At 40.8% G+C, this 58,624-nt stretch overlaps 1 protein-coding gene across 1 annotated transcript; it reads right to left on the reverse strand.

Annotated features, from left to right (window-relative positions):
* Positions 1 to 17,595: 17,595 nt before the first annotated feature.
* Positions 17,596 to 36,785, reverse strand: c12h3orf70 (chromosome 12 C3orf70 homolog). Its single transcript, XM_067403151.1, has 2 exons — positions 36,296 to 36,785; positions 17,596 to 21,185 (listed from the first exon to the last, which is right to left on the reverse strand). Exons 1-2 carry the CDS (start codon positions 36,468 to 36,470, stop codon positions 20,548 to 20,550), a joined length of 813 nt encoding a protein of 270 aa, XP_067259252.1. The 5' UTR covers positions 36,471 to 36,785; the 3' UTR covers positions 17,596 to 20,547.
* Between the last annotated feature and the right edge of the window lie 21,839 nt (positions 36,786 to 58,624).

Consider the following 58,624-nt stretch of genomic DNA (forward strand, 5'->3'; position numbering starts at 1 on the left):
CATTGCTGGAGTGAGTGAATAACATAAATTTTGTGTTTTTAGAATTAAGTACCAATTTTAATTTAAGTAATTTTTTTTTGTAGAACTGTGAAAGCATCCTGCAATTTCCTTAATGCCTCATATGGAGATCTAGCAGTACTGTATATGATAGTATCATCCACATAGAGATGTGCAGCTGCATCTACATTTGTACAAATATCATTTGTGCAGATTGTAAACAACAAAGGCCCCAATATGGAACCTTGCGGGACTCCAACTATTAGTTCTGTCTCCCCTGACATAATGCCTTCACAGGTGACATGCTGATATCTACTAGACAGATCATTTATTCAATAACATTATCAGACATGCCAATTTTAGACAGACATTTTAACAAAATGGTGCGATCAACTGTATCAAAAGCTTTTGAGAGATCAATAAATAATGCTGCACAAGATTCTTTACAATCAATAGCACTAACAGTATCATCAACTACCTTTGTGGCTGCTGTGATGGTGCTATACCCTTTCCTGAAACCTGATTGAGAAAGAGTAAGAAGATTATTTACTTTTAAAAAGTCCTTTAACTGATCACTAACCAATGACTCAAAAATTTTGGCTAATACTGAGAGCTTTGGACGATAATTGTCCATAACAGTTGGATCCCCTTTTTTAAAAAGTGCGCTGTCTTCCAAGATCGAGGTATATTGTTTTGTTCTAAAGATAAATAATAATAGCCACAAGTTTCAGGAGGAAAGGGTCAAACCCATCAAGGCCAGCTGACATTTTACAATTTATGTTTCGTAACGTGAATAAAACCTTCTCCCTTGAAATTAGCTCAAAAGTAAAGAGGTTTGAGCCCCAGACATTGGGGTGAAAAAACCCTGGAGATGAAAAATGTTCTTGCTCTGACTTAAAAAGGATTCCAGCGGAGGCAAAGTGATTGTTAAATAAATCAACTATATCTTTTTTATCTGTAATTTGTACATTATTCACATTTACAATTTTAGGAAGTGCTGAAAATGAAGAGTTTTGTACTGTTTTCATTTAATTTATAGTTTTCCAAAATGTTGTCTCATCAAGATAGAACTGTGACTTAACTTTGCGTATTTTTGTGGTACATTTATTTCTTAAATATCTCAAATTAACCCAATCATTTTCTTGCCCAGATTTCCTTGCCTTTGCCCAGTCCAAATCCTGTTCATGCAAAAGAGTGGATAATACATCAGAAAACCAGGGATTGTTCCTCCACTTTACTTTGAACTTTCTCAAGGGTGCATGTTTATTTAAAATACCCATGAATGAATCTTTAAAATATGACCACGGCAATTCAACGTCAGGAATTAAACAAACCTTTTTCCAATCAAAAAGAGAAATATAATGGATAAAAGCTTGCTGATTGAATAATTTAAAATTATTAGTTTCTTATAATACCAACAGCACAATATGGTCACTTATATAATTTGGGAAAATACCTATGTGTGTGCATTTATCTTGGTTATTAGTTAAGATCAAATCTATTAACATTGACTTTTTTGAGTCCTTTACGTTTGGACTCAAAATTTACAGAATCACAGTAATCTTTAAAATCCTGCGATATCTGTCAACCAATTCCAGTTCAAATAACCAAGAAAAATAATTTCTTTCTGATGTACAATATCTGCAAGTGCAGTTGAAAGTATGGATAAGGCTTCCTTATTAGCTGGAGGGGGTCTATAATAACAGGCTACAGTTGATCTGGTATTTCCTATAACGTTAAATCAATAGTCAGCAAATCAAAACACTTAGGAACAGTCATAGACTCTTAAAATTGGCATTTAGTCTACAATTTACATATATAACAACACCCCCTCCTTTGCTCTTCCTATCTACACGAAACATATTAACCATCAATGGCAATATCATTATCTGAGAGGGTCTTCTTCAACCACGTTTCTGATATAGCAATAATATCTGCCTTCGTAGACATCGCCCATATTCGAATATAATCAATTTTAGGCATCAAACTACAGACATTCAAATGAATAACTTTCAAACCAGGGCGACTTGAAAACTCGGAAGGAACATACAAACATTCAGGTTCAGGACCTGGATTTGATTGAATATTTCCTGCCATGAGTAACATCAATAATATGAGACGACGTTGCCACACATGTTTCGATACTTCGTCCTCAGACAAACATTTCAAATGACTTCACATTAAAATAACAATATTTTTCTTTAACCAAAAACAAATAAACTAAAGAGAAATCAACTTTAAGTCCATATTGAAACTCCTTTGTGAAACTCCTGTGTAGGAGTGTATGTGTGCAATGTACATTTTGACGAAACGTGTAAAGCGACAAATAATGTCCTTAGTGCATTTGGTATATTATCGTTCATATAACAGGTCTTTAGATCTAAAAGACAAAGACAAAGTAACCATATTACCTGCACCCATGGCAAAACAGACTGTTGGAAGTCCAACCACGGTGAGTCCAAAACAATCTACGCTAGTCAGCTAGACATGTTGTTCATGAAACCTATGCGACAATATGGGAATTGTGTGTGGGCAAGGGAATGGGAAATGGGGAAAGGAGATTTTGACTTTCGTCAAATTAACAAAGGCCTACTTCGAGGCTGATGTTTGAACAGGGAAGCTCCCAGAATAGATAGCAGATATAAAATGCAAAGCCGGTTATTTAACAAGACAAAAAGTAGAGTCGGAATTTCCAGGCTTTCTCATGAATGAAGTAATGAAGTCCTACATCAAGGCTGGCATTTGAGGAAGGAGAGTCACAGCTGTAGCAGATAAATGTAGAGACGGTTTTTGACAAAGTAAAGTAGAGTCGGGGTTTCCAGATTTCCTCATAAATGGACAGGTATCACAGCTATAGTCACTCAACCTTAAGCATTGTTAGTATAAAAGGAACATAGGGACAAAACAAGAGAGCAGGAGGACAGAGACGAGATGAGGTAGCCCAGACTACAATCATTCCGCCGTCTTGGATTAATGTATGTAACGTATAAAAAAAGACTGTAAAATAAAGTGTTACCTATGTTTTTTTCCTTTTAAACCTGAGTTTAGTATTTTGAAAAAAACAAGCCAAAAAAAACATGAAATTTCCGAATGATTTATTTGGTGATAATTTAGACAGCATGATTATTGCACAGGTGTGCCTTAGGCTGGCCACAATAAAAGGCCACTTTAAAATGTGCAGTTTTATCACACAGCACAATGCCATAGTCGCAAGTTTTGAGGGAGCGTGCAATTGGCATGCTGACTGCAGGAATGTCCACCAGAGCTGTTGAATTGAATGTTCATTTCTCTACCATAAGCCGTCTCCAAAGGCGTTTCAGAGAATTTGGCAGTACATCCAACCGGCCTCATAACCGCAGACCACGTGTAACCACACCAGCCCAGGACCTCTACATCCAGCATCTTCACCTCCAAGATCGTCTGAGACCAGCCACCCGGACAGCTGCTGCAACAATCGGTTTGCATAACCAAAGAATTTCTGCACAAACTGTCAGAAACTGTCGTCCTCATCGGGGTCTCGACCTGACTGCAGTTCATCGTCAGAACCGACTTGAGTGGGCAAATGCTCACATTCGATGCCGTCTGGCACTTTGGATGGGTGTTTTCTTCATGAATGAATCCCAATTTTGACTGTACAGGGCAGATGGCAGACAGCGTGTATGGCGTCGTGTGGGTGAGCGGTTTGCTGATGTCAACATTGTGGATCAAGTGGCTAATGGTAGCGGTGGGGTTGTGGTATGGGCAGGCATATGTTATGGACAACGAACACAGGTGCATTTTATTGATGGCATTTTGAATGCACAGAGATACCGTGATGAGATCCTGAGGCCCATTGTTGTGCCATTCATCCATGACCATCACCTCATGTTGCAGCATGATAATGCACGGCCCCATGTTGCAAGGATCTGTACGCAATTCCCGGAAGCTGAAAACGTCCCGGTTCTTGCATGGCCAGCATACTCACTAGACATGTCACCTATTGAACATGTTTGGGATGCTCTGGATCGGCGTTTTCCAGTTCCTGCCAATATCCAGCAACTTCGCACAGCCATTGAAGAGGAATGGACCAACATTCCACAGCCCACTATCAACAACCTGATCAACTCTATGCAAAGGACATGTGTTGCACTGTGTGAGGCAAATGGTGGTCACACCAGATACTGACTGGTATTCGAACTCCCCCAATACAGTAAAACTGCACATTTTAGAGTGGCCTTTTATTGTGGCCAGCCTAAGGCACACCTGTGCAATAATCATGCTGTCTAATCAGCATCTTGATATGCCACACCTGTGAGGTGGATGGATTATCTCAACAAAGGAGAAGTGCTCACTAACACAGATTTAGATCGATTTGTGAACAATATTTGAGAGAAATAGGCCTTTTGTTTACATAGAAAAAGGCTTAGATCGTTGCGTTCAGCTCATGAAAAATAGGGGCAAAAACAAAAGTGTTGCATTTATAATTTTGTTCAGTGTATAACGTGGGGCTTTGATTGCCATTCAAGTACTGTATAAAGCTGAATCATACCGTATTTTATTGTCTTACACCCATACAGCCAAGAACACTTCAGTATGTATTGCTTTTGAAAACTTGTATTTGTACTACATTTGTACACATATAATTTCTTTTTTTTTAAATTAGGAGATGAATGTGAAATTCAGACATCTTTGGCATGAGCTGTATGATATTGAACATTGGCAGTTGCTAGGTTACACTGATGCCAAGGAAGGAAGATCAAGGCAGGGCAGCTGCTATTGGCGTACGAGCTAAAAGGATGAAGGGCTTCAAGCACCAGATTTACAGTCTCATCCATCCTCAGAATTCCATCATCCATCACTCCATTGTGAGAAACAAATCCGAGTGTATCATGGAACAAATGCCCTGCAAAGTCTTCAATACCTTGTGTTGTGAGATTTACTAAACTGTACTTTAAGTTGGTGAAGAGGTTAAGTTATCATGAAATGTAATATTGGATATTATTGTTAGGGTTATGTTTTGTTTTCATGGACTTTTATTTTATCACGTTTCCTTTGTTCTCTATGTTCTTGTTTATCTGTCTCCTAGGTTACTGATTTGTTTCCTGGGGCCGGTTGCATAAACCACTTAGACTAGTCTTAAAAGTTAAGACACTAATGTTTTTCTTGAAGAGTGGTCATGATTTTTTAAAGTCTGTTACATAAAAAGGTAGATTGGTGTAATTTGAATTGGAAAAATGACATTGATTACCCCTTGGTTAACTGCAAACTAGTTCTTAAGACACAGTCTTAATATAGTGACTAAGTTTATGCAACTGGCCTCTGTTTGTTTCCATGATTTGCACCTGTGTCTAGTTTACATTCTCTTGTGTATTGCTGCATTCACATTATGTCGTAATTACCGAAAATAAAGCTCTGTATGCTTTCGAATTGTTGAACGTACCATATATACAGCCCTGAGTTTCTCTTGTGTCTGGTTCTTATCAATGTATAGCGATTTGATGCCTTATGTTTCTTTTGTGACTGCTCCAGAGATATGCTGTTATTTTTGTGTTTATACTCCATTGTTCTCCTGCGGTTTCTTTGTTTTTTTCATTAAAGACTATTAAAATATTATCATGCGTGATCTAAAACACACCAGCACCAGACAATTATATACTATAATATAATATAGGAAATATAAAGACAAAAACCTTGCAGTGGTGCATGTTTTTCACTAAATTTGTTGTCCAAATTAAATAACTGTAAATATAAAACACTCCAACTTTGAGTCTTACAATAAACTTTTATGTACTCTAGTTTTGATTCTCTTCTGCTAAACTTATTCTCGTCAGAAGTCAAGTCACCTTTATTTATAAAGCGCTTTATACACTACAGATTGTTTTAAAGCAGCTTTACAGTGATAACAGGAAAAATGATTCAATGATGGAAACAGAGTTCATTTTGGGTGTCCAGCAGCTCTAAAATAAAATAGTGTCATTGTTCAGCTGAAGTAAGTTTAGTGTTGATTCAGTTCAGTTGTAAAGATCATCAATTATTAAAGAAAAGGCTCAGAAACCTGGTTCATTCGGGGGACAAAGTTCTCCTCTGGCCAGTGAACAAACGCAGTGTGATTATGATTCAAGCTACATCACAAGTCAGAAATCACATTGTGGAATGGTGTAGCATTCAAATATTTCATCCAGTTCCTTTTGCTTGAAGATTGGATTCAACACGGCAGTATGGAGACGAAGCTGGTTATAGGGTCTGTGTGGAGGAGCTGTCTGGTCCTTGTGGACTTTAGAATAGGAATAGAATTAGAATAAGAACTGGTGCGAAAATTGAGCATACAATTGAGCATCTTTTTTATATGCATATAACATGTAACTATGGTCAACTGTCACCTGCCACCAATGGAGTACTTCAAACCCAAACTGAATATGTGATATAAAAAAAGCAAGTGTCCCTTTTCTAAGAAACTGAGACTATTACTTATAACACTAATCACCATATAAATATGCAGAACAGATTATCTACCTTAATAGTTTGCCCAATTTGCCTGGAAAACTACAATCAAACCAAAAATAGACACATCATAACTAGTCACAATATTTGAGGCTTCATGTGATTTCTTTTTTTATTCTCCTGTGGTTCAGTGACTGATTTATGCCTTTCATCCACTTTAAAAATGTTTGTTGAAAATGCATTTTCTAATTTCTTCAACAATGACTTTTTACGCAACAGCAATTAACACAACCAAACGGATTATGATTCATCTGTAATAACACTGACAAACTTGAATTGTAAATGAAGCCGCGCTAGAAGTTTTTGTTGCCCTCGTGATTGGGTTGATTGAGCTCTGTGGAGGAGTGTTTGGTCTCCGTTCTCTTTTTTCTTCCTTTTTTAATGATCTGACTCAACCACAGCTGGCCTCTCTTGAGTATTTAAACCCCGCCATGTCTTGGCACTGCAGAGCTCTGCTCACACTTTGAATATTCAGTCTATGGAAAGAAAAAGCACTATAGGCTTAACGAGATAGAGAGGGCAATTATGGAGTCTTCACAAGTTGTGAAATTGACTGAATGTGTTTTTAAATAATTGCACTGCCAAGGCTGTTATTGGCTGTGCTGCATTTATTAGTGTCATGTTAATTCCAAAGTCAATGTTGTAATCTGGGCGAATTTACCTGAAACCATAAACCCTCACAATACAACATACAATGAGATGTCTGAGCCTATTGCTGCTGGACATTAAACGAGAAGTGTGAGTTCACTGTTTATCTTGTTGGGCTCTAAATCTCATCAGCGCTTGTTTTATGCCTTGGGAATGCTATCAAATGAGAGAAACTCCAACCTTTTTTCTGTATTCACAATAGCAATTCATCACCATCATGGACTTTTTTGTGTTTAGGGTAAACAAACAACAATTTAAAACACTTTCTCCCTTCTTTTGTTGAACTCTGGTGACGCTTGATAACTTCCAAAGCAATTTGTAATCTATAGGCTGCGTGCCCCTTACTATTTTATAGGAGATATCCCTGTGCGTGGAAATAAGATGATAGAGGCTGTGTTTTAGATCACTCTTGTTCACATGAACAAACAAAGAACAATTGTATTAGTATTAACGGACATTAATAAATTCTGCTAATTACTTGTTATTCATGTTAGTTAATGCATTAAAAGGTTAGTTCACCCAAAAATGAAAATTGTGTCATTATTACTCACCCTCATGTCGTTCCACACCCGTAAGACCTTCATTCAGAACACAAATTAAGATATTTTTGATAAAATCCAATGGCTCAGTGAGGCCTCCATTGCCAGCAAGATAATTTACACTCTCAGATGCCCAGAAAGCTATTAAAGACATATTTAAAACAGTTCATGTGACTACATTGGTTCAACCTTAATGTTATGAAGCAACGAGAATACTTTTTGTGCGCCAAAAAAACAAAATAATGACTTTATTCAACCATATCTAGTGATGGGTGATTTCAAAACACTGCTTCATGAAGCTTTGAAGCTTTACGAATCTTTTGTTTCAAATCAGTGGTTCAGAACGTGTATCAAACTGGCAAAGTCACGTGATTTCAATAAGCAAAGTGTTTAAAAATTTAAATGGTTCACCACCAGGGGGTGTGACTTTGGCAGTTCGATACACGCTCCAAACCACTGATTTGAAACAAAAGATTCGTAAAGCTTCAAAGCTTCATGAAGCAGTGTTTTGAAATCACCCATCACTAGATATGGTTGAATAAAGTCGTTATTTTGTTTTTTGGTGCACAAAAAGTATTCTCGTCGCTTCATAACATTAAGGTTGAACCACTGTAGACACATGAACTGTTTTAAATATGTCTTTAGTAGCTTTCTGGGCATTTGAAAGTGTTAAAGGGGTGGTTCATTGCAATTTCTCTTTTTTAACTTTAGTTAGTGTGTAATTTTGCTGCTTGGGCATTAACAGTATCTGCAAAGTTACAGCGCTGAAAGTTCAATGCAAATGGAGATATCATCTTTTAAAGTTATGGCAGTTTAATACAAATGGCACCTCAATGTAATAATATTTTAACATGTTAAGTCATTTTCATAAAATGGACTGAACACAATAATGCAGTCACCTTCATTTAGCGGCGTCTCTCAGCACATAAAGCTGCCTTTAAAATTTTAATATTTTTTTACAGTGGCAGTCCAAATATTTTAATTAAAGAGAAACCCATTTTAAGCTCAAAGCAAAAGTCTGCTTTTCACAGTGATGCATTTGTATGCCAGTTGATGTTTTTTTTTTTTTTTTTTTTTTTTAGCTTGGATTAATTAGCTGGATTGTTGGATTGTAGACTGAGAAACATTGGATGTTTCTCTCAGTCTAGCTCTCTTCCTGCTGTGCTGCACTATTTGCATTAAGATTAACAACAACAGACCCCCTCAAACTGAATGAACCCCACCACCACCACATTCTGACAATGAAAGAAAAGACTGTTTACTTTCTGCAAATGATGCCAACCCAGGGGTAATGGTCTAATTCTCCTCTAATGGTTTCAGATAGTGTGCATATCTAATAAGATGAGCTCTGTTATTATACTGTCTGCATTTAAGGACCTAAAACTGAAAGTGCACTTTAGTTTACTTTTTTTTTTCTAATTTCAGAGATGAGAGTCTTCTCCCTCTCTCTCTCTCCATCACTCTCTCTACAGGATACCGTCTAGCTTTGTTTACGTCTCTCTCTCTCTTCCAATCCCCAGATACATGTCTTCTTGACAACCTGTGAGTGCATGCTGGATCCAAAATGTCTGTTTGCTCATTAGCATGTGTTTCCTTTGTGCTGTATTATTGAGAGGGTTCTTTAGATCTGTGCACAATGACATGAGAATTACAGTCAGCGGGTTCTCCCATTACTCCGAGTGTTTCCATATTCACTAAATGCAATCCCCTGCATTTATAAGCCTGTGCTCTGTTGCAGATCTGCTCTAGTTGCATTGCATCATTCATTTTATAACATGTGAATGCAATATCATTGCAGAGGCCTAGCATGTTAATTTATGTAGTATAATATCTACAAAGAAAAAGTGATGTAATATCACTTTTTCTTGCTAAGAATTTCAATACTTTTGGCCTCTACGGGATGTTGTCGTTTAAAAATGACGCTAAGAAAATTTAAAATACTATAAAAAAAAAATTAAAATACATTTAAAATCTATAAATAAAATTAAAATCTATTTACCATGTGCTTTACATTTTTGGCAACAAGGAAGTGAAGGAGATATTAGCACATGTTAGGTCACATGCAGTTCATTTTTAGACTATAACAAAATATCATTGTACATCCAAATATGCTTTCTAAAGTTTTTGGTAATTTTTCATGCACATTTTGTAAAAGTAGTAACTCAAAGATCAAAAAATCTGATAAATGACAAAGGCCCTTTAGGGAATAAATATTTTCTGTGCTGGCAGTATTGTTCAGGACTACATTTCAGGCAGTGAAGTTGCAACTGTATTTCTTTGCAGATAGTGAAAATGCATTTGAATGTGTGTAAAGTTTCAGACAATGTGCCAAAAATAATTTACCCAAATAAGTCAGTTATATGATGCATATATGGGCATACAATACAAAAGCTTGTTATGCAGTACGAGAACACATGGAAGCATGTTTTCAGCAGAGAGTTATAAATGTGCAAAACTTGGAATTTCAACTTTATTTCTTATAATTGCAAATAATATCAAAATGCCTGTAACTGAATTGGTTTAAATCTATAGTATGATATATTCAGTGTTGGGGATAACACATTACAAGTAACTTGAGTTATGTTATCAGATTACTTTTCAAGTAAGTATTAAAGTAATGCAAGTAATACTTTTTTTTTTGATTTACAACGAAATATCTAAGTTAGTTTTTCAAATAAGTAACGCAAGTTAGTTTTTCACATTTATTGACTGACAGCTCTCCTGTCCCCATGTTGAGAAATAAAGTGCAGAGGCGTTGTGTGAACATGATGGATATTGTAGTTCTAGATTAAATGTGAACATGCATTTACTCATCTCACTTGCATGAAAACATTCAGTATTCCTCAAAATTGAATAAAAAACAGTAAAATGCAAACTCAGAATTTTATGGAAACCTGTAATAATAAACTATATTAAATTTCACAAATATGCTTTTCAATATACTTTGTATTTAATCTCACTTTATTAACCAGTGTTGATCTTCAATGATCTAATTCAACCATACTAAGTAAAAATGACTTTAGATTAGATTTAGAAATAAGAGTGTTGAACTTCCTTCTCCAGTATCGTACTCGGTTACTAACGTAACGTAAGGTCTCCCTTTTTCCCCGCTGCTGAAGCCTTTTTCAATAACGCAGTGTAACTGCACCGTCATTGGTTCACTCATAGACAAGTTGTTGAACCAATGGCGGCGCGGCATAGCTGCGCGGCCTATGGCGACAAAGCGCGCGAATATTCCCGCCGAAATGGGCGGGGTATAGGGCTATATAAGCAGGCGTTTCGCCATAGGATTTCAGTGTCAATCGACTGAAGCGACGACCCTGAGCCGCAGCCTCGTGGCATGGCAAGTGACGCAGTACTCGTTCCGTATCTCAGGGAACCGAGGTTACGTTAGTAACCGAGTACGTTCCCTTTCGATACTTCACTCGTACTGCGTATGGGGAACGAATTCAACCACGCCGTGCCACGGCTGGGAACGATATAGCTTGCATTTGGCCAACCCAGAGGGGGGCCAAAAGGACAAGCGGAGGCAAAGCCTAACCGAACCCATGGTTACACTGAAGGAAGATACTTCCTATGGTGGCGTGAAGCGGGACTTGTTGAAGGCCGCTAATCACACCGACAGGACCCGAGCTTGTAAGGTCGGGACATCGAGGTGATAGAACCTGACAAAGGTGGACGGCGAAGACCAGCCGGCCGCCTCACAGATGTCTTGGATGGAAACTCCGTTGGACCAAGCCCACGAGGAAGCCATTCCTCTAGTGGAGTGGGCCCTGACTCCTATGGGGCAATTAGTGCCCAGTGAGGAGTAGCACAGGTTAATAGCATCCACTATCCAACGGGAAATGCGTTGTTTCGAGACCGGAGACCCTTTGGTGCGGCCGCCAAAACAAACAAAAAGCTGATCCGACTGTCTGAAAGACTGTGATCGGTCTATGTAGGTCCTCAATGCCCTGACTGGGCAGAGTAGCTGCAGCTCTGGTTCGTCCGCCGAGGGAGGAAGAGCAGAGAGCGAGACGACCTGAGCTCTAAACGGAGTTGAGAGCACTTTAGGGACGTATCCATGCCTAGGTTTCAGAACGACCTTAGGGTCACCAGGCCCGAATTCGAGGCATGCAGGGTTCACGGAGAGGGCCTGCAAATCGCCAACACGCTCTACCGATGCTAGTGCTAGTAGCAGAGCGGTTTTTAGCGTTAGGGGCCTGAGGTCGGCTGAACCCATTGGTTCAAATGGGGCTCCTTTCAAGGCCCTGAGGACCAACGAGAGGTCCCAGGAGGGAATAGTGAGAGGGCGAGGAGGATTCAAACGCCTAGCACCTCTCAAAAAACGGATCACAAGCCCGTTTCGTCCCACCGATTGGCCAGCAACAGGAGCGTGGAACGCTGCAATGGCTGCTAAGTAAACCTTAAGCGTGGAAGGGGAGCGCCCCATTTCCAAGCGTTCTTGGAGGAAAGACAGTATGGAAGATACGTCACTCTCCACAGGGTCTATGTTGCGTGTTGAACACCAATCAACAAAGACTGACCACTTCTGGTCGTAGAGGCGCCTCGTAGACGGGGCTCTAGCCTGAGAAATGGTATTAAGGACGTCCTCGGGGAGGCTAGTCGGCTCCCATCGAGGGACCAGAGGTGCAGAGCCCAGAGCTGCGGCTGTGGGTGCCAGATTGTTCTGTTTGCCTGAGAGAGGAGGTCCCGTCTCAGGGGAATCGGCCACGGGGCTCTCAGAGAGAGCCTGAATAGCTCTGAGGACCAAACCTGGTTCCTCCAGAGCGGGGCCACCAGAAGGACTCTGTGCTGGTCTTCTCTGATGCGCCTGATGACCTGGGGGATCAGTGCGATCGGAGGGAAAGCATAAAGGAGCGTGCTGGGCCATGTGTGGGCCAGAGCATCTACTTCCTTCGAGAAAAATGTTGGGCAATGAGAGTTGTCTTCTGAGGCGAAGAGGTCTACCTCTGCCTTCCCAAAGAGCTCCCAGATCGTGAGGACCACTTGGGGGTGGAGCATCCACTCGTCGGAGGGGATGTTGCTCCGTGACAACATGTCCGCACCCAGATTGTTCCTGCCAGGAACATGAGTCGCTCTGAGCGACTGAAGCCTCGGAAGAGCCCATTCCAGCAGACGTTTCGCCAGAGCGCATAAGCGGCTGGACGAAAGACCGCCTTGGTGGTTTAGGTATGACACCACCGTCATACTGTCTGACCGAACTAGAACATGACGTCCCGTCAAGTAAGCCTGAAAGAACTGAAGGGCTTTCATCACTGCTAGCATCTCTAGACAGTTGATGTGTAGATGGCTTTCCTCGGGGACTCTGCGCTGGAACCATACTGGATCCATCCAAGGTTTCAGGGCTAGAAGACAGCCCCGATTGACCTTGAGACACAGGCGGCCGTGCCGCCATGCGCTGGGAGGAACCCGGAACTTCAACCAGTACTGAAGAGGCCGCATCCGAAGAAGGCCTAGCTGCAGCACCGGGGAGGCGGAAGCCATCAGCCCTAGCAGCCTCTGGAAAAACTTCAGAGGGAGATAGGCTTTGTTCGTGACAGATGCCGTGAGCTGCTGAATTGCCAGGGTGCGCTCTGGCGAGACTACTGCCGTCATACGGACCGAGTCGAAAACTGCTCCCAGAAACGAGATTCGTTGAGTGGGGCATAGCGAGCTCTTGGCTAAGTTGACCCTGAGACCCAGGCATTGTAGATGGCTGAGGAGCACGGATCTGTGGCGTTCCAGCTCGACTCGCGAACGGGCTAAGATGAGCCAGTCATCGAGATAATTCAGAACCCGGATTCCCATCTGTCTCAGAGGGGAAAGCGCCGCGTCCATGCACTTGGTGAAAGTGCGGGGAGCCAGAGACAGCCCGAAGGGCAGGACCGTATATTGGTATGCCACCCCTTCGTAAGCGAATCTCAAGAATCGTCTGTGACGGGGGGCTATCTGGATGTGAAAATACGCATCCTTCAGGTCCAGCGAGCAGAACCAGTCCTCGGGGCAAATGTGCGCGAGGATCTGCTTCAGCGTCAGCATTTTGAACTTCCGTCTCATGAGGGAGTGATTCAAAAGCCTGAGGTCTAGGATGGGTCTGAGACTGCCATCCTTTTTGGGGACCAGAAAGTAGCGGCTGGAAAAGCCTGTCTCGCTCTCTGACGGAGGAACCGTTTCCACAGCTCCTTTTTCCAGCAACGACATGACTTCGGCCCAGAGGACATGAGCGTCGTCCGGATTGACCGACGTTTGAAGCACCCCGGCGAAGCGGGGGGGCCGTCGTGCAAACTGGAGCGAGTAGCCCTGGTTTACAATCCCCATGACCCATTCTGACACATCGGGGATGGCCTGCCAGGCCTCGGCCCGAGTGGCTAGGGGTTGAATAATGTTGGGTGACAGACCGCCGTTGAGAGGGTCGTACACCACGAGGGGTGGAAGAGGAAATTTGCTCTTTTTGTGATGAGGTAAAAATTTGTTCGCCGTGAAAACGGCGTTTGGAGTGGGCGCAACAGGTGTGGGCCCAGCTGTCACTTGGAGTATGTTTCCCACGCCCAGAAATAAACGAGGCAGAGGGGAAATTACTCGTGGGAGCTTTTGGGGTGGTCCGGTCGTAACGGGACGGTCCCCCATCCTCTTCCTGTCCGACGAATCAGGACGACTTCGGAGGCACCGGGTCCAGCACAATCCTGGGCCGGGGTCCCTGGCGCCTCGGGAAGGGAGGGCGCTTCGCAGGGCGCGAGCGCTGGCGATGCTCCTGGGGCGGCGCTGCCTGTTTTGCAGGTGGGGCTGGATTGTTCTGCTGAGCCGGCGCAGTCCTGGGGCGGCTAGACACAGAAGCGGAGCTGGAGCGCTTAGGCAAGAAATGCCTCATAGCCTGAGATGATTTCTGCGCGGCAGTAAAGCGCTCAGTGAAGCCATCTACTGCAGGCCCGAAGAGACCGGAAGGCGAGACCGGGGCGTCTAAGAAGGCCGTCTTGCCTAGGTCTTTGATCTCCGTTAGGTTGAGCCACAGGTGGCGCTCCAACACGACCAGGCTAGCCATGGAACGACCGATGGCCTGGGCCGCAGCCTTCGTAGCTCGCAGGGCAAGATCCGTGGCGCTGCGGAGATCTTTGAAGGCTGGCGCGTCGATTCCAGACTCATCCAGAGAGCGGAGGAGTTTGGCCTGGAATACTTGAAATATGGCCATGGTGTGGAGCGCAGAGGCAGCTTGGCCCGCCGAGGTGTAAGCCCGACCAGCCAGAGTAGAGGTGGTCTGACAGGGCTTGGAAGGAAGGGCCCTCTTCGTCTTCCAACCCACAGCCGCGGGAGGACAGAGGTGAGCAGCCACCGCTTCATCTAGGGGTGGCAAGCGCTCGTATCCCTTCTCCTCGGCGCCGTCGACGGCGGTGAGGGCGGAGCGGTGCGTAGTGTGGAGGCGGGCAGAGTAAGGAGCGCGCCACGACTTCGTCAGCTCTTCGTGGACCTCAGGAAAGAAGGGCGCTGAACGCTGGCGAGGTGCTTGGCGGCGGCCTGGCAGAAACCATTCGTCCAGGCGGCTGCGAGACGGCTCCTCTGGAGGGGCCCACTCGAGGTCCAGCTCTTCAACGGCCCTAGACAGTATGCGGAAGAGCTCGGCATCCATGCCCTGGCCATGCTCGATGGGTTCCAAGGGAGGCGGTGGAGCGGGGTCTTCCGGCTCGCCAGCCCAACCTTCCGCTTCGGAAGCCGCAAGAGACATGGAGTCGTCTTGTTCGTCGTCTGTTCCCCCGAATGAGACGAGGTCACTCGCTTCTGCGGAGGGACGCTGCTCAGGGCGAGAGAACAGAACGGGAGAGAGTTCCCTGGGAGGAGAGGGCGAGGCACGCGGGGGCTGGGCCGGCGTGAGCTCGCTCAACTCCTGGCGCTGAGTCGCTCTACCCCGCTGTCTTTTCCTCACCGGCTCGCGGGAGGAAGGAGACGGGAGGGCGCGAGCGGCGAGATCGCCCTCAGTGAAGAAGGCGACCCGCGAGCGCAGGGAAGCGAGACTCATACACTCGCAGTGCGGGCATGAGTCTCCAGCGAGCGCGCCGTCTGCGTGGGGCTTGCCCAGGCAAGCGACACACTCGCTGTGTCCATCGTCGTCGTGCAGGGGGGCCCTGCAAGTACCACATGAGTGGCGGGGCATCGTGAGACGCCGCTGCCGTGAAAACGGCAATTGGGTGGCTCTTTTAGAGCGGCGAGGGCCGCGGAAGCTCTTAGAGCGGTGAAAACCGCTGAAATTCGCTCTTTTAGAGCGGCGTTTAAGCCGCGGATGAAGCTCTCAGGCGGCGCGCCGGATGGCGGCAGGGAACACACAGGAAGCGGCCGGAAGCGGGAAGTGGGAGGCGGCGGCTCGGCGACAGCGCTAGAAGCTGCAGTCCGCGAGGGCGCCGGCGCTTTATTCCACCGGCGAGTCCAGGCGAGTCCAGGCGAGTCCGCTGCGGGAGCCTCTTCAGACGGCGGCGAGAGCAGAAGGCGGCGAGCTTCTTCGGCTTCAGGCGGAGATCAGCGAAGAGAAGTAGATGTCGTCGCTGAAGGAGGAAACACTGAAATCCTATGGCGAAACGCCTGCTTATATAGCCCTATACCCCGCCCATTTCGGCGGGAATATTCGCGCGCTTTGTTGCCATAGGCCGCGCAGCTATGCCGCGCCGCCATTGGTTCAACAACTTGTCTATGAGTGAACCAATGATGGTGCAGTTACACTGCGTTATTGAAAAAGGCTTCAGCAGCGGGGAAAAAGGGAGATCTTTCCCCATACGCAGTACGAGTGAAGTATCGAAAGGGAACCTTTTTTTCTTTAATCGACGCAGCTGAAAGGTTTGTTCGAGCTGCGCCCTCTACTGTACAGGTGTAAATATGCTTTTCCTTCAGCCTGAGGCTTATTCTTTTCACTTTTGGTGTGAAATAAACTGTCCCAGCAGGTAACTTTGTCTGATACCATTCCTCCCTGTCCTTCACTGCCACTTCTATGGCTATATGTCCGTCTATGTACACTTGGGGACATTTAATATTCAGCAGTATAATTGTTTTGACTGTACTGACTCTATTTGATGAGACCTGAATTGAGCTGGATGATGACATCACTGTTTTCTGCAGAGCTGCTTTATAGCTGAATTGAACTAATTTCATAATTGATGAACTTTCCACAGTTATTACACAATTTTTTAATATAAAAAACACTGAGCAGAACTGACTTTTGTAAACCATGGCTTTTCCGGTTCTAGAAATCACACTTTCTACCTCATAGAACCCTGGGACCCTGGGAATCAATTTAAGTCATCTTGAGGGATCTTTGGGAGTTTGCTGAAGCCCCGTTCAATGGGCCCTGAGCTCAAGGCTTGAGGCATAATCCATCCTTGGTTTTGGTACATTGCACTTGTTTGCAGTGTTTTACATAGCTTGTTGTCAATGACTTTTCTTACCTATTAGTCACAAAGACCATTTGTGGCTTTCTTCATTAGAGTTACACTACCTAGTTCTACAGATGTTATTTCACAGAGATGAAAGTGTGCACAGCAACAGGGAAAGATTTGTGGTTTGTTACTTAATTTTTTCAGGCTTGTATTCCATGGAGCCATTCCCTTTTAGTATACCCATCTGTTTTCCAAGTAGGCATAAGTCTCTCTGCTTCAATGGCTTCAAGCAGGTTTCTCTGCTAAGTGTTCCTCTAAGATTCCCAAATGTCCTCTTTTCTGATAATGAAGGTGGCAAATTGAACTTGAAATTCTCTAGGATTATCTAGGATTAAAAGGCCAATGCAGTTAGCCTTTAACAGCTCGAGAATCACACAAAAACTTTTCTGTAAAAATACATTAACGCAAAGTTTGGAAGCCTGCTTAAAGATCTGGTATTTTCTGACTAGTTCCACTAACATCAGCATATTTTCAGAAAGAAAGACAGAAACATTTGTTATTTTCAATATTTCTTTATAAGAAAAAAATAAGAGGTGAGTTAACAATAATTGATATAAGAAAAAAAAGGAGAAAATGGGTATATTTGCTAAACATTTGTATATCTACAGTATATATTTGTAGCTACAGTATAAGTCCCTGATATGAAACTGCAGAAACAGGGATAGTCATATTCATTCTTTCTGTAACAAGGAGAGAATCACACCTGCACCATCTATGGATTGTGGTCCATTTCCATCAGATTTTCAGCATAGCTCCAAAATTTATAGTTTTGTTCAGGCAGTGAAGTTACATATGTGCTTATATATTACATAGGTTTGGCAAACTGTAAGCTAGTGTCACAATTTGAGCCATAACATGAAATAAATCAGGTTGGATCATCAAAAAAGGTTAAATTGTTTTTCATCCAGCAAGTACATCCTTGGCAGTCTCAGTGCGTAGCCCCATAATTAGCAAATATACTGTCATAACTTTTTTGGTTTACACAGTTGCAATCCCTTTAACAATATGGAGCAAGACATTGATGTGTGAATTCTCTGTGCAGTTCTTTAAATTTCATGTAGGACTGTATTCCACCTCAGCAGTGGGATCAGACACTTAGGCTTCATCTGAAATCACATTGAGAAGGTACTTATTTTGAATAATTAATTACTTCACAACCACTAAAAAAGTATGTTCTAATAGTATGAATGTAATCCAGACCTACTACATTGTCATTATCACTTGACCTATACCAGCATCAGTTGCATCACTTCACTGCCATTCACAAATCCTCTCCCGTGGCCTGCAATGTAAAGTGTCTATCGTATGCACACTACAGAATCTCACCAAATCTCACCTACAGAAGTAGGCCATCCGGGTACTTTTTGCTTACTCTTTTATGAGTACTGTGAATTCAGACATACTTATTTTGTCACATTTTTTTATATACAGCTATGGAAAAAATTAAGAGACCACTCCAAGTTCAGAAATCAATGTTAAGTGGTCTCTTAATTTTTTCCATAGCTGTATAGTATGAAAGTGTGCAATTTCAGATGAAGTCTTTGTCTACAAGAGGGGTTTTTATATTATCAAGTGCTCCTGAAGATCTTAATTAGCTGGTTCAATTGTGTTTGATCAGGGTAGGAGCTGAGCTCTGCAGGTAGGTATATTTCTGGGAACAGGATTGGGTCTACAACATGGCTGACACCAAAGTCAAGTCTTCAAAGAAAACAAATACATTGGAATGGTTTCATGTGCTTAATAAACCAGGGTAAAGAAGCACTTCTTGACACACAGGTCCTGATATACTTTTTTTCTCAGTCTATAACTGTGCTTGGGTTTTATTTGTGGTCTCAATACAATAAGATGAACTTGAATACAAGAATTAAATGAGACCTGGAGATGCTATGTCAAGTCTGAATGAAGTAAATGTTCTTAGACCCTAAAGATAAACTGAAACTGTTGCAGCCAGTGAAGGTCTCAAAGATGTGATTTCAGTGACACTAAGGGGCGCTTCACACAGAGTGTGTTCTTGTGTTAAATTCAGCTAGACAGGGGCAACCGAACTGACCTGAAGACTGGTTTATAGCATTCCTGACCAGGCCTGGCACTAGCTACACCAAGGCTATGGGTTTGATTCCCTTGGAATGCACTCAAAAAAAATTATACCTTGAATGCAATGCAAGCTTTGGAAACAGTATCTCCAAAATGAACAAATGTAAATGTTACATTATTTTTTTCTACATTGTTCTTAATATAAACCCTCAATACACTTGTCCATATTTCTATGAACATATCCTGCCTAAATCCTCAGATTTGTTCTGTTTTAAAACAGTCATAACTTGATGTGGCATATTGGAGGAATAGTTCATCCAAAAATCATTTATTGACCTTAATGCCAAATATGACTTATTTCTTCTGCGGAAGAAAACAAACAAACAAAAAAACAGCGAGATGTTCTGTAAGGACAAATAACATCTTTCTATCAGATGGATGCAAGACCCTGTCCCTTGTGTGAATAGCCCCTAAGCAGACCTTTGGCTTTGTCAATGTAACACCACATACTTGTGGTACAGGTGCTTGACAAAATGGAACAAATGCCCATCACAATGAGGTTCTTGGGAGAAAAAGACTCAATTTTACTCTTTTCGTTTTCTCAATTTATCTTAAATCTACTTTTTCTATAACTGATTGTCAAAAAGTTGTATTCCATAACCAAAGAAGCAACAAACCTTGAGAAGTATGAGGATGGGAGGATTAGTCCTTCCCACATAGTCTGGTTCCAGACAAGAAACCCTCATGTACCTTGGCTGAGCCTATAGGGAATTTCTGTGTGTGAGAGAATTTGAGCGAAAGGGCATTCCCTCAAGCACGGAGCTTCAATCGCCTTTCATCACAAAGTTTCATTACTGTTCTCTGAGCTCATGCATGATTTAGCCACTGTTCTAACTGATCCTGCTATCAGGACATTGAAAGCCTCTCTTTCTCTGCCTCACTCTTTCTCCTCCTATCATTGAGCACTCTCCACACACCAACTGTCTTAGTCTAGATCTTTCCATATTGCATCAGCCATCCCCTCTTCCGCTTCTATGCATTGGACAGAGTGTGGCTGAGCTCTCTAGGGAGAGACATACCCTAGGTAGCCTCATACTTTTGAGTTCGACTTTGATACATCTGTTCATCCATGAAATATTCTATCATGTATTGAGTCCCATTTGGTCAGAGTCCTCACGATATGTTTGTCAGTGCACTTACTTGAGTGTAACCTACATTAGCCTCACCATGCGTAACAGACTATAGGGAAAATGAGAGTTGTAGTAAGTACAGGAGAGAAGTCTCCATGACTCATCTCTCGAGGGGTTTTCTGGGACAACCTCGGATGGCATTGCCATAACAGGGAGTGTGTGCTTTCACTGGCTCATTGAACTCATGCACCTGCAGATAGGATAGTGTAGGGAAGTGTTTCCATGACTAAAGAATTTCAACTGTGGCATTAACTGACAGGCACGTCAAACCGTAGTCTCAATTTTCTCAATGATCTCAACCATTGATTTGGACGGTGACAGTAAAGTGCACTCATCCTGTTCCCAGAGGCTACCGGGACTGGAGTCCCCATCGGTACTCAGGTCGTCATCCTCTTCTTCCTCATCATCATCATCCATGCAGGAGTCCTCATCGCATGATTCCATGTAGTGCAGACCCAATGCATTAATTCCAGAGTCTTCCGAGCTGGATGGAGAGGAGCAGTGGTCCATTTTAGGGCCTGAGATCTTCTTGTTTGGTTGATCGTGTTTAACAGTTGGGCCAGCTTGCCCTCTGTGCTGGTTGGTACGTTGGGGTGCAGGTTGAGATGCCGGCGTTTGGGGTTGGTGTGTGGGATTTGGTGTAGGTGGAGGCGGCCTTTGAACATAACACATCTTACCGTTGATACGTTTGACCATGTAATCATCCACAAAGAGGTCAGAGATGACGCAGAACTTGGGAGACTCTGGGCAGGGTGGAGCCTGGAACTTGGGAGCCGTCCTGAGAAAGCGCTCAGCCAGGGAGATGGACAGGTTCATGGTGTGGCTGTGACCTGAGGGGGCAACTGGAACCGGTGTGCTGGGAAGCTGGCATACACTGGTCATGGGTTGGTAGACGTATTTACCTGCAACGAGAAAAAGAGGAGATTGAACATTTTGCCTTTCGAAAGCAATGAATAACATTCAAAATATATATTCATATGTATCGAATACAACAGATGCCCTAAAACAAAGAATATATGAGCAGCAGGAGTCACTGATATCCTTGACTGGATGTGAGAGAACTAAAAAATAGATGACGAAAGGTGGGTTTGAGAAAAGTTAGGTTGAGCAAGAATACGTATACGTTTTTTCTTTTCTCATTTAACTCCATAGTTTTTGGAGCTTTTATGTGCGGTCAGTCTCTGTTTTTTATACATATATATATATTTTTTTAAAGATGTCATCGGACGTTTTTTTTACAAGATGTAATATAAATCTAAGGTGTCCCCTTTTAATGCCCCTATTTTGGGGCATTTTTAACTATGCACCGATATATAGGTTGCGGCCCCTTTAATTCTCGTGCTCCCCTGCCCACGGAGCCTCAAAATGGATCTTTACAAAGTGTTCATCATGCATACTGCATGCATGCGTTGGATTATGTGAGTATTGTATTTATTTGGATGTTTACATTTGAATCTGAATGAGTTTGAGGTTTTGCTCTGTGGCTAAAGCTAACATTACACACTGTTGGAGAGATTTATAAAGAATGAAGTTGTGTTTATGCATTATACAGACTGCAAGTGTTTAAAAATGAAAATAGCGACGGCTCTCGTCTCCGTGAATACAGTAAGAAATGATGGTAACTTTAACCCCATTTAACAGTACATTAGCAACATGCTAACGAAACATTTAGAAAGACAAATTACAAATATCACTAAAATATCATGATATCATGGATCATGTCAGTTATTATCGCTCCATCTGCCATTTTTTGCTGTTGTCCTTGCTTGTTTACCTAGTCTGATGATTCAGCTGTGCACATCCAGACGTTACTGGCTGCCCTTGTGTAATTGAACATGGGCTCATTGGGCTGGCATATGCAAATATTGGGGGCGTACACTTCGACTGTTACGTAACAGTCGGTGTTATGTTGAGATTCGCCTGTCGGGGGTCTTTTAAACAAATGAGATTTATATAAGAAGGAGGAAACAATGGAGTTTGAGACTTACTGTATGTAATTTCCATGTACTGAACTCTTGTTATTTAAATATCTCCTTTAAAAAGCAATTCTACTGCATTTCCCCAATACAGTGAATGGAGTTTGAGTGTGATGGCTAGGATTTCAAAGGAACTCCCTACAGAGATGGAATGGATTTTTTACTCTGGAACATTCTGAGGCCCAGCTTGCTGTAAGGCTGGAGTAAGAATTTCCATCTAATCCAAATCTCTACTCTTATTTAGAGGTGAAACAAAGATGTGTGGTATCTCAGATATCTGGTCTGAAACAGCATTTCTGTAGCATAACAAGCTTTTATCTGCTCTGTCCCGCTATTTTTGCACCTTCTAGATTTACCATTCATTTTAAGCCCTAAAAACAACACAGGCTCAATGGAAAAACGTACCTTTGTCAACATTTTTGCAAAACGCAAAATACATACCAATATGACCATATCACTGCAGTTTCTAACAGAAATGAACACTAGAGGCAGTAAAACAGCAAGCACTTTTAATTGTTTTCACACACAATTATGATTACAGGGCCAGATTATGGCTGAATAAAGACTTGTTTTCATGTGGCTCCTTGCACAATAATGAAATGACATCAAAACACTTACCATAGTGCATGATTTATAAACGAATATATTTTGGAGTTTGCATACCCAGCTCCATGTGTTCAGTTTTACTGATGTAACTGACAGCAACGTGTAATTCGCATGAACCAGATGTGGGACGGATCTGGGCCATGCTATGTTGCTGTCTGGGGTACAGAACTGTACTTGCTAAGCAAAGAGCTTGGGTAGGAGTCCTGTGAAAGACGAGTCACTATAAAAGAGCTCAAAGACAAGAGTTCAAAAACAAGCTAAAATGCCATGGTTACGATTACGTTTTTATGTCACATTTGCTAACACTATCGGGTAGGTTTAGGGTTTAGTGTAGGTGTACGATATTAAACGTGATGGAGCATTAAGCTTTTACCGTCACTCACCGGACATATCAATTCAGAACTGCGGTGATACCTACAAACACCAACGTAATAAATCATTGCAATATAGCTACACGTTCATCTATTCCGGAAAAAAAAAACTAAACACGCTTTTAGCACCACTCACTGGACATTTCACTTTGAAACTATTGTGAAACAGATGAACCAGGGCTGGGAAAAGCAAGGGAAAACACCTAAAATTTCCAACATCATTGGCTGACATAGAATGAGTTCTTATTACAGACATCAGTTGCAGATTAATGTAAAATATTCTGCTTTGCCAAACAAACTACTTTTCTGACAAACACATCTTTTTATGTCTTTCTGTCTGTCTGTCTACACACCCAACTTGTAATGTGATTGGAAGGCAATGAGAATCTGAAGATTAGATAAACACTGCATCCTCTGCAATGCTTCTTCTTTCAGTCTCTCAGTGCTAGATCTGCTTTAAATGAAGTCAGCCTAAATGCAGGTCTGCAAATTATGAGGACAAGGACTGAGAGGGGTTGTATAGTATATTCAGTATATAATAAAGAGTGTGTTGTTGAAGCCAGTAGCCTTGTGGGCAGTGTACTGACACATGGCGTGTTTGTGCTTCGGGCGACCTGAGTCTGAGCCCTGGCTCGAGGTACTTTCCAATTCTGCCGCTCTCTCTTTCCTACATCGCTTCCTGTCAAGTCTCTACTGTCCTATACAATAAAGGCAAATTTACCACAAATAAATTGTTTTTTAAAAAGATTGTCTAAAATTTAATAGGACAATAAAAAAATGTACAGGGATCTTGAATGAATCGGAATCATATGAACAGATCATGACATACATTTCATTCAAAGCATTTGACACAGGAGATCCACTTAAATAAGCTGTCTATATGCCCAGATTTGTCATGTTGGCTGTGGTGGGATGAATGCTAATCTGCTTCAGAGGGAGAAAATAAGACAGAGCAGGCTACCTCACTGATATTTCAAAAAAATAAAAAATAAAAAAAAATAAAAAAAAATGGAAAGAAAGTAAAAAAAGGCTTGTCCCAGTTAACCAGTCAAAAGAGCCAATACCTCTAATCCCACCATTCAGTATAGTCACTGCCATTTTTTTTCGTGACTGTATTTCTTTCACTTTTTCAACTGCCAAGCTACAGAATTTGAAGATGGATGAATGTATTTACATAACAATTGCCTCCACATCACTATGGATCTGAAATAACAGTTTTTGCAGTCAAGTGTGAAATGTGAAATGATAGATGTCTTGAGGCTTGTACAAAAACTCTGTCTCTCGTAATAATCACATCAACATCCTGTTGAGAACAAGTATTCTTCAGCCACTGTATTTGTAACCATCACGACTGTCTTTTCAAATTAAGCTTCTAATAAAGAAAGATTTTCTTAGGTACAAGGAAGCAAAAACATTCCTACTGCCCTTGAAAGGAAAAACCTGTGTATTATAAAAAGTGTGTGTCTATACTGTATTTTGTCCAGTAATTTCTATGATGAGATGTCAGATGTAGATCGACATCGGTTGTGTGTAATGCTAATTAACAGGAAAGTCTCAAAATAAAAAATAATAATATAATAATTAAGTTAAGTAACTGTACGACTGAACTTGATGGTTTCACAAGTTCATTATTTCTCATCCAAAAGCTTGGGTTCAGTACTTTAGGACTTCAGCACAGGAACACAGCACAATTTTGCAGCTGTTTAAAGTTTGATAATGAATACGGAAATGTGCAAAACTTTATTGAGATTTTTATTTTTTTTTTTTTGATTGATTTCGTTTTTTTTCATCCAATCTGTTGGCAATGTAAATTGTTAGACAAGCAAATCATTTGATGCTAGTCATAATTATCCTGCTAAATCAGCTCAGTATTTGGGTCATTCTGCAAATTACAGATAACAATGTACTACTAATGCCTGATGCAACTATATATTACAGTATGTTAAAAATCATTACACCATTACAAATCTTTGACCGTAAGTCCGTGGATGGGTTAGAAGTCTGTGCTAAGTGCTAGGAGGAGAGCACTGTACCTAATTGAACCATTTACACTTCCATAGAAAGATTCAGAGCTGCTGTTACCAGTATCTATCCTCATGTTTCATTCACACTTGATGAAATGATGAAAGCTAATGAAACTGGATACAACACTTTTTGGAGATTTTATACTTGGTATGTATAAATAAGTGGAATTTGAGTGATCCAGCAAGTATTGCATTGAGTTTTATCAGTGAAGAATCAGTAAAAGTCGACTTTAAAAACTTCTGCTGACAGTGTACCACAAAATGTGTGTGTCTACAGATAAGAACTAATGACCGTTCGTCTTTTTGGCTTTGATTTCTTTTGGCCATACAAATATTAGAAAACAAAGCCTGATGTACAATCAGGGTTTATGGGCGGATGTGACCAGGACTTGCCATATCCTGTTTTACACACATGCAGTCTGAGCTATCAGAAATGAAAACTTCAGACTGTAAATGCAAAGTCCTAGATTAACTTAACTTGGAACACAGTGGCAGGAAAAATGGGTTCTTTCTTACTCATCACAGTCAGTCCAAAGTCCGTGAACATGTTCGAGTTTAATCAAAATTACAAAATTAAACACAAATCTTGTTGGTTCTTCTTGTATCCTAGAATATAACACTTATTAAACCTTTATCCTGTGTTTCCTTAAACGTCTAAACACAAGTTTTATCCATAAAAGACAGCAACGGTAAGAAAACTGTTTCTCCCTTACTTTTCTGCCTGAACCCGTTCAGTCTCGCGTAACACCAAGTGGGCGTGGCAGTTAAAGAAACAGAATATAAATTATACATACAGAAAACATAAGAAATAATAATAATGATACAGGAAATATCAGAATTGCCTTTCAAAGAAAATCACAATTACATTTGTTATTACTTATCAACACTTTAAACAAACAAAATATACAAGTTATTGACATATCAAATTGGCTCTTACACAGACTATAAACTTCAATCTGATTCAGTCGAGTCACAATTTTGACTTAATCGCAGTTACTTTTGGAATAAAATTATATAATGCAAATCAGCAACTTCTAAACATTGCTCTAAACATTGAACTACCTATTAATTGCAAACCAATAACGTGAACTTTTGTCTGTCTAGTGTCTGGACTTATGATAGCAACCTGTATCGTAACAACTGTTCACCAGAGGAGAACTGGCCCCCCGACTAAGCCTGGTTTCTTCATTTTAACACCTATTTGCCACCTGTTTGCACTTAGTTGGGGACACTTGACATTTAACTTGACATTTGATATTCAACAGTGCTTTGATCTGCCTGCATTGACACTATTCTTTAAGAGCTATGTAAATAAAGGAGACTTGACTTAACTTGACTCTAGTGTCTACAATATTTTAAAGTATGTTTTTATTGTATTTACTGTATTCTTATATGTGCTTTGGTGCTGGTGTGGTTGTTTTGTGCTGATATTGTTGGTTAATCACTGGCAAAACTTAGTTGGTGAAGCTTATCAAATAACATAATGATTTTGATGTTTCATTAAAAAAGTCTTTCTGGTTAAGGTAGTTAAGCTAGTTAAAAACAGAACAAAGGTTGATGACCAACTATGGTGGTCTTTCTTAAAGATTCAGCGTATAGTGCTAAAGTATTACTTTTCACACAAACAAAAAGTTTTTTTTTTTCTAGGACCCCAACAATCAAAATACCTTACTTTTTGTTCCGCAGAGAAAGGAAACGTATACAGATTTGGAATAAGGGTGAGTAAATTCTGCTGTGAACAGACATGGTCCCTATGAACTGCCATTGTACGGAAAAGAGTTGTGCCATGATTCTTAAAATATCCTGTTTTTGTGTTCCCCAGAAAAAGAAAGAAAAAAAAAACATATGGGATTGGAAAGACATAACAGTGATAAAATAATGTTCTGTCTGGATGTACACACTTAAAACCCTTTTCACTGTAATAGCTCTACTCTCTCTCTCTCTCTCTGCAGTGTATACTTCATTTAAACAGTGAGTAGCTGCTATCACAAAGACAAAAGTCTGGAGGCACATTTACAAAAAATATAGCACAGACTGTCAAAAACAACCTGGTGAGTGTAGCTGCCTTTTCAGACTGTGTGAAATACACATTTTGATAAAAGGCTGAGAGAGAACCCTAATTAGAAAAGTGAAGTCACAGATGAGAGGAGATGAGTCCTACACTCCTACATATCTCTCTGTCCTGATCGTCTGTAATTACACATTGGACTGGTCTCATAGAAGTGGGTTGAATGAAGACTGATGATGAAGGCCTTGAAAATCCCTTAGTGTGAATCATTCATCAGGATTAGACAGGCAAGGCCATGTTCACGCTTAGGCCTCAGCTCAACTCAGGTAGAACTCTCCCTCTCTGTCTCTCTGACTCTCTCCCTCTCTGTCTGTGTGTCTGATAGGTTTACTAGCCAGTCCAGGCTGGCTTCAAGAACAGACTGAGCATCATCTCATGCCGTGCTTATAAGATGTTACATTGAGCATCATAAGCATCATATTAATTTTTAGCAATAATTTGAGCAAGATAAAATTTATTTAGGATTAATCAGATTCAGACTCCTGAACATCATCACAATCATTATTCTTGTTTCCCCTAAATAACATGTTGGACCCATCCAAAAATTATTGTGAGAATACTTTGAAGGGGTCCTAGTGGTTAACTTACAGCTTACACCATATGTGCTGAGGGGCCTGGGGCCCCTAGTGATGATCTTACACTATATATAGGCTGATGACCCTAGGAACTCTAGTAATAACTTTCAGTGAGCTGAGGGCCTTGGGAACTGGCTAGCATACAATGTGCTAAGGGGCCTGAGGCCCCTAGTAGTCAGCTTACACTGTTACCCCTTTTCCACCAGAATGGTTCATGTTCTGGAGCCAGAGCCTTTTCTCGGCCAGGCGGACTGGAGACTGTCGCGAACCGGACGCGTGTTTCCACAGACTTGAGGAGCAAACAGTGACGTAACTCTACTATGTGTTGTTTACCTGCTTATAACCAGTCAAGCACTGTCAAAAGTACCAACCGCGATACTGAGTCTGTACTGAAATTTTCAAAATGTGATGCTTTGAGCACTGTTGAGCGGATTCATAAACACCTCTGATTGGCAATTGTGTTCACGAGCTCATCAGACATGTCTGTGATTGGCTACAATCATCAACGCTTCAAAAACATGTTGTAAATAGACATCAATGATGCTCTTCACCAAGCACTTACACAGATACATGCGGGACGGGAACGTTTGAAAGCAGGCATCTATCAGCGGACCGGTCCGCTGAAAGATACCTGCTTTCATATGCTCCCGCTTTCAAATCCAAACACTTCTGTGTGCTTTCAAATGCTCCCATGCGTTGATCATTGTAGCCAATCACAGATATAGAGGGTATGCATGTGACGTCACCGCCGGCCGTTGTGACTGCAGTTACGCCCACTGAGTGGCAGCATTGGTTTTCAGCATGAATGCTGTGAAAAACACACAAAACACATTCAAAACGGGAAAGAGCTTTGACTGTACAAATTGATTTGACAAAAAAAAGGTATACAGGCTGCTGAAAGCGACAGAAAAGAGAAGAAAATGGATTGCTGCAATTCACAGAAACAACTGAACTCCAGGCAGAGAAACGTGGATTTGCAGTTATTTTGTGTCAAAATGTTGGATTTTGGGGTAAAATCATATTGTATTGTTATATCTACTCCTCAATTAAACATTTACCATCTTATATTCTGCATAATTCGGTGTTTTTAAACACTGACAAAAACTATACAAGTTTTAGGGCTGGACGATGTGACGATAAATATAACATTGATATAAGTGATCACTTGGATTCATACCTAGGCTACCTTTTTTTTTTTCGCTTTATTTTAGATTTACTTTATGTGTTTCCCCGGCGTCGAAATCAGGCACATATAAATGTCAAGAAACACGATTTCTGGCTGCATGTCAATGTCCATGGATTAGGGTTCTTTGAAAAGTTGTAAGGAACACTATCGAGTCCAACCTCTAGTGTAATTGTTTGTTTTACTCGCGTTTTCACAGTTTCCCTTTTTAAATCCAGTCATACAGCAGGCTCTTTTGCCACTCAGTTCAGCTGTTCCGGCGGGAAAGTGACGTCAATGCATACCTTCTATATCTGATGAGTGCGTGAACACAAAGGCCAATTAGAGGTGTTTACGAACCAGCTCAAAGCCTCACATTTTTAAAATTTCAGTACTTCTGTTTTGATGTTCACAGTACAGGAGTGATTCTAGCGATACGGAGTGATTCTACTCTCATCTGTCCTTTTCGGCGATGAACTGAAACCGTTTATTCACTCGCACACTGGGTCTCCCTCGCGCACAGAGTTTTATTTAGATGTAAAGAGCAATGTAGTGCAACGTTATTACATTGCTCAACGAGATGGCACCAGTATTTTTTTCCAGCTCCGTTCGCAACCAGCTAATTTTTAGGGCTGGAACTGAACTGATCTTTCTGGCCTGGAACCCCATTTGGGAATTGTAACTGTGGGAAGACTGTAACTGTGTTGGTGAAAAAGGGGTATGTACTGCATGTGCTGAGGGTTCTGGAGCCCCTATTGAATCAGCTCACTTTATCCATTCAAGTGCTTACGGTTTCATGAGGTCAGCACACACCAGTGTTATTTTAGTTTCTATTTTACTTTTATTATATTTTCTATTTTGCTTTTATTATAGTTTTATTAATATTAGCTTTCATTTTTATATGTTTGGTTTTTCAGTTAATATTTATGTTATACTTCATTTCAGCATTATTTCAATCAACAGCAATGCTCTCAATAGTTGGCTGGGAGGACCCCAGTGCATGACACCTAAACTCATCCATCCATCCATCCATCCAGAGAAAGATGACATATTATTACTGTCATTATCAAGGCTAACTCACAGTACTGATGTGCTATGACCTGCCCTACAGCCCACTGAGAGAAACTTAGCACTCTCACCTTCTTTTTCATCAGAGCTTGACAAGTGCTGAAAAGCATTACAACGCCCAGAACACCAACATACTAGGGCCTCTGGACTGAAGCATATCATTATGTTTTTTGCACTTTGGAGGGATGTCATTCATATTAAATCTCAGAGACATCTGGTGGCTGCAAAACAACAATTTTAACAAACAGAAATAAAATTCCACTAAAAATCTAACCACACACAGCTGATTCAGTGAACTCTTAAAAGCATCCTATATGTTTTGAAGTCCCCGAACGGCATATCTTTCTGCTAAACCTTTAGGGAGGTAAACAATAACAACGCCTGCTGTGTTTACGTGATGCACCCAAATAGCAAAGACAAATAAAAGACAGAAAAAGAGGAATACGAGAGCGGAAAACATCAGAATTCCCCAGGGTTTGCAGGGAACTCCTCTAAAAGATTTATCTCAAAGGACAAAGCCAATCTGTATTCAGTTATTCACTCCTGCAAGTGTGTAAAAATACATTTCTAACTGCCTCTGGGCTTTATACTGTACAATGACTTCTTGTCCCCATGTGAGACTAACAGACAGTGGTATTGTACAGTATCTTGGGATCAGTTTTTGCATAGCTGCAAGGTCTCTGCAGCATTAAATATGTTTCTCCTGAACTTTGCTAATACACAGAATATCTGTTTAAATATACAGAATGTATTACAGTACGTGACTATAGAATTCTGATGGGTCTGTATTCTGAAATCAAATATATTTTTGTACAATGAAATGTAAAATGTATAAAATCTGTATAAGAAATTTGTATCTTCTATACTGTATGACTGTATTTTCATGTGTCCTGTAGTTTCTCCTATGGTCTTTTTCTTTTCTCATAAAAAAATAATTTAAACTTAAATCAGTAGTTCATGTCCATGTATTTGTTTATTTATTTATTCATTCATTATTCAGTTTGTAAGTAGCAAAAATGAAATATTCAGATGACCATTATCACAAAATATACCCTCTTAAGACCTGATGCCTGCGGTTTATTTTGGGATAATGGCCAGCTGATTGCACACTATCCCTCATCATGCAAAGAATTAATACCTTTCTCCTGATGTCTCACTGTGTCTTCTAATTATCATTAAACTGACCTAATCAGTGTTTTTTAGCTGAGAACCTGACAGAGTTTCTGTATAATACTGGTATTAACTTTGTTGGGTCATGAAAGAAGACACAACTCATGCAATTCAGCTCACAAGTAGGACAAATGTCAGTCAAGCTCCCGGGAGGATCCTTGTCATTCCATTTTAAACAGCACCGGTTCCACCTGAGAGCCTGCGCTGCACTGAACGAAGTATCAAATTATTATTTAGCATGTTTACATAATGCTAGTGTTGCAAACATAAACATCCTCCCTCTAATGAGAACAGATAATGGCTTAATTACTGTGACAACTGAACGTTACAGTTATGCTGTGTGGGTGTGTCTGGGACTTAGCTTTGCCACTAATGCAATAATTCCTGTAATGGCCACACCCTACAGGATGTTGAATTGGAATGGCAGCACAAAATTACACATTCTTCTTTTTTTCTGCATATTTATCTCTTTACATTTGAATCCCTCTTAATTCTATTTCCTTACATTTAAAGGGTTAGTTCACCCAAAAATGATGTCATTAATTACTCACCCTCATGTCGTTCCAAATCCGTAAGACTTTCGTTCATCTTCGGAACACAAATGAAGATCTTTTTGATGAAAACTAAGAGCTTTCTGTCCCTTCACAGATGCAACTTTGATGCTTCAAAAAGTTCATAAAGAGATTGTAAAACTAATCCATATGAATTGAGTGGTTTAGTCCAAATTTTCTGAAGAGACTTGATCACTTTATATGATGAAAAGTTTAATTTAGGCTTTTACTCACACATAAACATTGATCAGCGAACATAAACAAAAGCTCAACTGAACCTGCTTGATGCGCGAGAACAAACCTCTTGCGGAAGCTTAAACGTGCTGCGTAACACACGAGATTGAACCTCATTGGTTCTCGCACACCAAGCAAACATGCTTGAGCTTCTGTTTACCACAACTGATTTGAGTTGATGAATGAATGTTTATATGTGAATTAGGGCTGGGCGATATATCGAATGCTTTTGTCACGCGCATTTCGTCAGTAACGCCGGTTCCCTGATTACCGCTAAATCGCCATCACCTGCTTTCAAATGGAGCGGAATTTAATAGACAGAGCCGTAGTTCACTGACAAGCCACGCAATATCGCGTTCAATATCGACGGTGATTCATAACCACTCAATTCATATGGAGTAGTTTTCTGATCTCTTTATGAATTTTTAAAGAGTCAAAGTATCAGTTGTGAAGGCTGCCTATGGAGGGACAGAAAGCTCAGATTTCATCAAAAATATCTTAATTTGTGTTCTGAAGATGAACAAAAGTCTTACAGGTTTGGAACGACATGAGGGTGAGTAATTAATGACACAATTTTAATTTTTGGGTCAACTAGCCCTTTAAACTGCATTTCTGCTGGTGCATCAATTCAAATTCAGGAATTTAATCGGAATTTAACTGGCATTCTCAATTTAGTTTTGAATGGTGGGTGAGACTGATGTTGTACTTTGTCATTTTACATAAAGTGAGGCTAAAAGCTCAAAGACTTGACCACTATCATTTTTGTTCTGAAAGAGAAAGCTTGAACTTTAAAAAAGCAAAACCAAAGCTGAGACCTTAAAGCTTGGAATAAATTGTGCTGACCTTTTAAAGCTGAGATAAAAAAGCCCAACTTAGCAACATGGCCAGTCTAGCGCTTGACCTATGACAGAGCTATGTGAACTTCCTGTCATATCCTGATTAATTTCCTTTTCAACTTGTCAGTCAGAAAAGAAGCAAAACTGTTGAATGTATTTATTTCAGAGCTCCAAGACACAGACACCTAAAGCGTTTACGTAGCTAATCGAAAAAACTAAGTCAGGTACATAAGATTTTTGACAGTTCTCCTCCCTCTGTTTTAAAACTAGGAAGGAGTTAGTGAAGTCAAGATGTGAGGTTTGACTCAAACACGCCGTTTAGCCAAGAATGGTTTTGCTTGACTGTGGACACTGGCTTCACAGAACCTCTCTTTCATAATTAGTCAGAATGATGTTGTGCCAGTCTTAAACAGGAAGCGAGACTTAAGAATCAGACAGTCTGTTGGCAGAAACACTGTTCTGATGCAACTGCACATCGGAACCCACAAAAACTTAGCAACCTCAATTGCCCAGAAGAATAAGAATTTTCACTAAGTGTTTAAAAAGCTTACACTGATTTTTCTCTTTCTTTCTCTCCTTCTCTCTCTTACAGACAGACATACACAGTACACACACACACACACACATTTGGAGATAATTATTTCACAGAGAGGTTAAAGGAATCTAAAGAATCTGCACCCTCCTTCACAGTCACATGACATTTGTTAGCCTCACAATGACGGCCATTTTTATCAGACACCCCTGACACCAGAAATGGCCTGATCCTATCACTGCCTTATAAAGACATCCCAGTGTATCCTCAGCTGTACTCCTCTATTGCCTTCCTCTATAATGTACATTCATTATAGTCATGAGTACAATCTTAGCAAGTTTCACTTCAGTTGTAAAGTCCCTATGAGGCTTTATTTCATGAATTAAGTAAGTGTTGTAACATCTCTATAACCAGTGACAAATTTTAATAAAATATTGCTTTAAGAATGTCTGTCTGAAATGAAATCAATATATTATACCATTAAATATTTTGTAAATAAAACAAATTACACAAAATATCATGCATACATTAAACAATGTAACTTGCTAGACCTTGCACTGCTGGAAAAAAATGAGCAATAAATTAATTTACTATCTGTAAATGTCATTGAAATGTCAATTATTCCAGATGAAGGCGACAAAGGGATTTTCAGGCACCTTGCAAATTATTGTTTTTTTCTTTTAAACAGATGTGCAAAACATTAGAATCAAACCATTGTATACTATTTAAAACAATGTTAGGTTATATAATGATAGTTGGGTTATATAATGATATTGATTTCTTGAATTTGAATTCTTCATTTCTTTTTCATGGCTGAAATCTCAAGGAACAGGTTTGTCATCGTATTTTGAGAAAGATCCAGGTGTCTCTTTGAATTAGCTGTACGTCAAGTTACTGAAAATGCATAATGCCTTATACTGTAGTCCACATTTAGCAGTTTAGAGCTGGACAATGGAATTGTATGTGAGTATAGGCCTACTGTATGTGAGGACCTCGGTATAAAAAAGAGAGAAAGAAAGAAAGAAAGAAAGAAAGAAAGAAAGAAAGAAAGAAAGAAAGAAAGAAAGAAAGAAAGAAAGAAAGAAAGAAAGAAAGAAAGAAAGAAAGAAAGAAAGAAAGAAACAGCTCCCTCAAATGGTAGTATAATGCGCATCTGATCATGGTTAATCTCCAGAAATTGATGTCTAACAATATAACAATAAATAAAGTTGTCGATTACTAATATGGCAGGTGGTGCTGTGTATGGGTGAACATGATTTCACCAAGTACAACATGTTCCTGGATCAACATCTTTGTTGATTCTGGAACAACATTCCATTCAATCAATCAGATTTGAGGCACAAGTTTACCATTTATGTCAAGTTTAGGCTTACAACCTGGGTTAGGTGCTTCCACAACAGTGTTATTCAACTATCATTTCCCTCTGATTTTAGGGATAAGTTATGGGTAGGGTTAGGTTTAGGGGTTGGGAAAAGGTTAGGACTACATTTTTGGATAGGAATGTTGTTCCAGGATCAACAAAATATGTTGATCCAGGAACATGTCTTACTTGGCAAAATAACGGTGATTTTGGTATTTTTTTATATTTCGCTTTTTTTTTTTTTTTTTTTTTTTTTATTATTTATTTTTGTCATGAAAATCATAAAGACCCGATGTATTCCCGTTTAGGCTAGCCTACTTAAAGGTAAAAGTGATTTAATCGATTTTTAAAATATTGCTTAGAAGAGCTGAAACTAGATACACATTCACAACCAGTGGTGGTACTGTACGTCATATCTAAGATGTCTATGCATCATTTATCGACTTGTTTAATATTTCATAAGTGACACAAACGCAAGATTCTCCATCCCTCTGAGATATGTGATAAGCATTACGGTCTTCTTGACCGAAATACAAAATACATAGTCCCTACCAGATTAATGACCTTTTTATGTATGATTAGCAAAATACCTAGATATATGTTTTTTATTGAATACTGATTATTTTGATTATTTCACAGCAGGCCTACAGTAAATTTACATTTTAAGGAAGGCTACATTTTTAAAACCAAATGTTCCAGTCGCAACAGTTTTGACTAGCTACAAATGCTTGTCTTATAATTTATATGCATCTAACAACAACTAAAAGACAAATAATTGTAAGAGCCTACATTCTTAATAATAAAGGTTCCAAAAGGGTTTTTTCCCCCAGTGACGCCATAGAAGAACTATTTTAAGTTCCCCAAGGAGAATTTCCGTTTTTCTTAGTGTGAAAAACATTTTAATAATTCCACTGTAAAGAACCTTGTGCAGATTCAACGGATGTTAAAGGTTCTTCACGGAACCATCAATGCCATATAAAGAACCTTTATTTTTATACTGAAGCTCTTCCAGTTGTTATAACTGTATAGGCTACTGTCAATATGTGCTAAATATGCACATTTGACAGTATACGGTTATAACAACTGGAAGAGCTTCAGTCGTAACCCTTAAAAATAAACTAAAGAAACTCTTATCTGACGTCAGCGTTCGTGAACTCTGAAGGGAAATGGGAACAAAAGAATTTCCCTGAGACTGTGCAGGAAAGCTTTGTTTTATTGCAAACCAGAGGTGCTATGATCGGGGGGGAATTATGTTTAGAAAGCTTGCGATTTGTCATTTACACTAAAACATTTTTTTCAACATAACCTCTTTTACTTGCCAAACTGAGCGCTGACCTATTAAACTCCTCTTTGTGGGTGATAGTTTTAAGTCTTGAGGCATTTCGATCGGATCATCCAGTATATAGCCTACTGTTTATTCTGAGCAACTGATAGTACCTCTCTATCCACGTCTCAACGATGCTGAATGCGTGTACTTACAGTGGCACCAACCGAGATGACAGCACCAGTGCAGCTTGAAACACTTCCCGTGGCTGTGTGTGGCGCAGATGGATAGTCCATCGCAGGGCAGAAAGTCCGGTCGCCCTGCGCAACTCCTGGCTAGAGCCTGAGCTTCATCTAACTTCTCACTCTTCTGTCCGCCCGAAGCGGCCATCGCGCACGGATCACACCGACAAAGCCCTCATCAGCACCGTGCGCTCGGAGAAGATCAGATGCGCTCAGCGTCGCCTGTTTTTCAGTTCGAAAATAAATGAACAAAAGTGGAGATACGCCCAAGACTTCGGCTACCCAAGTTCCACTTCTAACTCTTATACAAAAACATCTTGTTTCCACTCGATTCCCCCTTTAAAAAAATAATGTTGCATATAAGATCGACGCGTCCGTATAAACAGCTTCAGATCGGCACGGAGACTGATGCTTATTGTCGAAGACGGATTTTCCGTTTCGCTCCTGCGCCGTTGATCCCCGCCTCTTACTACATCTCTGTCTCTCTCTCTCTCTCTCTCTCTGTCTGTGTGTGTGTGTGTGTGTGTGTGTGTGTGTGTGTGTGTGTGTGTGTGTGTGTGTTTATGTTATGAATTCATGCGCGCATTTCCTCGTCTTGACTGTATGTGAAATAATCACGGTTATCTATAAAACAGTCGTCAAGCAACGATTTTAGACTCTAAATTTTAGAGTTCCTCAGACCCTTGAGTTTTCAGAAGAACGTGAAAAATGGAACCCACAATTTCCTGCGAGAACTTAAGCAGCCAATAGTTTATAATCAAAACGAACTTGACTTTTAAGGCACTTGAAATATTAGTATTGGTGATAAGTTCCTTAAAGTAAAAAGGGTTTTTGACCATCTATTATTATGCTGTGGTCGAATCCTAGGCAAAGTGTGATCCAATACCAGTCATCTATGAGAAAATATTGGTAAAATTGTCTTTTTTAAAAAATGGTTTGTATGTTGTATGTTTCTTTTCTAATGGACCTTGCGTCTGGAAATAAATGTTGAATAAATTAATGAAGTATAGGCCTGTGGTCTAGTCTGAATTATGTTAAACTATGATATAGTAGAGGGGTGTCCAACCCTGCTCCTGCGGGCCACTGTCTGGCAGAGTTCAGCTCCAACCCCAATTAAACACACCTGAACCAGATAATTAAGGTCTTAGGCATATTAGAACCAAAGCTCCTGGAAGGCAAGCCTGCAACCTTTAGCCAAAAAAGCATAACGGCTAATGCTAACACTCCAGCTGTGGCGGTACGCAGAAGAGGAGAGCAGATGCCATTACATGATATGAGAGGTGCCGCACATGATTAATTTAGCCGTTACGCTTTCTCCATTGGTAAGAGATATATACAGACCCTCTCATCTCCTATAATATACAATCTCTGCAGGAACCTTCTAGGCAGGTTTGCTAAAGTTGGATCGAGCTTAACTCTGCAAGACAGTGGCCCTCCAGGACTGAGTTTGGATACCCCTGATATAGTACTTCATCTATATATAGGCTACTGTTTTATGAATACTGTTTATTCAGGCAACCTGCTCCTTTTTGTTGTAGGCCTACTGCTATTTGTATGGACTGTACAATGGAATGTAGGCCTATGTATTCAAACCCGGAGCTGAACTGAACTGTCAGATAAAGTCAATTTTTAGTTTTTTTTTTTTTTTTTTTCAAAATCTAGATCTAGAGAAAATTTTAGAAGGTTTTTAGACATTGGCTGTGGAGATGAAAATGTTCAGCTTTCAAAGAGAACCTAACAACAGTCATAGAGGGCATCCGTCCTCAAAGTGTTCAGTTTTCAAAGCTACTCTATTGTCAGCAGTTTTCCTGAGTGACTCACCCATCATTTTCCTCCTTCAAAGCCACTGTTGGCAGCACAGTGACCGACCACCTCAGGAGAAAATGTCTGTCTTTTTAAATCTCTCATTGGTGTAGTTGGTGTGTAACAATATGGTCAAGGCCACATTATAGCACTGATGGATCCTGCACTGAAGTTGCTTGCAGGCAATCTTTTATTGAAGGATGAAAGGGAAAAATGGTATGAATTGAGAATTTCCTCATGACATGAAAGGTACAAATGTCATCAAAAGAGCAATTGATTTTACAGGGTTTTTTTAAGCCTATGCCTTTGGCATAATATAATTCTACTTGATTTATGATAACTTTTTTTATTATTATATTCTGTTGTTGTTGACGATTTTGTTGTTGTTGTGTGTATTCTGGCACTTCCTATGTCCATATAAACCAAATGGTTTAAAAAACATACTAAATGGTGTTTTTTGTTTTTTTAATTAAAAAAATGCAGAAAGTTTTCTATGATTGGTAGATTTAGGGTTAGGGTTAGTATAGGGGAAAGACTATACAGTTTGTACAGTAAACCACATATGCCAGCGTGTGTGTGTGTGTGTGTGTGTGTGTGTGTGTGTGTGTGTGTACTTGTTTATATTACATTGTGGGGACCAAATGTCCCCATGATGTAATATAAACCTGAGTTCACCTACATCGTGGGGACCAGCCAGTGGTCCCCACAATGTAAATGGGTTTATAAATCATATAGAATGAGTTTTTGTGAAAAAGTAAAAGTTTGCACAGTTTCCTGTGAGGGTTAGGTTTAGGGGTAGGGGCAGGGTAGGGGGATAGAATGTACAGTTTGTTCAGTGTAAAATGCATTGAAGTCTATGGAAAGTCCCCACAATTCACAAAAACAAACATGTGTGTGTGTGTGTGTGTGTGTGTGTTCAGCTCAAACACCTACAGGTACATTTTACTTTACTAGTCAATATTTTTCTCCCAAGATTCAGAATTTTTCAGTACCATATTTGTCAAATGTATTTTGTAAATATCAGTTATGTCCTGAAAATAAAAAATGACAAGCATTAATTTGATCATATGCACACATAAAGAGGGTAAACTGGATCCAGTTGACTTAAAACAGCTGTTAGAAAAAATAGCCATTCTTTTCCCTTGCCATAGATTAAAAATAGCTTAAAAAAAGCTAATTAAAAATATCTCATTGTGACTTCATTATCAAAATTGTGATCTTATTTCTAAGAACTGTGAATTTATATCTTGTGCTAAACAAAAACATGAAAACACATTTGCATTACATTTAGCTTCTATGTAAATCATCAAAATCAGTAATTTAGCTAGGTTTTCTGGGCCCAATCTACAGTTTTTTGCATTGGTGGGGGTGGGGTTTTCCCCCTCGGTAGACACGTCGTTCCTAGGAGGGGAATATAATATATTGCAGCTGGGGAGCCGCAAGTGTAGATGCTCAAACAGTGTGTATAGCCTATATATAGTGTGCTCAAATTATGTGACTAAACATTTTTGCTGAAATTTAAAATGTTTAGTGTACCACAAGCATGCATCTTATTAAAATGGAATTGTGCTAGGATCACATAATGCATAGTGAAATCCTGCAAGCAAATGGCAGGATATATATATATATATATATATCAGTCTGGATAAGTGCTTCACAAATGCTTGGCCTTAAGGAGCAGGATAAATGCATAGTTTTACGCTTGCTCATATGCATTGTTTACGATCTTTCTGTTGACCTCTTTCCGCTTTAATTACATTTCATTCTATTTCACCTCAACTGAAATGTCAATTATGCACTGTCTCCAGGGCAACAAGGAAGTTATTCATCATTCAAAGGTTTCATTGGCGTTAACAGTATTTATTTGGTTTTATTGTCCTGTCAGCAAGCAAAACCTCCACAATGTTAGTAAAGATTGCTAATGTCACACCACTACAACCTTGTTTAAATTTTATTGCCTCCGCAGACCCATATTGCTGTCGCTGACTCTCTGTAGAGTAGAAGGGGAAACACACATGCACACAGACACCCATACACACACACACACAAGCTACCATTAAATTGCCAACATCCATAACCACTTTGTCAGAGGCTGCAGGCAGGCCACGTAGAATGGTAGGCTCCCATAAATGAGCCATGTTTCACTGGAGCGTGGAGTCATGAAGCCAAACGTCTGCTGCCACCACATGTGTCACAATAACTATCCAATCAATGAAGCCAGTGTCTGCTGATCCTAGAAAAAGGATTGATTAGACTTTCACTTTCCCAGAGATGGGGCCTCTAGTTAGTGGCCGAGGTGCAGGATGTGCACGCACTCTCTCTCTTTCTCTCTCTGGGAGTGTGAAAAGTCCTGAGGGATCTGGCAATAGGTAGGAATTATTTCGGGATAAATGGCCACCAACAGTGTTTGTGAGCAAAAACCACAAAGTGAAACACTAACAGATATTAGAAAATGGCCAGTATTAGATTTTTTGGAGACAAAGCTAGGCTAGGCTTCTGTAGACTGTATTCTTTATTTAACACAAATCTCTAGAGTATGAATGTACACCACCGCCCATGAGCCCTTGAAGCTGTGACTCTACTAAAAAAATTACATTCCTCCTGCACTGTAATATGTATGATTATGGAAAATCCTGTTAGCACAATCTATCATCCTCACAGATATGGGTTAAGCCGGAAAGTCCCTCAAACATTTTGCCCAAAGGACAATCACCTTTTCATCACTCTCTGAAAAAGTCCCAGGCTGCAGGCGGTCTCTGTGTTATTGCTTTGGTGCTCTTTGTCAAAGACATATTCGGCTAGCGGGTTAATGATACGATACTTTCCTTAACTCATGTCATTTCCTTAAAGACAAAGTGCCCCGTGAGACTACACCGTTTGGAGTTTTCGCAGAGCAGGAGGGTAGTGAAGCTGGCTGAGGTCTATATAAAAATGAACATATAATCGTTTGAGCTTTTCACACTTCACTTAACCCTGGGTTATCATCTTTTTTAAACCCTGCTGTTAACTGCTGGAAAAGCAAACTTTCACACTTTTAATTTTACCATGGCTTTTAACCTTTTTGCGGGGCCTGCATTATGGTGCTAAAGATACAGTGTGAAGCAGTTGTTTAGCAACAACCAATAATGAACTGAACAGCTTGTCTATTTAAATATTCATGCACTTTGTACTGTCACAGAGACTTTAACATGTTGTATTCTGTTTCAGCATTTGAGAGAAAAATGTCAAACAAAATGTCAGACAGTGACAGGAAACTTGTTAACTGGAGAGAACAATAGACCATTTTATTCTTACATTTATGGTCCAAAAATTCTATTCAGGTTGTTATTATAATAGGTCGTGTTCACCCAGTAATGAATTGTGTCATCATTCACTCATTCTGAACCTTCTTTCTTCTTCTGTGGAACATATATTTTAGAAAAAAAATGTCAAAATGTAATTTGTCCATGCAATTAAAGTAGATGTTGGTTTGGGCCGCACTGACTTTCATCAACATTTGCTTCACGTAACCAGCTTCATGTATGGCTTTTCTGATATTAATGTATCTCTGAAGGGAAATTTCTGTCTCTAGAAAACTTTTGATGAGATTTTCTTTAGATAATTTTTGAATCTTATTCTTCAGATAATTCTTGAATCTTGAATAATGCCCAATGCAGTGGTGTTTAATTTGCTCTTATGCTCCAAAGCTTCCTGAAGCAGTGTTTTGAAATCGACCATCGCTATATACGTTTTTTTTTTTTTTTTTGGCGCACCAAAAATATTCTTGTCACTTTATAATATTAATATTGAGCCACTGTACTCACATGAACTGATTTAAATATGTTTTTAGTACCTCTATGGATCTTGAGAGAGGAAATGTCATTGCTCCCTATGCAGGCCTCACTGAGCCATCGGATTTCAACTAAAATATCTTAATTTGTGTTCCGAAGATCAACGAAGGTCTTACGGGTATGGAACGGCATGAGGGTGAGTAATAAATGACAGAATTTTCATTTTAGAGTGAACTAACCCTTTAACTATTTGAAAAATCCATGTTTTCACCTGCTCATACACATGTCTCGAAACATCAGGTCATTTGGTACAACTGCTTTAAAACATGGAAAATGTTGTAATATTTTAAAAACTTGTACTAAATATAAAAGGTTTGATTGTCCTTTTGCTAGCAAAAGGGCCGAAAAATTTTATAAAACTGAAATTGTGGTTAAACCGAATGACTTTTTGGTGATAAATTTCGTCCATCTTGTAAAAAATGACAAAGGCAGTGTTAAGTGATTATAAAAAAAAAAACGAGCCCGTTCACGCGAAAATGCGTATCAATAGTACGAGTTTGTAATCTTGTAGAATATATATGCCAAAATGAATTTTGGCATGCTTATGGTACGCAGTTTTTCGTGTGCATATGATACGCACTTTATAGTGTATTATATGTACGAACCCCCCACCCCCATCCTACCCAAGACCGTATCATATACACGCCATAAAGTGCGTATCATATGCACCCGAAAAATCCGCATAACATAAGCACGCCAAAACTCATTTTGGCATATATATTCTACGAGATTACAAACTCGTACTATTGGTACGCATTCTCATGTGATCGTGTTGAAAAAAACACAATCTCACTGATAACACTGAATTAAACTTCAAAATTAATTATAACTCCATTATGTTTTTTTTTTACACTTTTAAAAACCTTATTCGTCAATGACCCATATATTCTTTTGTTTTCTGCCTGCCATAACTATGAGTGAAACATCACTTTATCTTTGTGTAATATACATTTCCACCTTGTGGAATAAAGGTGAATTGCACTTATTCAGTCATCTAAGATTCAAACATAGTTTGTGCAGAAAAAAATATACCTACACTATTAAACACCTCGGTTTGTTAGCGACCCTATACAATTTTTTTTACAAAAGATGAATGGGAAAACAGGCATTCTTTTATCATTTTTTTTTTTTCTTGTTAAATTGTTTATATTGAATTGATTGAGGAATAAATAGAATAATACTAAGAAGACTGATGACTAACTTTAAAAAATGAATAAAAAAGGAGGGTAGTGAATGATGTCCCGGGTCACTAAAGATCCAAGGTATATGCGTTTATGGGTTAAAGAGCTATTTCCACCTGATTTAACCAATAAAAATTTATTTTTTGGTATGTATTTATTAAAATGTATAGAGGTGATGTTGATTCAGTGATGTTAAATACTATTTTTGTCCTTGAATAAAAGCAGTAAATTTAGATGTAGATGTTTAAGCTGCGGTTTATTTATTTATTTATTTTTTCAGTGCAGGGTTAACAACAACAGCTGTATTTCTATAAGTGCCACCTACTGTCAGAGAATGAATTTGCATTTTCATTCAGCCTGTTTTTATTCAAACCAATTATATATAAAATACACGATCATTTATGATTTTTACTCATCTCTTTTCATAAAAATGGCTGAAACGTCAGGTTTATCATTATAAAACTTAAACAAGTTGGGATATTACTATAGACATTGGTTCCCTTTCGTGGGAACTGTCGACGCTGCGTGGTAACGCATTGGGAACCTTCTGCGTGATGTCGTCACTGAAGCACTCATGTATCTAGCCAATCGCGAAGCGAGACGTCAGAGACGGGTGACGTCACGGACCAGGAAACTATAAAGCACACTCGGATGCAGAACACGCCAGCTTCTGTGTCTTCAGCAAGCGCTCTATGTTATCTTGTGTGTCTTATTTGGTGTTGTTTGTCCTGCTTATTTTTGGAAAACATTATCTCTTCGTCTGAGGACAAGAGTGTTATTGTGCACCACACATATATATATATATATATAGTGAATAAGACACGAGTGAAATGGCGGAAGGCAGACAATTTAAAAAGTGTGTTCACCCACGCACACGGTTTATTCCAGATGGGGACACTCATGAGATGTGTGTTGTCTGCCTGGGGGTTGAGCATGCACAGGCAGCTCTCGAGGGGGCTGTCTGTGTTCATTGTGAGAAGCTCACCCTCAGAGTTTTAAGATCACGCCGGGCACTCTTTCACGATAAAGAGGGTGCTCCGGTCGGCGTTCCCCGCGGATCGGGTCCCGCTGTTGCTGAGGCGCAGCGGCGGCTTCATTCGTGGGGTTCGCAAATGGAGCTGGCAGAGGGGTTGAGACGGGCCCAGCCTTATCTCGCCCTTTACCTGCCAGCCCCAGTGCCTCTTCTCAGGCGGCGGAAGCACGCGCTGCGGTTTCTTCCCCCCAGAGAGAGGCACCCGCGCTTCATCTCTCTTCCTCTGAGGAGGTTGATGTGATGAGCGTGGGGGAAGAGGAACCGCCATCCTCTTCCCCAGCACATGAGGAGCTCCTGGAGGTAGTGACCAGGGCTGTGGCCAAATTAAAAATTGACTGGCCAGCAGAGCGGGCAGATACTAGACCAAAGAGTAAGCTGGATGAGCGCTTTCTGCCCGCTCGGTCACTACCCCAGCGTCGGGGTTTGCCCTTCTTTCCGGACCTCCACACCGAGGTCTCGAGGTCTTGGAAGAAGCCGGCATCATATCGCGTCTTCAGCCCCCAGACCTCAATGTATAGTAACATCGTGGGGCTGAAGCAGCAAGGCTATGCGGCGATGCCTCGGGTGGAAGAGACGCTTGCGGGCTATCTCTCCCCCGAGTCTGCATCGTCGCTGAAAACCCAGACGTTGCCCACCAAGCCATTAAAAACTACATCAGGCTTGGTGGGCAAGGCTTATGTGGCAGCAGGTCAGGCAGCGGCATGTCTACATACCATGTCGCTCCTACAGGCATATCAAGCCGACCTGCTGGGGGAAGTGGAGAATAGCGGGGAGGCCACGTATGAGTGCATCCAGGAAATCAGGATGGCAACTGACCTGGCTCTCCGTGCCACCAAAGAGACGGCAAAAGAAATCGGCCGCTCTATGGCAGCATTGGTGGCTACGGAGAGGCACTTGTGGCTGAACCTCTCGGACATAAGGGAGTGTGACAAAGCCTCCCTTATGGACGCGCCGCTGTCTCCTGCGGGCCTCTTCGGCGACGCCGTTACAACAGTCGTCGAGAGGTTCCAGGAGGCTAAGAAACAATCTGTGGCGTTCCAGAGGTTCATCCCCCGCAAACCAAGAATCCCTCCCCCCGAGGCTGATGAGCGGGATCAGCCTCGGCCGTCAACGAGCTCCTCAGCGCACCACAGAGCGCAACAAAAGATTAGCGTGGCCGCCCGTGCTCCCCCGCAGAGAGCTTGGGGATCGGGTCGGCCCGCTCAGCCGAAGCCTTCTAGGGGCAGAACGGACCTGCGCGCCGTTATCCTGGCCCGGAAGGCTTCGAAGCGGTCCTGATGTCTGTGGGTCAGGAACCGATGAGGGCGGCCCCCTCCGAAGGGAGCCGGCGAAAAATACATCTAAAAGCCGCTTCCCTTCAGCGCCCTCAGGGGATCGTTATGCCAACCCTGCCACCCAGGGTGCGTCAGGGCGCAGCGGTCTCCACCGACCCTCCGAGGAGGGCCGGCCACTTGATTCGATTGTTCTCTGCCGGTGCGCCGCTTCAGAGCGTCGAATCAGGTGCTCAAAAACACCAGAGGCCAGTCTCGAGAGACTGGTTCCCTTAGTAAATTTTCTGGTAGAATGGAAACTTCTTCCGAATATATCAAAATGGGTGCTGCTCACTATAAAAGAGGGTTACAAGATCCAGTTCGGGTCTCGCCCGCCCAGATTCAACGGGGTTCTTCCCACAGTGGTAACCCCCGAGCAGTCTCTGGTTATGGAACAAGAAGTTGCGACACTTTTGCGAAAAGGAGCTATAGAAAGGGTTCCTCCTCCCAGCAATCAGTCAGGGTTCTACAGCCGTTACTTCATTGTTCCAAAGAAGGATGGAGGTCTACGACCTATTATAGATTTACGTGTCCTAAATCGCTCAATACAAAAGCTCAAGTTCAAGATGCTGACACTCAAACAGATTATACCACAGATCAGGTCCGAGGACTGGTTTGTGGCAATAGACCTGAAAGATGCTTACTTTCATGTGTCCATCCATCCTTCTCACAGGAAGTTCCTCAGGTTTGCTTTCGGGGGCGAAGCTTACCAGTACAGGGTTCTTCCGTTCGGCCTATCATTATCACCCCGCACATTCACGAAATGCGTGGACGCAGCTCTGGCTCCGCTGAGGATCCAGGGCATTCGCATACTGAATTATATCGACGATTGGTTGATTCTAGCTCAGTCAGAGCAACTAGCAGTTCAGCATCGAGATGCTGTTCTGTCCCATATGAAGAGGCTTGGGCTGAGGCTCAATGCCAAAAAGAGTGTGCTAGTTCCAGCTCAATCCACCAACTATCTGGGTGTAGTGTGGGACTCCACCACGATGCGGGCACATTTGTCTCCCGCTCGGGTGAGTGCCATTCTTATGGCTATGAAAGGGGTGAAGTTAGGCCAGTCACTCACTGTAAAACAGTTCCAGAAACTGCTGGGTCTGATGGCAGCTGCGTCCAACGTGATACCTTTTGGCCTTCTGCACATGAGGCCCCTACAGTGGTGGCTCAGGACCAGGGGGTTCTCCCCGAGGGGAAATCCCTTTCGCAGGATCAAAGTCTCAAAACGATGTCTTCGTTCTCTGACCATGTGGAAAGACCCCCGGTTCCTGTCCCAGGGACCCGTGTTGGGGGCCACTACTCGTCGAGTAATGCTTACGACGGACGCCTCCCTCACGGGCTGGGGAGCGATCATGAGTGGTCGCTCAGCTCAGGGTCTTTGGGAAGACCATCAGCTCTCTTGGCACATAAATCGGCTAGAGATGATGGCAGTGTTCCTAGCTCTGAAACACTTTCTCCCAGACCTGAGAGGTTACCATGTGTTGGTTCGTACGGACAACACTGCAGTGGTTGCATATATAAATCATCAGGGGGGTCTGCGGTCTCGCCGACTATATTACTTGGCCCGTCAGATCCTCCTGTGGTCCCAAGGGAAGCTGCTCTCGCTGAGGGCAGCTTACATCCCGGGACATCAAAATGTGGGAGCAGATGCCCTGTCGAGGCAGGGGCCAAGGCCCGGGGAGTGGAGACTCCAGCCAGAAGTGGTGAGTCTCCTATGGAAAAATTTTGGTCGAGCGGAAGTCGACCTGTTCGCCTCGGGAGAGTCAACCCAGTGTCCGCTCTGGTACTCCCTAACACATCCAGCACCTCTGGGTCTGGATGCTATGGTACAGACGTGGCCGAGGCTGCGCCTGTACGCATTTCCCCCGATCGCCCTGCTCCCGGGAGTTCTGGAAAAAGTACGCCGAGAAGGGGCCAATCTAATACTGGTAGCCCCATTCTGGCCAACCAGGATATGGTTCTCAGACCTAGTGTCGTTACTCAACGGCTCCCCAATGGAGCTTCCTCTCAGACAGGACCTCCTGTCTCAAGCGGGCGGCATGATTATACATCCCCACCCAGAACGACTGAAACTATGGGCCTGGCCTCTGAGGGGGCCAGGCTCATAAATGCTGGTCTCCCAACCGAGGTTGTGGAGACCATTCTTAACTCCAGAGCTCCCGCCACGAGGAAGTTGTATGCCTACAAATGGAATTTGTTTTCTACCTGGTGCAGACACAATAATACGGACCCTGTCCTTTCTTCTGTTAGCTTTGTGCTAAAATTCCTCCAGAAAAAATTCTCGGAGGGCCTATCTCACTCAACCTTAAAGGTTTATGTTGCAGCAATTTCAGCATATCATGCTCCTCTTGAGGGGAATATCTCGGTAGGTCGAGACCCCCTCGTCACACGCTTCCTCCGTGGCACACTGAGGTTGAGGCCTCCAGTGCGCACAAGGGTGCCAACCTGGGACTTGGCTGTGGTCTTACAAGGGTTAGCTGAGGCTCCCTTTGAACCATTAGAGGAGGTTCCTGAGAGGTTCCTCACTCTGAAAACGATTCTTTTATTAGCTATCACTTCTCTGAAGCGGATAGGAGATTTACAAGCACTTTCTGTTGCTCCCTCTTTCCTTGAATTTGCTCCAGGAATGGTGAAAGCATTCCTGTATCCTAAACCGGGGTATGTCCCAAAGGTCCCTACCAATGTCCCAGGCCCCATTGTGCTTCAGTCTTTCTATCCTCCTCCATTTGAATCTGCGGATCAGGAAAAATTTAATCTGTTATGCCCAGTAAGGGCTTTGGATACTTATGTCCACAGAGCTGCCCTGTGGCGTAAGTCAGATCAGTTGTTTGTCTGTTATGGGTCCCCTAGAAAAGGGGGCCCAGCATCAAATCAGAGAATGAGCAAGTGGGTGGTCGAGGCCATCTCACTTGCATACGAAGCGGCCGGACAGCCCTCTCCCTTGAATGTTCGCGCCCATTCTACCAGGGGTATGGCGGCATCAAAAGCTCTGATGTCAGGAGTCTCCATGAGTGACATATGTGATGCAGCTGGATGGTCATGCCAGCACACATTTATTAAATATTATAACCTTGATGTTGGCTCCACTCCGGGGTCCTCTGTCCTGTCAAGATAACCTTGGCAAGTGCTTGAGCTACGGCTCAGTTGGGATTGCGTTCCCAATGCGTTACCACGCAGCGTCGACAGTTCCCACGAAAGGGAACGTCTCAGGTTACAGATGTAACCCTGGTTCCCTGAGTAGGGAACGAGACGCTGCGTCTCTTGCCGTACCCCTGCACACTTGCAAGTGCTTGCTTCAGACTTACTTAGAAGCTGGCGTGCTCTGCATCCGAGTGTGCTTTATAGTTTCCTGGTCCGTGACGTCACCCGTCTCTGACGTCTCGCTTCGCGATTGGCTAGATACATGAGTGCTTCAGTGACGACATCACGCAGAAGGTTCCCAATGCGTTACCACGCAGCGTCTCGTTCCCTACTCAGGGAACCAGGGTTACATCTGTAACCTGAGACGTTTTGTTTCAATACAACTTTGCTAAACAACCTGTTCTGTGTGTGCATGTTCTGTGTTCAACATGTACATGTCCTAAACAACATGTTCATGATTGTTGATTCCATAAATATAACATTCAGATAAATTCAGTTTCTGTTTGTCTTCTGTCAGAATTGTCATTTTTCCTCATTTTTCCTCAATCATAAGCTGCATTAACGTACTTGTAATTTACAGATGTCCGTATAAGGTAGAATAAGCAGACAACGTTTCACCATTTTGTTGACATGCTATTTTAAATAAATCAAGGTTTTAATGCAGTTCTCAGTTGAGGACGAATCTTGTGAGAGTGGGCGTGTGGCTTCTGTTGCAGCTTCGGTTGCTCTTCTGTGTTGAGGTAGTGAGAAGGGCAGCGTGCCATCTCTGCTCAGCGCTGCTGCATATGCTTCTGCCAGAGACAGTCTGCACGCATATGAAACTAAATAGATCCTGTCATAAACCTCTTCTGCTTTCACTCAGTCTCTATTGCTCTGGCTTACTCTGACAGAAAAAAACTGCTTTGTGGTGTTGTGGTATTGTGCTGACTTCAGAAAAGTAATACGGTCTGACAAAGAACAGAGGTATGCTTATACACACGGCATTCTAGCTTTTGTCCACAAACACTATACTTTTTGTACAGAATTGTAGGCTGTATATTCACAGGCAGACACAAAATTCCAACATAAATACCACTGATCAATGGTTGCTATAAATGAACTAAAATCATCATGGATTACGATAATATTCCTAAACAATATAACATATTTTGATATTTTGAGTTTCTTTTCAAGAGTATTTTTTTGCATGCATGTATTTTGATTTTAATATGGTCTGTGCTTATTATTGTACATGATCCAAGATAATCACTCACGACATATTATAAGTTTTTGATGTTTATATGTTTAGCTATTTTTGATGTACAGAATAGGTGTAAATCAAGGTGATCCCAAAAACATTTTTTTTTTTTTTTTTAGTCTGTTGTGGTATTCTAATTAATTATTACATTTAGAAGATATTTCTCTCTTGAGTATGCTTTTTATTTGTGTCGGTTTGTGTGTTTACATTCTGACAAGAAAGAAAAAAAAATCACATATACGTTTTTTTTAATATCTCTATTGTTTCTCAGAAAGCACTGAGATTAAAGGGAGACCAAATGATGATTTTCTGTTCACTAACTGATATTCACCCACATCAAAAAAAAAAAAAAAATAATAATAATAATAATAATTATTCATGGAGCAGGTAGCATCCTCATGGTCGCCACCATGTTGACATCACATGACCAGCCATGTCATACAAAGATTTAATTCCCATCTCAGTGAATCAGTCTTGTGATAACACAAACCAAGAATGTCCACTATGATGGGAGTGTGAAAAAAAAAAAAAAAAAAAAAAACATGGCAGAAAATGAACAAAATAAAACTTTGATGTGAAGAGTTAGTGGTTAGTAAAAATAAATCATGCATCCATGCCATAGGTGTCAGTAGAAAGTCCAAAACAAGTGACTACTGGAATGAAAGAGAACCTCCTAATTGGTAAAGGAGTCATTCCACGAAACAGGTACGATTTGAGTCCCTCTGACCTTTTTCAGTGTATTTTATCTATTGGGTCATTGGGTATTGGATTTTTGTATTAATTGAAATGTCTCGTTTAAAAACATGATACATTTTATCATTATATTAGAAATTATTTTGTTTTTTTCAGTTGGCACTACCTATTTTGTCATGTCCCTAAAGGCCTTCTATGAAAGTGTACTTGGGATATGAATAATAAAATAAGAAAAAAGTCTATACATTTTGCCATTCCCATAAATATCCATCTGTGCTTTTTTGCTGGTAATGTTTTCATGTAAATTCATGATTATTAATTAAAATCACATTATTTAGTTTCGAACCTCAATAGCCCCTCAACCCCGTTACACAAACCATTCTCCCCCTATAAAAATAATGAACCAATACTTATGTGACACCATTAATAGGAAGTGACATCATAGAAGTCTTCTGAACAACATTATGAGCAGACACAGGCAAGTTACAACCTTCTTTAATAATTATAACTAAATTATGTTGTGAAATTGTGTTTGTCAAGCTTAACGACTCAACCCCGTTACATCAATTAAAAACAGAAAACTATTACTTGTAAAAAAATATCTTTGTTATTTCAACATTATTCATGATTTCTTAATATCATGCATGCCATGTGCTCTCCATTTATTCACTAGATTTAGAGCATTGGCCAATTTTGGCAAAAAATCACAACCCCATCACTCTCAACCCCGTTACACCTACATTTTTATTATTATTTTTTTTTCTTACGCCGTGTGTCCTACACCTTCCTTATTCAACTTATGGAACGAACGTGGCGCCAGTTTAGTTTTTTTTCCGTAAGTAGAATAGGGAAGGTGTAGAACATACGGCGTAAGATTTTTGAAGAATGCGGAAAGCAGAAGCATGTGCAAGACGATCATTTGTGTTTATAAAGCATATACATGTATTTTTTATATCTGGCATATATTAAGACCATTACTCCTCATCTGGTATCGTTTAAAGCTTTAAAGCTGCACTGAAACTGTAATTTTGACCTTCAACCGTCTGGAGGCCATTGAAGACCACTATAAGGAGAATAATCCTGGAATGTTTTCATCAAAAACCTTGGATGACATGGGGGTGAGTAAATTATCAGGAAATTTTTATTTAAAAGTGGACTAATCCTTTAAGAAACGAAACAACTGAGAAGAACTAAGTCTCATGAGCTATGTTGTTTTTCTCCAAGGTTTTCACCTCATCTTCATGCAGCTGATGCTTCTGTATCTCAGCAAGGACATCACTTATAAAAGTTCATTTAATGATGAAACAACAACAACAAAGCTTCATCTTTATTTTGCATGTCATGCCCTATGATTTCAGGCACCCTGCATACAAATAATAGAAATATGTCATACAGAGGCAGCTTAGATGTGTAGAGCTCTGTCTCAGGGGTCATAGTGACATTAAATCATGAGATAAACTTGCCCTCTGATGTGTAGAAGATGAAACAAAGCACAGAAACGGAGAGTAGAATTAGACCAGGATTTGTAGCATAGATGTTGTGTCTGACTGAACATTCCCCCCTTGGATGCTCTTTGAGTCTGTCACGTGAACTATGGGGGACGTTTTCAATATAAACCAAAGCCTGCAGCAATAACCATATCTAGGTTGAAAGCACCCTTCCTCTACATGCTCACATGCGCGCACACACATATGCGCCTATGGATCAGGGACATTCCATAGGCGTAATGGTTTTTATACTGTAAAAACCATATTTTCTATCGTCCTACACCAACCCTACACCTAAACCTACTCATCACAGAAAACTACACATTTTTACTTTCTCAAAAAAATTTGTTCTGTATGATTTATAAGCCTTTTGAAAAATGGGGACATGGAGTAATGTCCTCATAAGTCACCCTGTCCTTGTAATACCTGTCATACACATGTCATTATACAAATTTGTGTCCTGAAATGTCACAAACACACGCACACACACACACACACACACACACACACACACACACATGTTTGTTTTTGTGAATTGTGGGGACTTTCCATAGACTTCAATGCATTTTACACTGAACAAACTGTACATTCTATCCCCCTACCCTGCCCCTACCCCTAAACCTAACCCTCACAGGAAACTGTGCAAACTTTTACTTTTTCACAAAAACTCATTCTATATGATTTATAAACCCATTTACATTGTGGGGACCGATGGCTGGTCCCCACGATGTAGGTGAACTCAGGTTTATATTACATCATGGGGACATTTGGTCCCCACAATGTAATATAAACAAAAGCACACACACACACACACACACACACACACACACACACACACACACACACACACACACACACACACACACACACACACACACACACACACACACACACACACACACACACACACACATTGAGCTTTATTGAACAACTTAAATATCACATTTGCTATCATCCACCAAACAGACACTGCCCAAGGCACTGAAATTGTTACTGGCAGGATGGTGCATCTCTGAAGCTGTTTAGTGTGTGTAAGGTTGTCTTGCTTTCCGGGTGTAATGAGATCTGGGTAGGAATTGGACCCTCAGCTTGGAGTTATATCCATCACCAAAACTGGGTTACACACTTCCATTTCAACAGTGCAGCATCCCAGCTGGGGGAAAACCCCATTTAACATGATCCTGCAAATGATTTTACATGCTTGCAATGGCTGCTCTCTCTCTCTTATGAGCCTTTTACCATGAGTAATGTATGTTTTTTCATCTTTTTTTCAACATAAGTTTTATATTTTACTTGATTTATCTGCATAAGGTAGTTTTTTGTCTCAAATTATTTTGTTATAACAGTTTATATATATATATATATATATATATATATATACTTTTGGAAAGTCATTTCAGTTTCATGTTCTGATTTTACAGTCGATCCCCAGTAGACTTATGGTGGATCTCTTGGGTGTAGATGCATCTCATTCGTTAGGGAATCCAAAGTATGAGCCAGATATTTCAGTCTTTACAGAGCATAAATCATTTGGACAGCATGTGAGTCTGTGTGAACATGCAAGCAGTATTTACTTGTGGATTTAAAACTCTAGTTGAAATACATCATTCTAAAGATTTTTATGTAAAACATTTTCTGTGGTGGGGTAATATGTAGTTACTGTGAACAAATTTAAAGTGGAATTTTAAAATATACTTTTTGTCATTATTTGCTCGTCCTCAAGTCTTTCTAAACGTATGACTTTCTTCTCTGCAAAGGAACAATTGTAGTGGTCACTCTTTCTATGCGATCACAATGAAAGGGAGGCTTAGGCTTTCAAGCTTCAAAATGTATCATAAAAGTGGTCTTTTGAAGCCATACAAAAGCTTTGTGTATAAGGAGCAGGAACAGACAAAAATTTAAAGAGACAGTACACCCCAAAATGTAAATTGTCATATTTTACTAAACACAGAAGACTTTTGATAACATTCGGAAGGCACATACATAGAGTGCATAAAATATGGCAAATAAAAGCTCAAACGTGCATGCTTGATGTGCAAGAAGCAATGAGGATTTTTCTAATCTGTCAAGCAAGGACGTCGGAGTTTCTGTTTACCATATTTGATGAGCTCTATGTATATCCATTGATCAGTGTTTATTCGTGAATAAAAGTCTAAATTAAATCTGTTCATCAAAGCTTGGATTAAAACTCGATTCATATGGATTACGCTTACAGTGTCTTTATGTATTTTCTGAAGCTTAAAAAAATTGATTGTGTATAAACAGACTGACAAAAAATTATGAGAGGATTTTAAAAAATATCTTTATTTGTGTTCCAAAAATGAATGCAAGCCTAATAGCAACAACATGAGGGTGAGTAAGTGATGACAGAAATTTTCATTTTTTGGCAAACTGTCCCTTTAATTTGCACTGATAATCTGTCCTTGCTGCATTCATTTATAAGTTTTCAATAAATCAGATGGTTCAGTTCACAAAACTGGTCTAACTGATTTAAATGTACATCAGACTGATCTGTTTCTTAAGTTCAAATCATCTGAACAGCCCACTGGAGGGGAAGGTTATCAGTGAATAATGACTTAAATTTGGGTCTGTTCCACACACAAAGTATTATATGACCTCACAAAACATGGAAAATTACACGTGAAATGTTCGAAAAAAACTTTAGAAAATGGGTATTGTTCTTCTATTCTTTTTAAAGTGATCAAATATAGAAAAATCTAAAATTTCTATTTTTGTGCCCCACTATTTTTCATGAAGAACAAATTTTTAGCTGCTAAATTTAATGCGGTATACACCGATCAGGCATAACATTATGACCCCCTTTCCTTATACTGTGTTGGTCATCCTTTTGCTGCCAAGACAGCCCTGACCCATCGAGGCATGGACTCCACTAGACCCCTGAAGGTGTGCTGTGATATCTGGCACCAAGACGTTAGCAGCATATCTTTTAAGTCCTGTAAGTTGCGTGGTGGGACCTCCATGGATCGGACTTGTTTGTTCAGCACATCCCACAGATGCTCGATTGGATTGAGAGCTGGGGAATTTGGAGGCCAAGCCAACACCTCAAACTCGTTGTTGTGCTCCTCAAACCATTCCTGAACCATTTTTGCTTTGTGGCAGAGCGCATTATCCTGCTGAAAGCAGGGAATACTGTTTCCATGAAAGGTTGTACACAGTCTTCAACATTGATTAGGTAATTGGTACGTGTCCAAGTAACATGAGGACCCAAGGTTTCCCAGCAAAACATTGCCCAAAACATCACACTGCCCCACTGGCTTGCCTTCTTCCCATTGTGCATCCTGGTGCCATGTGTTCCCCATGTGTAAGTGATGTACACGCACCTGGCCATCCATGTGATGTAAAAGAAAATGTGATTCATCAGCCCAGGCCATCTTCTTCCATTGCTGTGGGGTCCAGTTCTGATGCTCGTGTCCACTGTTGGCACTTTCGGCGGTGGACAGGGGTCAGCATGGGCACCCTGACTGGTCTGTGTCTATACAGCCCCATACGCAACAAACTGTGATGCACTGTGTATTCTGACACCTTTCTATCAGAACCAGCATTAACTTCTTGAGCAATTTGAACTACAGTAGCTCCTCTATTGGATCGGACCACACGGGGTAGCCTTTGCTCCCCGTGTGCATCAATGAGCCTTGGCCACACATGACCCTGTCGCTGGTTCATCACTGTTCCTTCCTTGGACCACTTTTGATAGATACTGACCACTGCAGACCGGGAACACCCCACAAGAGCTGCAGTTTTGGAGATGCTCTGACCCAGTCAAGTCAAGTCACCTTTATTTATATAGCGCTTTTTACAATGCAGATTGTGTCAAAGCAGCTTTACATTGATAACTGGTACATAATTTGGCTGCACAGCAGCTCTTAAGTAATTGTGTCAATGCAGGCAGATCAGAAGCACTGTTGAATAAATGTCAAGAATACTGTTGAATATCAAATGTCAAGTGTCCCCAACTAAGCAAGCCAAAGGCGACAGCGGCAAGGAACCCAGACTCCATCAGGTGACATCAGGTGGCAAACAGGTGGCAAATAGGTGTTAAAATGGAGAAAGAAAAAAAAAAACCTTGGGAGAAACCAGGCTTAGTCGGGGGGCCAGTTCTCCTCTCCTTCTTTTCTGACCCAGTCGTCTAGCCATCACAATGTGGCCCTTGTCAAACTCACTCAAATGCTTACGCTTGCCCATTTTTCCTGCTTCCTGCTTTCCCACATCAACTTTGAGGACAAAATGTTCACTTGCTGTCTAATATATCCCACTCACTAACAGGTGCCATGATAAATAGATAATCAGTGTTATTCACTTCACCTGTCAGTGGTCATAATGTTATGCCTGATCGATGTATGTTAAAGGTGCCCTAGAATTGAAAATTGAATTTACCTCGGCATAGTTAAATAATTAGAGTTCTGTACATGGAAATGACATACAGTGAGTCTCAAACACCATTGTTTCCTCCTTCTTGTTACGTAACAGTCGGAATCATTAATATGTATGACCCAATATTTGCATATGCCAGACCATGTTCAAGGTATTAGACAAGCCAGTATTAACATCTGGATGTGCACAACTGAATCATCAGACATTATGCAGGTAAACAAGCAAGGACAATAGCGAAAAATGGCAGATGGAGCAATAATAACTGACATGATTCATGATATCATCATATTTTTAGTGATATTTGTAAATTTTCTTTCTAAATGTTTCGTTAGCATGTTGCTAATGTACTGTTAAATGTGGTTAAAGTTACCATCGTTTCTTACTGTATTCACAGAGACCAGAGCCATGTCGTTATTTTCATTATTAAGTGTGTAGTTCATAAACACATCTTCATTCTTTATAAATCTCTCCAACAGTGTGTATTGTTAGCTTTAGCTACGGATCACTATCAAACTCATTCAGAATCAAATGTAAACATCCAAATAAATACCATATTTACATGGTCTGATATGCTGCATGACGAACACTTTGAAAAGATCAATTTTGAGAGTTATATTAGCTGTGCGAACTTTGTTTATGCAATATATTATAGAGTTGCGAGGTTGGGGGCGGGGAGCGCGAGCATTTAAAGGGGACGCGCACAGAAACCGCAACTTTTTTAATTATGCCCCAAAATAGGCAGTTAAAAAATGTAATAATAAAAAATCTATGGGGTATTTTGAGCTGAAACTTCACAGACACATTCAGGGAACACCTTAGACTTATATTACATCTTGTGAAAAATGTTCTAGGGTACCTTTAAATGGTTCTCGATCATATACTTACTATGAGATAAGTGATTCTTCTGTTTCATTTTTAAATGATTATTAGTAAAAGACTTCTTTTCATGTCACACATTTCTCTTTCTTTTTTTCCCCGTCTCTCACTAACATTCCCTCATTGTGTCTGTCTTGCAGCCTTACAGTACATCCCCTTGAAGTTAACTGTGCCCTGTAAAGGGGACAGTCAAAATGAGCTGAGAGTCCACCTTAACTACATCTAATTCCCTTTCATCTTCCTCTCTCTATCTTTTATTTGTGTTAAAGGCACCTACAAACTCCCTCAGGGGTTCGGATATGCTTTCAGAAACTTTACATTACACTCACTTGGACAGTAACATACACTGATAAGGGACAAGCTACAGTATAACATCATTACTTTCTTTCATGGAAAAGTTGTGTGATAATTCCTTCTTATGAATAAGTCTTAGTTTGGCATTTAAATATCAAGCACACAATCACTTTTTATGTATGGTTTCTGTATATTTTGTATAGTTTTAATATCACTGATTAATATCAATGTCAAACTTGATAGTGACCACAAAGAAAAATCAATAGATCCACTCTGTATCGCACAGAGCCTGCAGTGTGTGTCAACCACGTGCATTCAAACTACCCATCAATGAATGGGTTCAATTGATTAGAGATGTTCCACAGAATACAAATCAGTTGATCCTCAACCAATCGTGAAAATGTGGCAACAACTGTGCCTATTATCAATCTATATTTCCCAGTCAGGCATGTGGAGGACTTCAGTCTACAAAGCAAAAGTTTATCAATGAATCTGCCTCTGCAATATGCTGGGAAGGTTATTTTAATCTTTGATGATGAAACAACTTCCTCAAGGGGAACATTAATTAAACATTTAAAAGTCTCTTCCTCTCTTTTTCTTTCTGTCTCTATGAGGGAAAAACAGACTTACTTGACTTACTGGTGACAGTGATTTTGCTAAGGACTTTTGCTAACACATTTCTAACATTCCTTACCCCCAAAAGGAAATTATTTGTTTATCATCTATAATCTATAATATGAGTTATTCAAACCATAACCACAGCTTATCCAAACCCAAATCTGACTGACAGGAATATTAGTTTTTTTATTTATTTATTATTTGCTTTGGTACTATTTTTACAAGTAATGTGTATATTTTCTAAACTCTTAGTACAAAAATCCAAACTGATCACACTTGCAACACAGCTAGTCATTCTTTCATTCTAGTTGTACATATTTTCATTCTACATAATCACTGTTTCAAAAAACAAGATCATTGTGATATGTAATGAGAACATTTGGTTTAATCACTGAAAAACAACAGTATGT

Source organism: Chanodichthys erythropterus, chromosome 12, assembly GCF_024489055.1.
Source record: "Chanodichthys erythropterus isolate Z2021 chromosome 12, ASM2448905v1, whole genome shotgun sequence".
Classification (NCBI taxonomy): Eukaryota; Metazoa; Chordata; class Actinopteri; order Cypriniformes; family Xenocyprididae; genus Chanodichthys; species Chanodichthys erythropterus.

Excerpts from the sequence above, each read along its gene's own strand:
- c12h3orf70 (XM_067403151.1), bottom strand. The coding sequence starts at position 36,470 with ATGGCCGCTTCGGGCGGACAGAAGAGTGAGAAGTTAGATGAAGCTCAG. Across the intron at positions 21,186-36,295 it reads TCATCTCGGTTGGTGCCACT|GTAAATACGTCTACCAACCC; the intron begins GTAAGTACACGC and ends TTCTCGTTGCAG.